Source organism: Argiope bruennichi, chromosome 8 (genome assembly GCF_947563725.1).
Source record: "Argiope bruennichi chromosome 8, qqArgBrue1.1, whole genome shotgun sequence".
NCBI lineage: Eukaryota > Metazoa > Arthropoda > Arachnida > Araneae > Araneidae > Argiope > Argiope bruennichi.
Genome location: NC_079158.1, coordinates 73,679,973 through 73,752,061, shown reverse-complemented (window position 1 = coordinate 73,752,061; position 72,089 = coordinate 73,679,973). Strand labels below are relative to the sequence as shown.

General features: G+C 28.2%; 5 protein-coding genes across 6 annotated transcripts in view; 3 read left to right on the top strand and 2 right to left on the bottom strand.

The window, feature by feature from the left end:
- The window catches only part of LOC129981592 (cytochrome P450 4V2-like), a 34,515-nt gene extending 4,399 nt beyond the window's left edge, over positions 1-30,116 (top strand). The window contains exons 1-11 of one of the 2 annotated variants that reach the window (XM_056092497.1): positions 2,013-2,113; positions 3,255-3,367; positions 5,586-5,668; positions 6,263-6,453; positions 11,677-11,746; positions 15,982-16,108; positions 18,626-18,784; positions 20,143-20,316; positions 20,829-20,895; positions 27,080-27,259; positions 29,884-30,116. In XM_056092497.1, coding sequence (XP_055948472.1) covers positions 3,341-3,367; positions 5,586-5,668; positions 6,263-6,453; positions 11,677-11,746; positions 15,982-16,108; positions 18,626-18,784; positions 20,143-20,316; positions 20,829-20,895; positions 27,080-27,259; positions 29,884-30,059 — 1,254 coding nt within the window. In that variant the 5' untranslated portion in view covers positions 2,013-2,113; positions 3,255-3,340 and the 3' untranslated portion in view covers positions 30,060-30,116. Of the gene's footprint in view, positions 1-2,012; positions 2,114-3,254; positions 3,368-5,585; positions 5,669-6,262; positions 6,454-11,676; positions 11,747-15,981; positions 16,109-18,625; positions 18,785-20,142; positions 20,317-20,828; positions 20,896-27,079; positions 27,260-29,883 lie in introns of those variants that run through there. The other variant, XM_056092496.1, reaches the window with a different exon arrangement.
- Positions 30,117-40,081: 9,965 nt separating this feature from the next.
- On the bottom strand, positions 40,082-43,525 carry LOC129981016 (dolichyl-diphosphooligosaccharide--protein glycosyltransferase subunit STT3A-like). The gene has a single exon (XM_056091613.1). The coding sequence runs from the start codon at positions 43,266-43,268 to the stop codon at positions 41,136-41,138; it is 2,133 nt and encodes a 710-aa protein (XP_055947588.1). The 5' UTR covers positions 43,269-43,525; the 3' UTR covers positions 40,082-41,135.
- A 433-nt stretch (positions 43,526-43,958) lies between these two features.
- On the top strand, positions 43,959-48,525 carry LOC129981018 (RNA-binding region-containing protein 3-like). Its single transcript, XM_056091614.1, has 3 exons — positions 43,959-44,127; positions 46,644-46,711; positions 46,970-48,525. Exon 3 carries the CDS (start codon positions 46,975-46,977, stop codon positions 48,376-48,378), a length of 1,404 nt encoding a protein of 467 aa, XP_055947589.1. The 5' UTR covers positions 43,959-44,127; positions 46,644-46,711; positions 46,970-46,974; the 3' UTR covers positions 48,379-48,525.
- A 1,637-nt stretch (positions 48,526-50,162) lies between these two features.
- On the bottom strand, positions 50,163-61,193 carry LOC129981860 (CCA tRNA nucleotidyltransferase 1, mitochondrial-like). The gene is made up of 8 exons (XM_056092894.1): positions 61,115-61,193; positions 58,816-59,176; positions 58,545-58,739; positions 58,333-58,459; positions 56,553-56,638; positions 54,778-54,885; positions 53,416-53,528; positions 50,163-50,666 (listed from the first exon to the last, which is right to left on the bottom strand). Exons 2-8 carry the CDS (start codon positions 59,141-59,143, stop codon positions 50,268-50,270), a joined length of 1,356 nt encoding a protein of 451 aa, XP_055948869.1. The 5' UTR covers positions 59,144-59,176; positions 61,115-61,193; the 3' UTR covers positions 50,163-50,267.
- A 262-nt stretch (positions 61,194-61,455) lies between these two features.
- On the top strand, positions 61,456-70,653 carry LOC129981316 (decapping and exoribonuclease protein-like). Its single transcript, XM_056092105.1, has 6 exons — positions 61,456-62,046; positions 65,128-65,351; positions 65,646-65,880; positions 67,229-67,364; positions 68,392-68,477; positions 70,335-70,653. Exons 1-6 carry the CDS (start codon positions 61,745-61,747, stop codon positions 70,444-70,446), a joined length of 1,095 nt encoding a protein of 364 aa, XP_055948080.1. The 5' UTR covers positions 61,456-61,744; the 3' UTR covers positions 70,447-70,653.
- Positions 70,654-72,089: the final 1,436 nt, after the last annotated feature.

The following is a 72,089-nucleotide window of genomic DNA, read 5'->3' as shown; positions in this document are numbered from 1 at the left end:
TAAACTTAATTCATATTGGAAATTCGCTTTAAACTGCTTCTATTCTTCTAAAAACTAATAAAGTTACCCGCTATTATTTAATAGACAATATAATGTCTTGATTCTGACCGAATAATAAGAGAGTAGAGTAACAAAACTTTATTTACAGCCTTATATATGCACACAAAAACAACTTGTTCTCATTTAGGTAAATATTATTCACACAACAGTTGAATGTATGAAATAATTCCTCGGTCATTCTAAGAATAAACAACAAAAAGAAGCTAACAGGCGGTTAGATCAAACGACTACGCCAAAGATAACTCTAGAAATCCACCGATCTTTATCGGATGGATCTTAGCACAGAAGCCTGAATCACATGGAGCTTCACACAAGATCAGGAACACCTTCGAACACTCACATCTCTCTAACTTCTCCTTCCACGCCTCTCACTGCTCTTTTTATCCTCTTCAAAAAATGCCGCACTTTATTTCCGTCAAATCTCCGCCTCTCATTTTCTTATTGGTGCACTTGAGGTCCTTATCATCCAAAAGCCATTCAACAATGCTTCCTCAATAGTCTTCAGTCATACGTGGGGATATCTATTAATGATTCATCTCTGTTGCTGAGCCTTCCCGAACACATGTTAATTATCTTCAATTCACCGCTAACACTGCCTAACATTGCTGGTGATTGATGTGAGGAGTCCATTCATAATGGAAAGAAATGTTTAACATCTGGATGTTTTGACGCTCTTCTCCCTTGAATATACGATGGATTTCCCTTAAACGATAAAACAGATACATGTGGTTCTTTATCTGGATACAAGACACAATGACTCTACTTGCGAACAGGATCCCCCATCGGTGGTGTGGCTACAGCGGACGTGGCTATAGCGGACACATAAGATTTCGTGGTCAGAGCGGACACTCCGAAACTCATCGTGGTTAGAGCGGACACATTCCTCCCCCCCCCTCCCATCTTAGAACAGATAAAGGGTGCAGATAAATAAGTAAATAAATACTTTTAAAAATCAAAAATATAATTTAAAACAGTATTTTAAACGGCAAATCTCTTTCACGTGGGATAACGTTTTTTTTTTTAACCGAAGTTTTCTGTTTTTGCACTCGATTATCGAATTACAAGGATAAATACATTTTTGCTAATCAAATTTAATTATTTATATTATATTATAGTGCGAATGCATATTAAACATAGCGAAATGTAATAAAAATAAAAACTTTCAGAGAAATATTTAAAAATTAATAGTAAGTAACAGTACAATGAAGGGTATGAATGAATTTCAGGGATTTTGTGGAGAACTATATTTTAGAGTGAAATAAATATTAGAACAGGTGCAATTGCCATAAAATTAATTACTTTCATTAATGTAAGTAAAAATAAATACTAGATGTAAAATATATAAAACAGATACAAATAAATAAAAGAAAAATAAACACAAGTAAATAAATATTAACTAACCTTTATTATAAAGGCCTAAATATCATTTACCATAGAATTTAGTCCAACCTAGTTACAAAACTTAAAGATTTTAGACATTTTTCTAAATTGTTTGATGTTTCGAATTCTTTAAGGATGTTTTCAATTCTTTCATCCAATTTTACATATGCTTTTTTCCTTTTTATTCCAGGGTCGCCTAACTCCCTGGATATCAAATTAAAAGACACTTCTTGTGTTTCTTCTTTTAGTATTTTAACTAATAAGTGGACATTAGGCTGGTTTCTGCTAGTGATTGCATTTAATTTGGAATTCCACCCTTCAACAGAATTATTTGTCCTTTGACACAGTCCATATACATTCCATACTTTAATGGGCATATTTGGAGAAAGGCCTTCTCTCTCAAAAATATCGGCTTATCTCTACAGCAGGTGCAAAGCTCGAAATAGATAACATATGACTGATTAGGGAAACAACACAATAGGTGCAAAAATGTCCGCTCTGCCCGCCCAGCTTCTCTCATGTGTCCGCTGTAGCCACTGTCCGCTCTGACCATGTCCGCTTTGGCCACGTAACCCCCCCCTCATCTGGCAGTCCGGAAGCACTTAACAATGTGCATGGTAACAGGTGATGTTACATCTGGCCGGAATGCCAATTATCAGGTGAAGGAAACGGGGTACGTTGCAACAATTATTTATACATTGATTTTACATTCCTAAGTTAGCTAAAATTTTATCTCTGGACACATTATATTAAATATTAAATTCAAAGCATGAATTTCAAATTCGCTTTTATTAAAACAATAATTTTTTAAGCTGCCATATTTTCCATAAATTTCTTTGAGTAAAGATCGTTGCACAAAGAATATAATAGGTGATACTATAAAATTTATCGAGGATACTAAAGAAGAATAAAATATTTTAATACTTCATAGTACAGGCTCAAATGTCCTTTATGTTCCATTGTCTTCCAAAAATATCGAAACGATGCACATTGCAGAAAGTAAAAATGTGGGTGCAATTCAGAAAAAAGAGTTAAAATTACGTTAACTGAAATTGAAAAAAAGTTTCAGCAATTTCTATAAGTGAAAGTTGGGACAAATGCTTTCATGTTTAATTTACTCATAATTTTAATGCCATGGATTGAAAGAAAATACATAGAAAACAAATCTGCTTTTGTTTAAACAGAGATGGTTTTCTAAGCATATTTTTCATTTGGGATATATAAAAATATATCATTAAAGTTTTTCTTTAAGTTATGCAAATGCAATGATTGTATTCATTACGAGATTTAACACTAATAAAAAGAAGGAGAAAAGCGTGAATAAATTTCATAATGCTAAAGTACTTAAAATTTTCTTGACAATTTTAAATAAGTTTTTCATTTCATTTTTACATTACTTTTACATTTTTTTTTTTGGAGTAAAGATGAATTAAGGCTCTTTCGTTAAAACAGTGAAAGACATTTTGTGACAGATTAATCAGCACCAATTTCATTTAATTCAAATTTGTACTGAGCAGGCACGTAGCTCATGATTACAGACATTCCAAAACTGCCCCTTCTAAGAAAAAATGTCAAATTTCAAACCATGAATCAAATGTAAAATTTTTTTGGTACATTTTTGCCAAAATTCGGTGAAATAAAAATAAGTAGAATTAGAATTTCGTTTGAATCGGTGTTTATAAGAGGGCTAACCAAAATATGGCGGATATCATAGCTGTCATCAGTATACAAAATGAATATAAAAATCGATATTCGAAAGCAAAGGAAAATTGAAAGTATGTTAAAAATGCAAATATATGTTTCTTTTTTTTTAGAAGGCTATGACGTGTTAAGAAAACGAACAGAAGAGTTTGGGAGAAAGAAATTATTTTGTTTGTGGATAACTTACAGACCTTTGGTGATGATTGTTAAATCCGAGGCAGTAAAAGTTAGTACAATTTATATTTGAATATATTTTTATAGAATTAAAAAATGTCATTGCTAAGAAAAAATGTTGTTGGAAAAAAAATCACATTAAATTTATTTATTTTTTCACATTCATCAATGTCTATCAGAGTCGAACAATAACAAATGTAAATAACTCATAAATTAAATAATAAATCTATTTAACTAAATAAAACATGAATAAAATGTAAATTAAATTACCACCATAAGTTTCTCAAAATGCATGCCTGAGAATTATGACGTATTTTTCAAATGCGTTAATATATTTCACGATCTAAAGAATAAATATTAACTATTTTCATAATTAATCCTTCGTATTTTTCAAATGCGTTAATATATTTCATGATCTAAAGAATAAATATTAACTATTTTGATAATTAATTCTTCAAATCAAAGTATCCAAAATCCCCCCCCCTCCCGGATGGATTTTACTTTTTATTAGAGACCTTTTCTATCATAACTCTCTGCTATCTACATTTTTTTTTTTTTGCGAAATGTTATGTGATATTATATTAGTATGTTAAAATATGAATAAACTATAGAAAATGCTATATGATGTTAAATTTTTAATAAGTCTAAATTAAATTTAAAAGTTAATAATAAGTTAAATTTTTAAAGTCTTGAATCCATGTAATATTTGTGAGGAATTGATTGATCATTTTCTTAAAACTTCATTTCTCTCTATTTTTCTTAATAGCCGTTACAGCTTTAAAAAAAAGGTAAAATAGCATTGAAATAACCTCCAACTTATAAAGAAAACATTTATAATAATAATTAAATATTCAAATTAAATTTATTTCAGTGAGGTTCTGAGATTGGTTTAATGTAAATGATTTTTATGTAAGTAGGCTTAAGTATAAATATATATAACCTCATGTCAGTAACTGTGTCGAGATAGAAATCCAAATTCGTCAGTTTGCTACTAGGTGATGCTCCAAATACTCTCGTCATAACGCATAAAGCATATTATTATATCAAGACGATTCTTTTATGACTCTCTCTCTTTCTCTCTCTCTCTCTCTCTCTCTCTCTCTCTCTCTCTCTCTATATATATATATATATATATATATATATATATATATATATATATATATATATATATATATATATATATACAGGGTGTCTCAAAAACCTTGACCGCAACTTTTATTCCTTAAATATTGATAGTAGACATAAACTGCAAAGTTGCATAAAAAAAGTGCAAAATGTTATGAAATCGATTAAAATTTTCAGGAGATTAAACTTTAAAAAATACAAAATTTAAATTTTTTTATACGGATTCCCAATGAATAAAAAATTCTCAATGAGTAAAATGTGCCTCATCCTCTAATAAGGTCATGTATTAAATTTCAATATTTTATCATGAAAATTCTCAAAGATATGTTAAAACAAAGTTGCTGAAGGATCAATCACAAATTAAAATGCAAATGTTTACAGCTTCAGTGCAGATGACGCGACGCAGGAATACATCATAAGAAAATTAAATATGCTTCATATCTTTTGTTTTAAACACAAATTTTAAAATCTATGCTTTCTGAAAAACACTTTAAATTTTATTTCATGAATTACAGAATATAACTTAAAAATAGCACAGTCAGTGAACTTGTAAAAAATCTTATGTAATCTTTCATTAAAGTAATCTTTCCTTTATTTCCTTTAAGTTATTATTTCTACACATTTTTAATACTTTTGAACCAATAAATAGTAAAATTATTATTTATTTATTCAATCATTACTTTCTTCATAAATTTTTGTACGACCCATAAAACACGAACATCCGACATTAGTTTTTCTCTTTGTGAACTCATATCCAGGCATCGAAAAGTGGTTTAAATCAGCATTTATGTAGTTTCATAGGTTTGAGACTTTTTATGATAAAATGCTGAAATTTTGTACATGACCTAATTAGAGGATGCGGCATATTTTACTTACTGGGAAATTTTTTTAACGAGGTCCGCATAATAATTTAAATTTTGTATTTTTTAAAGTTTAATCTCCTGAAAACTTTTATTGATTTCATAGCAATTTGCACCTTTTTTTACGCAGCATTGTAATTTACAGTATATGTTTACGATCAATATTTCAGGAATAAAAGCCGCGGTCAAGGTTTTTGAGACACCCTGTATATATATAACCTATATTATAAAGCAGTAATATATATATATGACTGAGATTATAAAATTATTTCCTTTATTTTATAGCAGCTCATGGAAAAGAAAATTCACAATAAATATTTTATTTATGAGTGGTTGCAGCCATTACTCGGGACTGGACTCTTGACTAGGTACTAAATGATTTTATCATTATTCTAAAAACTAAGAACATGCATATATTAATAAGATAATAATATATGATATATATTAAAAATTTGATATCTATAATATGCTAAACTTGAGTACCAAGTTTCTTCCATGGAGCTTTTTACGTTTTGTAGTTATTCAGTTCGCATGAACTTAGTCTCTTGTGAACAGCAAAAGAAAAAAAAACAAATATTCTCAACATTTCTTTTTTTTCAAATGTTGATAAAAATGCACAAATTTTGTCATCTGGCCTGTATATCAAATTTCGTTCGTTCTGAGCGGTTCTGAGTAGCGTTCATAGAGGCAAGGAAAGACGAAAAGACATAACGAAAAAAAGCGCTTTCTTTATTTATTTCATGGAGGTCTGAAAGAGTTTTTTAAAAAGTTATTTTTGAATGTTTTGCCGATTATAATTACTCTAGGCTTCTTATACGAAAAAGTAAAAATCAGTTTCATCAGTTTCTTACTCTATTTCTATACATCATATAAAGTGTCTGTATTTTAGAAATCGGAAATTCCGAATATATCTAAACACCAATCAATCCAAATCATAATTTCGTTTTCTTTTCTTACTATAGTGAAGTCTCCAAATGGAAAACGCGAAGGAAATTATTGATGCCTTGCTTCAATTTGACAGTTTTGCGAGGATTTCTCTCTCTTTTTAATGAACACTCTCAGAAACTGGTGGAAATTCTTCAAGAGAGGACAAAGGAAGAATTTACTTATATTGAAACACCTATAACACTTGCCACAATGGATATTATTTGCGGTAAGTCAGAGTTCTTTAAAAGTTGTCCTGGGTCATTTCTTTGTGTTTACAATAAAGGTATGAAAAATCTCTTTATCTGCAAAAAAAAAACAAATTCAAGTTTGATCTATTTATTTATAGGACTTTTTTTGGAAAACTGTTTGTTGATTTGATTCTTAAAACGTTGGAATATAAATACTAAACATTCATTAAGCATCTAGTATTAAAATTCTGTAAACATTTTTAACTAGGAAAATAGATAAGGGTAATGACATTTTCATTTCCCAAAAATAAATTTTTACCTCACCTCTAAGATGAAAAGTAATTCCTGATTTAAGTCGCTGTGCTGCACATAGCATGTATCATGTGAGCATCAGTTCAATTTCATTTTACGAAACTGTTTATCGAAGTTTCCGAAGAGTGTACCGGCAAAAAAGTCAAAAATTTGGAGACATTAAATCAAAGATCTTAATCTAATTATTTTTCTGTTTGTCTTCTTATGTAAAATATGCAACAACTCTATTTTGACATTTTGATAAAAATTAATTTTTTCCCATCCATTAAAATAAAAAAATATAAATCGTTTTTTTTATTTTCTTACATTCGAACTATACAGAAAGTATTTTAACGGTCAAAAATTCGAATTCGTGACTTAAAAATTTTTACGCGTTGTAGACCTCTTTGAGTTCAAAAAACACATTTTTGGAAAATGTCTGCCTATCCGTCTATCTGTAACAAAGATCATTCAAAAACGCTTTGAACTAAACAGATGAAATTTGGTAGACGACATCACATTTGTAATTTCTATCAAAGTTTGTCTGTCCGATTGTCAAAATATGAGTTAACACACTAACTACTAAATCAAGAGAGACAGATAAATAAAATTCGGTGCTCGTATTAAACATCTATAGCGTAGACACTTCAAATCCAATAGCAAGTTGACCATCTGTTGGCCTGTACTTTCTAAACCCGATAATGCGAAAACAAAATGATTTAGATGTATCAAATTTGGTATGTGATTTTACGCCTTCAAGTAAAGTCTCTGTGCCAAATTTTTATTTTAATCGGTTCAGGTAAAAATGCGTCTAAATATGATTTTCGGTTACTATTAACTGCATACCAGGGATAATTAGTGTAAAAACCCGCTAATTATCATTAATTTTCAAGCATTTTCAGAATCATGCGATGGATTCAGAAAAAAATGCTCAATTAATTTCAAAGGTTGATATTTCATAATTATTGTAGGTCAATGCTATGCTCTTTGGGATAACACCTTTATTAGAGGGTACACAAGAAAATTTTGGGGAGTTTATTCACGATGGTTTGAATTAAGACTGGCTCCTTTTTTAATAATAATTGTAGGTCAATGCTATGCTCTTTGGGATAACACCTTTATTAGAGGGTACACAAGAAAATTTTGGGGAGTTTATTCACGATGGTTTGAATTAAGACTGGCTCCTTTTTTAATAATAATTGTAGGTCATAATTATTGTAGGTCAATGCTATGCTCTTTGGGATAACACCTTTATTAGAGGGTACACAAGAAAATTTTGGGAGTTTACTCACGATGGTTTGAATTAAGACAGGCTCCTTTTTTATACTTCTCATTGAGAATATAATAACTGAAAAAGGAGAATGAGGTAGATTTATTTAGTTTTGCATATGTTTTTGTACCAGGAGACTAGATATTTTTCAAGCATGTAATTTTAACACCAGAATCGTAGACCTTATATCAAACATTTAACCAGCTTCATCAGCAATTGATTATCTGTCTACTCTTGCTCGGTTTGGTCAAATCCGGCTCTTGGCGCCATCAAATACCACAATTTGGCGTTTCCATGAAGTAACTCATTTTCAGTTGGCGATAGTAATTTTTGTTTCATTTCTTACTTTAATTAATTAATCTCTCTACAAAGAGTTACGAGAATATCGTTTGGGGTTTTCGAAACTTTTTCTGATTTTTTAATTATCGCACTCTTGTAATATGCAATTTATGTTTATTTTTAAATGATTTTTTATATACTTTATAACCACACTTTTATAACATTAAACGTACTCAACTGTAAGTGCTCCTCAAAGATTCTGTAAATATGTTGTACATATCAGAATATAACTTTAAGATCAAGCTGCATTATATTTATTAGATTTTCCCAAACATACAATAGCTTCCAGAATATTCTAGTACTGGTGAACTTGTGATCGAATTATTTTCTACTAGTTTTTTGTTATTTTCAACAATCGCAACGCAAAATAAACGACAGTCACACTTCATTTATCAGTACCTACATGAAAATAAAACAAATTTCAGAGAAATTCGTCTAGGGAATATCAATCTTTCTGTGTAAGTGTGAAAAGGCATCTCAAAAGAGCAATAAAAGAGATGGAAGAAATTATCACCTAGTTTTACAATCAGAATTGTAGATCTTCGCCACCTTTTGCACGAAATTCACCAGCTGGTTGATTATATCTTACTCTGTCTGTTACTGCAAATATAAACTTGAACAAATTGGAGTGAAATATGACCTAAGCAGTCTATCTGCCCATTCGCGTGCTGTTGATCCAATTAAACAGAGGAAATAAATATAAGTGAGTAATTGATTTTTATCTGTACAATATACCAAAAGAAATGCATCAAATATTTGTAAACTCAACAAAAATACCGAGAGGAGAACAGGGCTATTAGTTATTAGACTTTAACATCACTTGTTTGATAAAAGTATTTTTTTCATGCTCTATTAATAAATTCTCTATCATTCCATTAAAAAGGGGAAGTATTTAGCTAAGAAAATATGACATTTCTATTAATAAGCAACAGAATTGGTCTCTTCAGAATTTCTTTGAGTGCACTCTAATAAAGGTTTTAATTCTGTTTCTGAACAAAAATGTGGATGTTGGGTAAAACCGTGGAAGCAACGAGGACTCATATTTATTTTCAGAGTCTTACATATGACAGTTAAGTGTTTCATGTAATAATAAAGAAAATAGGCAATAACTCGTGACATTGGCGAGCAATAATTACTAAGATCCTATTTGATGATTAATCGCTGGAATCGATACACTGGAATGTATATCGATTTTCTGATACACAAGTATCAGAAAATCGAATTTTTATTTTGAACGCATTTTTTGTCCGCCCCATTGAAATTAAAATTTGACACAAAACTGCAATTTTTGTCATAAAATCATGTTCTAAATTTCATTTAAATCATCATTTACGTCTTTAAATTATCTCATTTGATAAATGCAAACTGACCGTTAGTAAATCCTTTGAGAAATTGGATTCCAATTTCGATAAAGATCTACCTTAGATGTGTTATTGTTTTAATTTATTAATCAAATCATTTTAAGCAAATTTCGTTTGGTAATTATCGTTATTTTTAACTTGTATTCAAAACAATCTGACAGACAAGCTTCCTCGGAATGAATCTTGTTCAAAATTTGATTCAAATCTAAAACTTTGGCGTTAAGACCATATAACAAATTAATTCGTCTGATTCAGAGTTTTTCAGTTATCGTCTTCAGAGACAACAATCATAATTCCCATAACATTTCTAGCAAATTGTCAGACATTAAAGCTATAATATTTTTATTATTTTATATATGCTCTTCCATTGTACACATCAGCTTTTCTGCTGTAGACCATTCCCATGACATTAAGAGTTATTGAAAATGTGTGAATACAGTTACGTAAATGTGTGATTCATATATCTCCTAAATTTTGTGATACCGTAACTTTACTTTTATTTGACTTGTAAACTAACTACACAAATATTAAACAGAATTCTTCGTGAATTGTTCGAAATTAGGGGAAATTTTACAAAACATGTCATTATTCAAAAAATCTTTGCACGACTATTAAATTGGTATCATTATAATGAGAATTTTTTTAATATTAAAGTGGTGCCAAATTCCTTTTTGCGCAAAAATATTTTCAGAATTATCGCAGAATAACGGCGAAATACAATTTTTAGTTAATTAAAATTTTAAGAAATGTCGGTCCAAGGAGCATATTCCCATCCTCAAAGATATGTATATGCTAAATTTGATAGCTGTAAGTCAAACGATCTAGCCTGTAGAGCGCCACTACACATGCACAGGCTTACATACATGCGCTTTCATCTTTATTATTAGTAGAGATGATACTGATGAAATTCAAATTTCCATCACTTCAACAAATAAATGACTTTCTTTCATTGTTAAAATCTAATGAATATTGTTACGAAATTATTTCTGCTACAAATACCGTCAATTAATCGTAATGACGCAGCACATTTAATTGCTATAGTTCAGCAGCTTTGTTGTTGTCTAATTCTCCAGTTTCTCTACGTGTCGGCGACTCCGACTCCTCTCACACACAACTTCTGACCATACGCACCACTTCCCTCCAGCTTCAGAGTGTCTGTCTTTTACAGCTCCGAGAGGAATCTTCAGACCAATCAGGGCGTATCTGAATGTATCTTGGTTCCAACTGGATGGATCGTGAAACTTCTCGAACTTTCCAGGAGGATCTATTTAGTTGCCAAACTCGTCGCCAAGCACGCACAGGACAGATCTTATAACGGTTTCACCGGTTTTTTTTCCACAATGACACTATTTAGATTTGTAACAATATTGTTTTTAATATCTGCTCTGTTTGTATGAGGCAATCTAAAATGAATTTTCAATACAACGAAAATCAATGTGCAAATAAAATACATTATCTGGGTTGTTGAAATTTTAATGGTACTGTGATGCTATGACACATGATTACATTAGAAAAGGAAACATAAATAACCCTACTTTTATATTTATTACAATTCAGTGCTTAAAAATACGGTGTAGTCAACCATGAGCATCAAATTATACATAATTTGAGCTTATAAATGAATCATAATTATAAATTAAATAATCATAAATTGAATTTAAATAAGAGCGACTTTCCTGGAGAGTTCTTCCGTTTCTAAAAGGTGGTTAATAAATAAATAATTATTTATTCTTTGCATCGATTAATAAATAATTACATGGTTAATATATAAATATTTATTTATTAACATATTTTTCTGGTTTTTTTTTTGTTTTGTTTGATATGCGCACATACATATAATAGATATAAAGAAGTGAAAGAAAATCAGGGAAATTCATAAAAGGAAGTAAAGCTTTTAGATAGAGATCTTAGATCCTTTTAAATATTTTTTTTACAAAATCTCATAGCTATTCTTTGAGAAATATTGCACTTATAAGAATTTATTCTTATATATGTTTCAGAAACCATGTTCGGTGTCAAAATAAACGCTCTGAGAAATGACAATCCTCCGTTCGTCAGATCCGTTCAAAGGTATGTTATAAATTTTACGATATAATAATGCTTTTATTTGTGCAAAGACCGATTCATCCAAAGCTGAGTTTAAATAAAACAGGATTTTCTGTATTTTAAATACAAATAATATAAATAAAAAAATTTTAAAAATCTTCTGTATTTTTAATAAAATAAATTTGTATCTATAATATTTTTTTATATGAATTGTCATAAATTTTTTGAAATAATTCGTTTATTTGAGAATTTACTTAAAGGGATTTTGACCATGTAAATGCAATCAAAACAAAGCAACAACATTTATCTGAATCAACTGCAAATTTGAAAGATAACCCGTAGTCAAAATACATATAAAACCCGAAATTTTATGATTATCCTTTTGTAATGCTTTAACTCACGTCCTAGGAAATTCTTATAAGTATGTATAAGTTTATCGGAGTATAAATAAATTTTAAAAGTAATTAATTTCCGAGTGTCGTATGTCATGATTTTACCACCAAATTTACCGACGTAATAATAGTTTTTGAATTTTTTTCTGTTAAGGTGGGTTTACACTTGTCTAGTTATAAGATGGCAGCACATATCGAAGAAATCGGATATCACCTTTTAGATGGAAAATCTGCCAAAATAGCCCTGTCACTTAACCTGTTTACCATAAAACTTGTTTAACATAACGCGTTTAGCATAATGTTAACACAAAAAATAATAAGCTATTGATAAGAAAAAAATTGTATATTAACCTTACACTAAAGCATCAAATGCATCTAACTTTGCATTATTATCCACCTACTGGTAAATTATTCATTAGAATTTTAATGTTTATAGAAAAAAATATGTATCAAAAATGAAATGTATGTATCAATGAAAAAAAGTATAGAAAGAGCAATATTATATACTAGCCGCCTTTGGCGACCAGCCGGCTTACCAGTATTACCGCTCACTACAATTTTCAATTAAATATTTTCAATAACTATCTCTTAATAGCTTCTCTTAATGGCTTTTGTCTCTTAATAGCTTCTCAAACAAAACATTTTTAATCTTCAAATTTTGATAGTTATACCAAACTTTTACTGTTGTTTAGATCGTTTACTATATATATTTTCCTAATTTGTTGTCATTTCTGGTAAAACTTCAACTTTAATTTAAAGTGGAAATGCTGAGATTGCAATTAATATAAAGATATTTTTTAATGAAACCAAGCGTTTTATTTTATTTATCATTTTTATTGTTATTTATTTATTATTATTATCATTGAATATGAGTACTGCAAACAGAATCGCTCGGTATTTAAGTCTTATGTGAATTACAAAATATTTTTCATAATTTATGTAATATCTCAAAGAATAATTCAGCAAAAAATTCTCAGATTCAGCATAAAATTCAGTTTTTAGTTTTGCTTTCAAAAGGATTGAAATGAAATCAATAATAATATTTTGTTCCGGCCTATAAATATATTTCAAAAATTATGAAGTCTAAATTTAATGCAGTAAGGTATCATATTCTGAGAAATATTCTGGACACACCAAATTTTAAATAAATGAATGAATGTTTCAATTTTCAACGATCAACTAAGACTGATTTATGAAGTTTTGAATTTTAAAAATTTAGAAAAACTCAACATTTTCATAATCTTAGGCCAATTAATCTTGAGAAACCTGCGCGCTGATTGGCGTATTTTCTTTGAAACGATCGATGGAAAATCTAAAATTATCCTTTTTTATTGAATAGTGATATTCAAATTTTCATAAATCAGTCAGTTTAAGTGATTGATTTAGTTGATTGGAAATTAACTCTTTTTATTTAAAATATTAGTGTTTCAAGAACATTTTATTAAACTTGATATCCACAGCAGAAGCTTTATGTAAAATCAAAAATTCGCTATTTATTAGAGCATTTATTGGATCAAGTTACATAAAATATAATCTTTTTCCATTTAGACCATTTTAGAAGATCTGTGTCTATTACTAAAGGTTTGCAAATTAGCTGTGTGACCCTGATTTGAATGGATATCCTGTTCATATTAAACAAAACTTGCCTTAAAATAAAACTTATTTATTGGATTAATAATATAGATAGTGTAAAAGATCATAAAATAAATTTTCTTGAATTTATTTTTTAGAAAAAATAATATTTCATATTTGTTTCATTTCCTACAGAGACGTGCTGAAAATTATATTTTTGCAGATCTCATTTCCAAAAAGATTTAATTTATTTTCAATTGGAGCTTTAATCAATGTGATGGCAACACTTTGATAAAAGCTAATTTTTCCCCATGAATGCGAAACGTGCTCGTGTAGCTTAAATTTTATTTTTATTTTATACGAAAAAAATTGTTGAAAAATATAGTTAAAAAAATTAATTAAAAATAGAAATTTAATTTTAAGGTTAAAACATTGGTATCATTTAAAAGAGAAATTTTTGATCTTTCACTTGATGTAAAAATCTTTTTTGTGCGGTAATATTTTCGGAAGTTATAGCTGAAACAAGCCAAACTTTCGCTTATTTTTTAAATAAATAAAATTCTAATTAAAAATTCGAAAAAATAACCCCGAGGTGCACATTCGCGGCCTCCAAGGTATACACGTGCCAAATTTCATAGCTGTTGGTCGAACGGTCTTTCCTGTAGAGCGCCAACACACATACATACATACACACATTGAGCTTTATTATAAGTATAGAAATAAGTTTAAGAGAAGTTGTACATTCATATACACTCTTATAGATTCGATCGCGAGTTCGCAAATTGTACAGACCAACTCTATGGCAAAGGATACTGACGTGCTCTGATAGGTTTAAGCCTTGGCATCTTTTTGGAAATGCTTTGCACTCATAATAGTGTAGTTATCGCTTATTTGGCTCAAACCTTGCAAAACTGTGCCAAACTCTTTCCGATCTTTGCTGATATTCTTGAATCCATTCCTAAAATATATGTTACAGAAATGTAAGAAATAGGTATTCAAAAGAAATGTATAAACTATTTATGTATTTATAAATGTTAATATTAAGTTAATAACAAATATCAAGATTCATAATTAGATTGTTAATAACTATATGAATCAAAATATCTTAACAAATATAGCACATTTGCAGATAGAAATCTTATGGTAATAGTTTGAATACGAAATTAATAAATAAATATCTCCTTGTGATATTTTATTTCGCATGAATATTCAATAAGAATTATAATGATTTCTATTCCATTTAATGGCATCTAAATATCTTAATAAATATAGTATATTTGCATATAAATATTTTATGGTAATGCTTTTAACGTGAAAATTTAATTAAAAAAATTTGCCGATCATTTACCTCAAAATAAATGCTTAATTTTCAAGTCTTATTTTAATAATACTTCACAGAAAAATTGCTACATGTGCTAATTCTTTATTTACAAGATCTGAAATACGAAAAATAGCTCTATTCTCATCAATCTCAATTATTTTATAATTGTATTTATCTGGAAGATTTAATTTCTCCATTTTGAAAAATGGCAGGCAAAAAAGTACGTAGAAAATAAACAATGCAACAGGGTTGCAGCAGCTACAGCATAGAAAGTCTGTGCGAAAGAAATCTACCAATCAGAGCACGTCGGTATCCTTTGCCATAGAGATAGTCTGTACAATTTGCGAACTCGCGATTCGCGATTCGATCCACCCAAATTAGGATTTGAGATCACAGTTAGTTGTTAGAATTATATTCTAAAAACTAAAAGTGACTTAGCCAATTTTCCAACGAAAAAAAAAAAAAAAAAAAAAAAAACATACCTCATAATCTTATTTTTTTTTTTCACGAAGCAGACCAAAAAAATGCGTTATATTATATTTGTATCGAAGAAGACCCTCGTTGACTGCTATCAAAAATAAAGGAAATGTGCTAGAAGCATTTTATTTCAGCCGATTAAAAACAAATGTCAGATTTTTTTTCTATGTGTTATTTGAGGATTAAGCTAAAAGGAAAGGATTAGGTGTTTCATATCTGATGAAAGCAAGGGCTGCCATAAATAATTCAAATTTTTTTTAATGGACTCATAAACCATTATCAGAATTTAAAATTAGAAAATTAATTGTTTCTTCTTTTGAATAGGTAAAAATTAGTAATTTTTTTATTTATCTTCAAGTACTGTAGGACAAATTTTTAAAGAAGAAATTTTCTGTAAAAAGACAAGAAATTTTTAAATTCCTCTAAATATTGCCAAATTTCAAATATTTGATTCTACTTTCATCATGAAAATAATCTTCTCATTTTGATTCTCATAGGCTTTTAGAGATATTATTGGCAAGAATTTACAAAATATGGTATTGGCCAAACTGGACATTTTATCTATCAAAGGATGGAAAAGAAATGAAGCATCACGTGAAAATAGTTCATGATTTCACAAGAAAGGTGAATTTATTGGGTCTTAATTTGCCATCATCTTTTATATCTCAATAATTTTCATGATAAGGTTACAGATTAATGATTTAAAAAAAATAATGGAGCATAGACTCCTCCTTCCATTATTCCCTCACTGTATATGTGAAATAACAGATATTATTCACCTCTATTATGAAAATTACCTCTACTATATTGGAACGCCGTGGCCTTATTTTACCATCATCTTTTTTATCTGAATAATTTTCATGATAAGGTTACAGATTAAGGTTATTGATTAAAAAAAATACTGGAGCATAGACTCCTCCTTCCATTATTCCCTCACTGTATATGTGAAATAACAGATATTATTCACCTCTATTATGAAAATTACCTCTACTATATTGGAACGCCGTGGCCTTATTTTACCATCATCTTTTTTATCTGAATAATTTTCATGATAAGGTTACAGATTAAGGTTATTGATTAAAAAAAATACTGGAGCATAGACTCCTCCTTCCATTATTCCCTCACTGTATATGTGAAATAACAGATATTATTCACCTCTATTATGAAAATTACCTCTACTATATTGGAACGCCGTGGCCTTATTTTACCATCATCTTTTTTATCTGAATAATTTTCATGATAAGGTTACAGATTAAGGTTATTGATTAAAAAAAATACTGGAGCATAGACTCCTCCTTCCATTATTCCCTCACTGTATATGTGAAATAACAGATATTATTCACCTCTATTATGAAAATTACCTCTACTATATTGGAACGCCGTGGCCTTATTTTACCATCATCTTTTTTATCTGAATAATTTTCATGATAAGGTTACAGATTAAGGTTATTGATTAAAAAAAATACTGGAGCATAGACTCCTCCTTCCATTATTCCCTCACTGTATATGTGAAATAACAGATATTATTCACCTCTATTATGAAAATTACCTCTAATATATTGGAACGCCGTGGCCTTATTTTACCATCATCTTTTTTATCTGAATAATTTTCATGATAAGGTTACAGATTAAGGTTATTGATTAAAAAAAATAATGGAGCATAGACTCCTCCTTCCATTATTCCCTCACTGTATATGTGAAATAACAGATATTATTCACCTGTATTCTGTAAGTTACCTCTACTATATTGGAATGCCGTGGCCTTATTTTACCATCATCTTTTATATCTAAATAATTTTCATGATAAGGTTACAGATTATGGTTATTGATTAAAAAAAATACTGGAGCATAGACTCCTCCTTCCATTATTCCCTCACTGTATATGTGAAATAACAGATATTATTCACCTCTATTATGAAAATTACCTCTACTATATTGGAACGCCGTGGCCTTATTTTACCATCATCTTTTATATCTAAATAATTTTCATGATAAGGTTACAGATTAAGGTTATTGATTAAAAAAAATACTGGAGCATAGACTCCTCCTTCCATTATTCCCTCACTGTATATGTGAAATAACAGATATTATTCACCTCTATTATGAAAATTACCTCTACTATATTGGAACGCCGTGGCCTTATTTTACCATCATCTTTTTTATCTGAATAATTTTCATGATAAGGTTACAGATTATCTCGGCTTTGAAGCCAGTGGACTGCAGTGCGAGACTCGATTCCAAGGAGCCGTCGTATAAGTGCTTCTGTAGTCCGTTATATCTATCAGAGCGTATTTCCCTTACCCCTACTTGGCGCGAAGATTTGGAAATGGTGTGATGCCAGCTCAGGTGTCTTCCTCGTTATCTGACCGCTGTTCTAGTTTCCAAAATAGCCCTGTGTTGCTTCTAAACGTAACGTTAATAAAACTGAATCTAATTCATAGGTTTTAAATTCTGTAAGCATTTGGTTTTAGATTTTCAGTATGATAATTTTTACTTAATTTTGCATTTACTCTTTGCTTGAAGCTGTGTATTGTAATATTTTCTTAAAAATAATTATTTTTCAATTTTATAAGCTTAATTTATGCAAATTGTTTTTTTTTTTTTTTTTTTTTTTGCTTTTTTTTTCTCCATCTTGAATTTTACATAATTTTTTCTGACTACTGTATTTGTTAATGGCGATTTAATGTAAGGCTTCTAAATATGAATTATATATCTGCCAAAATGTGAAGCTTAAAAATTCTTTGCTAGGAAGCCATTAAGACAAAATTACCTAAAATATTTAATAATAAAATTTAGTGACCATTAATCCCGGCGAACAGCCGATCGCAAGAGTTGGCTTGTCGTAAATAAAATGCTCTTTTGCATGAAAAGAATTATTATCTACCTGTAAATCATTAGATCACAAGGAATTAATTATATATTTGAAACCTACGAATTAATTATATGTTTGAAACCTTTAAAAAATTAATAAATACCCAAAATTAAATGTTGTAGCATAAGTACTGTGGGTGAAACATAATGCAAGCACAGCGTTTTCATTTATCTAGTTTCATGTTTAGAAAATATATAACATAAAAATAATAAATATAAGAAGTTCCTTTGGAAACGTATCAACAATTTAATTTAATTTGTTCGTCCTAGATAATCCAGGAAAGGAAAGAGCGATATTTGAGCGGTCACACAGAGAAAGATAGAGGAAAACGCAAGGCTCTACTGGACCGTCTGCTGGAAATGCACATGGAAACAGGAGAACTCAGGGAAGAAGGTATCAGGGAAGAAGTGAATACCTTTGCACTAGCGGTAAATTTCTGCATTGTGGCGTTTTTGAAGCAAAAAACTAAACATTGGTCTTTTAATCTACAAATTAATCAGAATTCTATTCGCATATTAGCAAAGTTTATTTTTCTCTGATGAGAAAGAAATTTGAATTGTGATCCAGCAACTCTTAAGTATTTTTATACATTCTCTGTACATTTAATTTGACATAACAGAATAAGAAATACCACGGTAAAAATTAAATATTATACAGTTTCATGTATCTGCAATCCTTCTGAATTACATAAAAAAAATCGTCTTGATCACATGAATGATATTTTTCCTAAACCAATTATTAACAAAAAGTTTTTAAATAACAAACAGTCAATTATGTTATATAAATTATGTCAATAATTATTTGTTTATTGAAACATGGAAGTTATATTATTAAGCATATTATTTAAAACTTTTTGTAAATGAAAAAGTCTAAAAGTAACATCGTACAGCATAAAATTTAACGGAATTTGAGATTAATACTAAATAAGAAAGAAAAAAAATCGCTTTTAGCACGGTTAAGGAAATACACCAGACAATAAACAATAAGAAAGACTGATATTTTTGAGCAATTCCAAATAATAAATTTGTTCTGCACTCTTTCTTTAATCCTGTTTACTGGATTACTTACTTACTGATTGCATATTGTTGTGAATCAGTAATATTGTTTCCCTGCTCAGTAGTCTTATAATATGGAAGATAATTTTACAAATATCCCTAAAAAAACTAATGAATGTTGGTTCAATAACTTCAGGAAATGTGTGATAAATCTGGCGATATTAGCAGCTATTTGACGATTTGGTGGCATAGTCCTCAAAAACACATGCAATTTAATGATATTTCTTCTGGATTGGATTGGATTTTGGCGTTTTATGGCACAAAAGCCGGTGTCGGCTATGCTGCGCCAGATATTTCTTCTGGAAACAAAGATACGGGATTCTTCTAGATCTTTTGATGTTTTGTTATGGGTGTTATGGAAAGAAAGACTCAGCACGAAAGGAAGGCAACTGAATTATCCCCCTCTCGATGTTGAGCGCTGAACGAGCTCTCTGAGTGCAAGTACTATCTGTGTACACTTCGGCTGAGTTCTGCTTATGGAGTAAAGCATCATTATCTGTTATCGAGTTTGTTCAATCTTTCACTACACACTAACGGGCAGGAATTTCTGTACCAATACACACGAAATCCAGCTAATGGCATTTCTGTATTTATGGTCTCATTAAGTTACTTTTCCCAACTACTTATAATAACATCTATTTTATTTGCTCTAAATGTCAACACTTTTTTAGTTGTCAATATTTCGCAAACCCATAAAATTCATTACTTTGTTTTTCACATTTTGTATTCAGGGTCATGAAACAGTAACGGTCACGATTATTTGGGCTCTGTACCTCATAGGACTCCACAAAGACGTTCAAGAAAAAATTCATGAAGAGCTGGACAGAGTATTCGAGGACGATACAAAGAGACCTGTGACGGATAAAGATCTCAACGATCTCCAATACCTCGATTGTGTCCTCAAGGTAAAGCAAAAGAGGAGAGTTAAAATATTCCAAGCACTGTCATCTCTCTAAGCGTTAAGATGGATCAAAATATTAATATTAATAGATGTCAAATCAATTAGTATTAGGTGACAAAAGTTGTTTGAATTCTTTAAGAAATTTTGCTTTTTGTTTCCATTTTCAGCAGCAGATGTTTTGGTTTATAAGACATTATGCATCCTTAAAACGTGACGCAGACTGATATTTTGTATTGAATTTGCCTTTTATTATTACCATTTGCGACATCTATTACCTAACCCTTGATTCCCAACTTCTATTGCACATGTTATAATGAGAAACTGCAAGATAAGTACAGCCAATCGATTCAATCTAATCTGTTTTTATTGACAACTATTTCTATTATCTAAAAATAAAAATAAAATCTGTATAGAATTGAAATCAATCCAAATGCCTTTTATAGTTAATTTCTATCTAATAATAAAATTAAAAAATAGTTACTTTTTTTAATAATCATTATAAATATTCTTCATCAGGAAACACTGAGACTTTATCCTTCAGCGCCCTGGTTTGGAAGGCATATTCCCGAAGATACTAATATTTGTAAGTGATGCTGGTTTTGTTTCCTTTTCTTATAAAAAGTGCATGTTGATTTCATTTTATTTTTATTCAGACATTGATAATTTTAATAATTTTCCGCACTGAGTAAATAGTTTAGTTTAGTTATGTTGAAATCCCGTTTAAAACAACACTATGGCTATTTTGGAACCGACCTCGTAATTTTGAGCCTCGTTCAGATGACGAAGAGGACCCTTTTATCTAGGGTACGACGTTCGGTCATGACGGATTTAACATGCAACAGATCCCCGTACACGACGGTTCTTCGGCGCAATCGGGTCACGAACCTGAAACCCTCCGTTTCCAAAGCGGAGACCTTACCATCAGGCCACCGTGGCTCCACTGAGAAAATAGATTTGCATTGTCAATGCTATGAGCAACAAATTTATAACATTTTTTATTAACAAGGATCAGAAATAAAAATAATTTGTGAGATTTGCGTTATTAATCTCTCAAGAAAGAATATTTTAGTACTAAGAAACTCTCTGTCAAATATTCGATCCTGATACAGAAAAGAATCACAATAATTTAATTAAATTAAATTTATAATCCATTTTTGATTAGCCTATTAATTAATTAAATTTAAAAATTTAATTATTTAATAAGCTAACAAATAGAAAATCACCAAGTTTCTGCTAAAATTTAAAAATGGTCTTTTAAGTCTCTGACAGCTATCAGCTTGGAATTTCAAGAATTTTTTTAAATTTTCTATTGTAAATGATAGAAACACTCATTTGGGTTAAAAATGTAATATACTCCTCTATCTCAAAACAGTTATGCAGAATTTCGAAGGAAAAAAAACAAAAACAATTCGTTATTCATAATTTTTCAGCTAACAAAGATATCTATTGTATCTATTTTTCCTCAACTGTAACCCAGATAAAAAAGATAAGTATAAGGTATTTATGTACACAATATTTCATTATCTGCAAAAACTTCATTCAAATATAAGCAATCCATTGATCGATTCAAGATATTAGATTGAATGAAATGGAAATACTAAAAATGATGCTTAGAGCAGGCTTACAAATGCTAAATTATTTGTTATAATAATATCCCTATCGCATCATAAGTTAAAATTGAATTTTTACTTTCTCATGTACGTAGTATAAAGAAAGTATAGTAATCTCCAGAAATTCGAACTCAAAATTTTGACTAATTTCCACGTTTTAGACCTCCCTGAGCTCTAAAAATACATTAAAAAAAATTCCTGTCTATCTGTGACAAAGATAACTCAAAAACGCTTGTTGAATTTTGGTATATGGTCTTTATTCTAAGTTTGTAGATTGTAAAGTTTGAGTAAAATCTGTTCAGAGGAAATACGTCTGTTCGGCTGTTCGAATATTAGTTAACACGATAACTTCAAAACGAAAAACGTTAAATGCATAGAATTCGATACACAGATTTAACATCTTGAGGTGAATAGCATATAAGCCGATTAACAATTCCGCTGCACGAGCAATTGCTTTTGCATAATGGTTTAGTTACTGGACTGCGAACTTTAAGGTTCCTGGTTCTATCCTCGCGCATCACATACCGCTAAATTGGTGACCTCGGACGATGAACTTTCAACCTTCTTACAGCTGTTGTGGCGCCATCTACCCACAACCAAAGTCGTCAGACTCACTTGACGCAGCAACACAAATCGGCCGCAACAACCCAAAGTAGTCATACTCAGTTCACACAGCAACACAAAACGGCCGCAACAACCCAAAGTAGTCATACTCAGTTGACGCAGCAACTACTCACTCACACACGCTCGCCGTAGCGCTTGGCGCTACTCAACCGACTACAGGCCCATTAGACAACAGCTAAATACATCACCACTCAATAGCCAAATCGTTCGACTCACTGGAGGGAGAGTCTGTGGTGAATAGCATATAAGCCAGTTAACAACTACGCAGCACGAGCAATTGCTTTTGCATAAGGGTTTAGTTACTGGACTGCGAACCATAAGGTCCCAGGTTCTACCCTCACGCATCACATACAGCTAAAATCTACAATATAGAAACTTATCAAATTTTGAACAATATCCAACAGAGAGTTGACTGTCTATCACTCTGTACTTACAGAAACATGTAAATGCAATAACTTAAAAACCTAATGACTTAAATATATTAACTTGGTATTTGATTTTTTGATTACAAAGAATACATTATTGTCAAATTTTTGTTTTAACCGGTTGGAAAAAATGCATCTAAAACAGAAATTGTATTTTCGGATACTAGTAACGGCATGCTAAGGATTAATCGCTAAAATCTCGCCGAGGATCGCACAATAGATTCAATAAAAATATTAAATTCACGCCAGAGGTTAATATTTCTTAACTATTGTACGCCAATGTCAAGCAAGGCATTCTCTGGGATAACACCTTTATTAGAGTTTAGTTTAGTTATATTAACGTCCTGTTTAAAGCAACACTAGGGCTATTTTGGGATGGACCTCATAATTTTGAACCTCGGTCAGATGATGAGGACGACATCTGAGCTGGAACTAGTTTTAAGGTGTACGTACACACTAGAAGATTTTTTTTTAAATTTTAACTTTAAAAATCCAGTTTTTCACAGTAGGTCATTAATACATGTTTAAACTCATTTCAGTGAGAAAAACCATATTACACTAATTATTAATTAATTAAATAATATTTAATGAGCTAATTAGCCTATTTTTTGAAACATGATATCTTAAATTCTAATTTGTACAGATACATAATTCTAGTTGGAAATTAGGCCTAATATTAGTCTTCATGTTGACTGCCTCAATCAAGTTATAAAAATATATAGTTTTTTTTAACAATTTTTTCATCAACAATGAATAGAAAAAGCGAGATTTTTTCTGTCATTTTAACTTTTAAATAGCTATTAAAAATTTATTTCTGTAAATATAACTTTGATTGAGGCACAAAACATCCGCTATTTCACACAGATTATTTTGATATATAAATAATTGTATTTGGTTCATTTCTTGTTGAGTTATGATTATTTGAATGAAGCAACAAAGTGGGGAAATATCATTCTTCATAAAATGAGTTTTAAAAACCGTAACTAGAGTTTTTAATGAAAGCATCTCAAGAAAAATATTTATAACTCGAGAAATACTTTGAATATTGACAACATCTTGGTATCGTTTGAAAGCTAAAGGATCAGAGAACAATATTAAGCAATAAAAAAAAATCGATATTTTGAACGATTTTCGAAGTTTCAAGTGTGTACATACACCTAAAATAAATGAACGATATGTTAGCAGATGAAAAAAGATTAAAACCTACCGAAATGTCAAGAACACTAGAACTAGAAGGTTTATTGTGACATTTACCAGAAATGTATATGTTTGGAAAATTTACGCATATTTGCGCGGACTGTAGCGGTTCAGAATAGTGAATATGAAACGGACTTCTTGTTTTTTATATCTGAATATCAATTGCTTTTATTCACATATTTTTATACAGTTATGTGTAATACATGCAAATATTTCAATTCAAATATTGGAAATTTCATCTATTTAATTTTTAAATATATATATATATTAATTTTATGATTACATCAATTCTATTTACTCTTAAATAAAACCACCAGTGGGAGTCGTCTTAAAAAAATATTTCTCTCGTACTCTCCAATGAATTTGTCATTACAGAGAACGCAATACAGGACACTGGCATACAACGTTTATGAAATATTCACGGTAAAAGTGAACTTTAGTGTGCACCCAACTGCGCCAACAATGCCAAGTCTCCAATAAAGATGGCGGACAAAATAAACAAATACTTCCGTGGAACAGTTACGGTTACCATTTCCCGCCATATAATTAGAACTTTTTACTGATAAGTATTTTTTTTTTTTCCATACTGCCCGGTGCCTTCTACAGATGCCGAAGACATCTGTAGAAGGCACCGGGCAGAATTTTTTAACTTAAAAAAAAAACATCCTACGGCTTCGCTAGCAGCGGGAACGAGAACCTAGTAGCTTCGCTAGCACATTGAACATAAAGACTGTGTGGATAACAAAAACAGTACATAACCAAAAGAAAAGAAAGTACGGAGAAAGAAGCAATCGGAGCATTCTCCATACAAAATTACAAACAAGCAGCATTCTTTCCTAACTTAATCTACTCGTAAAAAAAAAAAAAAAAAAAAAAAAAAAAAAAAAATTACATATATATATATATATATATATATATATATATATATATATATATATATATATATATATATATATTATATATATATATATATATATATATGTAATTCGTTCGAAATACTCCCGACATAACAAATTATGAAGGGAACCAACAGTTAGAACACCAAAAGAAGTACGAGAACTGCGAAGAATTCCATTGCAGCTGTCTTTTAAAGTGAGAATGCAAACGATTTTTTAAAACGCATACTGACAATTAAAAATTGCAAAAGAGTAAATATTTTCTGTTCGTATTCACATTAAAAAAAAAGAAAGAAGAAAATAACTTTTAATTATAAGTTTAACATTCTTTATTTAATAAATTTTAATTATAATAAAGAACAAAATTAAAATTTTTAATAGATATTTTTTTAATTTAACATTTTTCATAATATACAGTTGTAGTTTATGTACAACTCAACCATTTCAAAAAGTAGTAAACAAAACAGCATTAGGGTTGCTAGAAAAGCATTCCGATATTGGCGACAAACTCGGGTGCACACTAATCTTCACTTGATCCATATTCACTTTTGGTATGGATTTAGTTTTTTTACTGAATCTATCGTTTCATGCTTGGCAAATTATTTGGCGATTTATCCTCGGCGTGTTTTAATATTATCCAAAAATCAAATTTGTGTTTCAGACATGTTTTTCTCAACCGATTGAAACAAAAATTTGAACAAAATTGCACTTGTGATCACAAAATTCCATACCGAATTTGATACATTTAAGCTATTGCGTTTTTGAATTATTGCTTTTAAATATTTATGAAAGCACAGATCGACGTTCAGTCGATCCATTATTGTATTTGGCTCAAAATTTGACAGGTATTTACAATATAAATGCTAAATCTACGTACCGAATTTTATCCAACTTGCTCGCTTCGTTTTATGATTATCGTGGTAATATTATACGAAAAGCTGGATAGAATAATATCTGGACATCCTCTGAACAATTTTTTTGACAATTTGATAGAAATCCGCAAATTTCGTGTAAAGATCATACACCAAATTTCATCTGACTAGCTCAAAGCATTATTTCCCTTTTATTTGTCACAGACAGAGAGACAGACGGACATTTTCTAAAAATGTTATTTTCGAACTGAAGGATATATAAAACGTAAAAATTCGTCAAAAGTTTTTGAATTTCGATTTTTTTTACGGTTATTATACTTTCTCTATACTACGTTTACGAGAGAATAACTGTATAAAAATCTTACTTATTAATTTTTAACAAATTAACCTTCAACAATTTAATTTTATAGGTAACATTTTGAAAATTTATATTTCATATAACATATCTAGGGTATATGTTACCTTTCAAATTGGAACAGAGGTCGAATCCACTGGAAAGTTAATCATATTGTTACGAATCTGTGATGCGGCTTCCCAGCATAGTTGGTTCCATAGGAGGTCCCGGAGCTTGGCCACAAATTTGGCTACCATTTGGCAACGAATTTGGTGAATTTGGCGCCAAAATAGATTATACCCGAAACATCGAGAATTTTCCCGATCCGTCCAGTAGGAACCGAGATACGCCTCGAACGTTCCTGATTGGTTGAGAGGCTCCTAGCCCCGCCTCTTGAGACCTATAAAAGGAAGCAGCTGCAGCTGCCAGAGTAGTCGTGAACCACATCGGAGTCGTGGTCGGAATCGACGATAAAGAACTGGCTTTCGAGATAAGCGGAGCAGCGACGGAGTGAAGCTAGTGCTGAACTAAGCTGTGCGCTACTGTCTGCAGTAGAATCTTGTTGTATGCTGCTGTGTATGCTGTTGTATGCCGCACGTCTCGGATGAAGATAATCGTCTTCTGTGCTGTATATAGTTGTCATCTTTGTGCTGTCCTGTGTGTCTTCGTGTAAATAAACGCCGTTGTTTCATTTTCTACTGCCGCCTGCTGATTGAGTGTTCTCCACACCATATAACTCCCACTATCCAAACGAACCCCGGAAATTTCGTAACAATATGTATTAGTTTACAGCAATTTTAATTTTTCAGGTGGACACACTTTACCAGAAGGATCTACCTGTGTTATTCTGCCGTACTTCTTGCATAGAGACGAAGAAGTTTTTCCTGATCCTGAAAGGTTCGATCCAGAGCGATTTTCTTCCACAAACATACACAAAATCCCAGAATATGCTTACATTCCTTTTTCTGCTGGTTCAAGGAATTGTATAGGTAAATATGCAATCACTTTACGTAAGAGCTAAAGATCTTCGAAAAAAATTTATTTCCAGATATATAAAATTTTAATAAAGACTCGGTATGAATGCTTCATTACGTTTCTAATAATTTAATTCGTGCTTAATCCAATTCTTTTAAAATACTATGCATTTTTGAAAAATCTGATTTCAATAACTGTTCAAACTTTTAAAAGTCAGCAATTTGAGCGAACAAACCTGTCGCAAATGCGGCTAGTATATAATAATTCTGATTATATTTTAATGCGTTGTTTGTTACTTTCAAATTGAAAAATTTGTGAGCAGACACAATGAGATCAATCACATGAAGTCACAATCACACGAGAAAGTCAGCTGTGAATATTACCTACAGTGATTTCACTTAACATGTACCATGACATCAGAATGCTTTGTTTTCTTGCGCGTTGTACATATTTCATATTAAATTAGCAATTCAGTTTTATACATTAGCATGATTATTTGGAATAATGGGTTTATTCTGAATTTTGCAAGTTTTAAAATAAAACCAGCCGAAGGGATCTTTCCAAAACTTTCACAAAACTCTGTAAAAAATTTGTCAAACCAGAGAGCACTCTCATGGAGCACTGGCGTATAATAGTTAAGAAATATTAATTTTTAGAATGAATTTAACAGTTTTATTTAATCTATCGTGTGATACTTGGCGAAGTATTTGGCGATTAATTGCTGATATGTATTAATAATACCCAAAATTCGAATCTGAGTTTTACATGCGCTTTTCTGAACCGATTGGAACAAAAATTTAACACGAATCTGCACTTGCAATCACAAAATCAAATTTTATATATTACTAGCCGCCTTTATATATTACTAGCCAGCCGGTTCGCCAATCTTAACGTTCGTTTAAATTTTAATAATTAAATATTTTACGCAATTTCTACTTTAATAGATTCTTCATCAAAATATTTTAAAACTTCAAATTTTGATAGTCACATAATTCACTCATAATATTATAAAGGCCTTCAGTCATAACTTAATATGCATATCTCTAATTTTCTATTAGCTCCCGTAGAATTTATGCTTTCAATTAAAGTGGAAAAGAATTTATCTGCAATTAATATAATAATATTTTTTACTGAAACAAAGCATTTTTTTATAATATGATTACTGAAAACAGAGTCACTCAGCGTTTAAACTTTATGGGCACTAAAGAATACCTTTCTTAATTAACTAAGAATTTGTCAAGAAAATTTTCTCAGATTCATTATGAACAGATCGATTAATTAACAATGTTTAATTTTAAATGCATCAAACACTAAGAAAATAAAATGAATCGTTTAAAATAATCGGTCGAAAACAGATTTAAAAAAACTACTTAAAAAACGATGTACTTAAAACTATAAGCATATACAAAAAATATATAACTAACATAAATACAATTTAATTACAAAAGCATACAACTAACCTAAAAATAATTTAAATCAATATCCTCATCCGTTGATAATATTGTCAACAATCAGAACATAATGTGCATGCGTGAATTTTCAACGCCAGTTACGGTAACGCAAATGCGTGAATTTTTCTACGCCAGTTGGGGTAACGCTATGCAGATTAGACATTTTTAATTTCTTTATTCTGTGTTATTTTAATTCGAAAGTACTTCAGAATGAATCTGAAAGATCGATTAATTAACAATATTTAATTTTAAATGCATCAAACATTAAGAAAATAAACAGAATCGTTTGAAATAATAGGCCGAAAAATGTTAATCCTAGCCTCATTACTGTTGGGGAAAAAAACTGAAGCCTTACTCATTTGGCGGTGGGGAAAATGGAAGATTTTTTGGCGTTAAAGTTAGTTTTTAATTAATAATTAAAATTCTAATTAAAAATTCATAAAAAGGGACCCCAGGTGCCCATTCCCGACCTCTAAGGTATATATGTACCAAATTTGGTAGCTGTAGGTCAAATGGCCTGGCCTGTAGAGCGCCAACACACACATACACACACATTGAGCTTTATATAAGTATAGATATATATTATTTCTGTCAATACATTTTTGAATTATTGCGTTTACATGTTTCTGAAAGTACAGAGTCGACAGATAGTCAGACCGTAGTTGGATTAGGCTTAAAATGTGACAGATGTCTACACTATAGATGTTTAATCTATAGTGTACCGAATTTCATCTATCCAGCTGACATTGATTTATAATGATCGTGTTAACTTATATAAGAACAGCCATACAGATGGACTCACTCTGAACGGATTTTGCTCACAATTTGATAGAAAACTACAAATTTGGCGTAAAGACCGTATACCAATTTTCAACTGTCTAGCTCAAAGGGGTTTTGAATTATCTTTATCACAGACAGACGAACATTTTCCAAAAAATATGGACCAGGGAGGTTCAACACTTTGTTAGAATCTGAAGTCAGAACTTTTCGACGATTATTATATTTTCTCTATACTAAGTATAACAGAAAGTGAAAAAATTATCAAATCTATGGCTTTAAGAAATAAATATTTGTTGAAACTAATAATTTTCCTTTCATTTTTGTCTATAATTTTTTTCTATAGCAAATTTTCAAAAGTCTGCCATCAATGTATTTGCAGAGTTATATTAAATATATTTTTATTTTAGGCAAAACGTTTGCAAATATGGAACTGAAGGTCATCATCTCTTCACTTTTGAGAAACTTCTCCATAGAATCTCTAGATACGAGGGACAAAGTGCAGATGTTAGCATCTATCACTCTGTGTCCATTTCACCCAATTCGCTTTAGGATAAGGCATAGAACGATCCGAAAGCAGCACTGATTGGATTTCGACTTCATAAAGAAAACCAAAGGAAAACTTTATTTTTATGATCTTAAATTGTTTATGTAAAAAATATCTCTAATTTGAACAATGAATTAGATCAGTATTTGTATTTATATTTTATGCAGTACTATTATTATTTTTCTCATTTGAAATAATTTTTGGGGGCTTTTTTTTTAAATATCAAGGCAATTGTTATCATATATTGAACAATAAACACTATTTTTTATTTATAAAATTAATAGTATATTATACATAATTTAAATTAGTGTCAAAATTCGGGACATGTAGGCTATTTTGATTAATAGTTTTCAGTTATAATTGATACATTTCCACTATCATGTTAGAAGCTGATGTGGAATATTTGAAGCCTGATCTTGCAAATGAAATCTGAAACTACAGAGTTCTGACAAATTGAAATTCCAACAAATCAATATTTGTACCCATGGTTGTGGCACTAATATTCAATTTTATAAAGTTAAATAGATGTTAAGTTCAGTCATATTAACGTCCCATTTTAAATCCTGATTAGGGTTATTTTGGGATGGGCCTCGTAATTTTTAACCCCGTTCAGTTGGCACGCCTTCACCTAACTTCCGCACCTCACCCGTTTGTGGGAGGACGTTTGATCTCGATGGAGTTAACGTGCACCAGACTTGCTTACACGACGGTTCTTCTATGCAATTTGGTCTCGAATGTGAAACCCTCCAGTCCCATATCACTAGGCAACCGCAGCCCTGAAATTAAATAGCATTCTCAACTAAATATAACATTGTTTTTAATAGTTTTAGTTATTAAATTATAAAAATGTTGACACTTTTCAAATATATGTTCACAATTTAACGTTTTTAAAAAGACTGAAATGAATTTTAGGAGGAATTGGCTTTATTAAAAAAAGGTTTTCTGTAAGCATACATTTAAATGTCATATTTAAAGTAACATATTCTGAGAAATACAAATATGATAATATTTTTACAATTTACAACTATTAGCAATGAAACACTTTAATTTACTTTTGCATGTTTCATGCTTATAAGGATGGAATTAAGTAATAGATTTTTCACTTAGTTCGTCATATTCTAAAATTCTGCAATTTTCTACAGTTATTAGTTCTTTATGACATTAAAATATTTCATCCATTTTTCAGCATTTAGTTACAAATTTATATTAATTTATATAAAAATTGAATTCATAAAGGAAATGTCATTTAGATTATAATTCAAGGAAATATTTTTATTCTATATATTTGCAATGATTTATTAAATATACTAGCCGCCTTTGGCGACCAGCCGGTTCGCCAATCTTAATGTTCGTTAAAATTTTAATAATTAAATATTTTATGCAATTTCTACTTTAATAGCTTCTTCATCAAAATATTTTAAAACTTCAAATTTTGATTATCATATAATTCATTCATAATATTATAAAGGCCTTCAGTCATAACGCAATATGTATCTCTCTCATTCTCTGTTAGCACCCGTAGAATTTATGCTTTAAATTAAAGTGGAAAGAATTTATCTTCAATTAATATAATAATATTTTTTACTGAAACAAAATATTTTTTTATAATCTGATTACTGAAAATAGAGTCACTCAGAGTTTAAACTTTATGGGCACTAAAGAATATCTTTTTAAATTTATGTAATATCTCAAGAGTTGGTCAACAAAATTTTCTTAGATTCATTATGAGCAGATCGATTCATTAACAATGTTTAATTTTAAATGCATCAAACATTAAGAAAATAAACAGAACCGATTGAAATAATCCGCCGAAAAATTTTAACCCTAGCCTCATTACTGTTGGGAGAAAAAAAACTGAAGCCTTTCTCGTTTGGCGCTGGGGATAATGGAAGATTTTTTTGGCGGAAAAGTTGGCGGTGGGGAAAATGAAAGATTTTTTTGGCGGGAAAGTTAGTTTTTAATTAATAATTAAAATTCTAATTAAAAATCCGAAAAAAGAAACCCCAGGTGCACATTCCCAACCTCCAAGGTATACATGTACCAAATTTGGTAGCTGTATGTCAAACGGTCTGGCCTGTAGAGCGCCAACACACACACACACACACACACACACACACACACACACACACACACACACACACACACACACACACACACATTGAGCTTTATTATAAGTATAGATTAAAAGGTATAGTAAGATTATCATGAAAAAGCATAGAAAATTGATTCTTTGGATCAATGAGTAAAATATTTACTAATCAAGAAGAATATAAAATGCAAAGATTATGTACAAACTGTAATATTTAATTTTATAACTCGAGAAAATAAATTTTTAGCGGTCCAATTTTATACTGTTGCGGAAAATTTCTTAAAATCTGCAAAATCAATGGGCCTTGTGTATAGTGAAATACTCTAACAGGGTCAGAAATAACAATGTTTGCTCAACACGAAGATACGAACACATCGGCAACAAATCATAGCAAAAGCGTTCATTAGAGCAGCACTGTAATAAATGGTATAAGTAGATAAATTTGTTTTTTAATATCTGAGCATGTTTTACAGATAGAAGCATGGAATTTTGTGTATGTATATATAGATATAACAAAAATATTTTATTCACTGGCATTTTTTTCTCTGTGAGGGGCGTATGCAAATTTATTTTTTTAAAATTTTTTTACTATCCTTACATAAGCCGAGGTATTTTTATATATTTGCATTGATAAAATATTTTATACACCCTCATACTTTTAAACCAATCTGATTGTTTGAATTCTCTATGTACTTTTGTTATTTTTAGTCCCATTTCAAAGTACTGTTTAAAAGTTTTATATTATGCGACTTAATTGAGTTTTTCATATAAATTTGTCTGAGGGGCATTTCAGAGGGGGATTAGAAGCTTCTGGTGTGGAAGTTGGTTCTCGCCACCCTGATGGGTATAATAATTTGGATGGCCTACCTCCTATCAAGAACGAGAGGTACTTCCTACGAGAGTTGAAAATGTATACGCAAGTTATACCTAACTAGGTACTTAGGTAATAAGAAAAATAAGCTTCTGAAGTGTTCAGGAAGACTTGTAGGATCTATAAGCTAATATGTACTAAAAAAAAAAAAAAAAAAAAAAATACAGACAAACAGGAAGAATTGGTCACAAATTTGTAATTTAATTTATGCCTGTATATGATCATAATATATTTAATATTATAATAGTGTGGATATTGTGTTAATTTACATCGGTTTCAAATACATTTAAATAATGTAAATAATCTATACTTATATAAAGCTCAATGTGTGTATGTATGTGTGTGTTGGCGCTCTACAGGCGAGACCGTTTGACCTACAGCTACTAAATTTGGTACATGTATACATTGGAGGTCGGGAATGTGCACCTGGGGTCCCTTTTTTGAATTATTAATTAGAATTTTAATTATCAATTAAAAACTGACTTTCCCGCCAAAAAAATCTTTTCATTTTCCCCATCGCCAAATGAGTAAGGCTTCAGTTTTTTTCCCTCGCTAATAAGGCTAGGCTTAAAATTTTTCGGTCGATTATTTCAAACGATTCTGTTTATTTTCTTAATGTTTGATGCATTTAAAATTAAACATTGTTAATTAATCGATCTTTCAGATTCATTCTGAAGTACTTTTGAATTAAAATAAAACAGAATAAAGGAAATTAAAAATTTCTAATCCGCATAGCGTTACCCCAACTGACGTAGAAAAATTCACACATTTGCGTTACCGTAACTGGCGTTGAAAATTCCCGCATGCACATTGTGTTCTGATTGTTGACAACTATTATCAACGGATGCGGACTTGATTTAAATTATTTTTAGGTTAGTTGTATGCTTTTGTAATTAAATTGTATTTATGTTAGTTATATATTTTTTGTATATGCTTATAGTTTTAAATACATTGTTTTTTAAGTAGTTTTTTTAACCGGTTTTCAACCGATTATTTTAAATGATTCGTTTTATTTTCTTAGTGTTTGATGCATTTAAATTTAAACATTGTTAATTAATCGATCTGCTCATGATGAATATGAGAAAATTTTGTTGACAAATTCTTGAGATATTACATAAATTAAGAAAGATATTCTTTAGTGTCCATAAAGTTTAAACGCTCAGTGACTCTGTTTTCAGTAATCATATTATAAAAAAATGCTTTGTTTTAGTAAAAAAATTATTATATTAATTGCAGATTTATCCTTTCCACTTTAATTTAAAGCATAAATTCTACGGGAGCTAACAGAAAATTAGAGAGATACATATTACGTTATGTCTGAAGGCCTTTATAATATTATGAGTGGATTATATGACTATCAAAATTTGAAGTTTAAAAATATTTTCATGAAGAAGCTATTAAAGTTGGAATTGCATAAAATATTTAATTATTAAAATTTTAACGAACATTAAGAATGGCGAACCGGCTGGTCGCCAAAGGCGGCTAGTATATAATAAATATGCAATACCAATCTATAATCTCTATAATCGCTGCACGCTGAAATGCATCCATTTTTAGGAAAATGGATCCGTTTCATTAATGTTATTTGTCTTGCTATCGCAATGGATACATTATTTAAAGTAAAAGCTTCGTAAAGTGATTCAAAACACTCAATGAATTATGCACTCTGTATAGCAATTCTAAAAACTGGTTTTGTATATTCCTCTAAACTTGATGTTCGCTGAAAATTTCTAATTAGGTACGTGTATGTGGACTAGAATATATTCTGTAGTATTTATCGCTAAAAAATTTTGCAAAAGAGAAAAAAAGAAGGTTTTTTTAAAAAATCTTTTTTGCTGAATTACGTGTCGCTATTTGGTAGAATTCTTTACCATGGCATTACAAACGCTTTTTACTTTCTTGCATACTTAGAAAAAGTATCGTATTCGTCAAAAAAATTCAAAACTGAAATTTTGACGAATCTCCTCGTTTCAGATTGTTGAGTTTAAAAAACACATTTAATAAATTCCATCGGTCTGTGAACAAAGATAACTCAAAAACGTTTTGAGATATGAAGGAACTATGAGAAAGAAATATGGTTTAAAGAAATTACGCCAAATTTGTAGATTTCTATCGAATTTTGAATGAAATCCATTGAGAGAAAATCTGTCTGCTCTTTTGCCCGAATATAAATAAACACGATTACAGCAAATTGAAAAGAGGTAGATAAATAAAACTCGACACACAGAACAACATCTAAAGTATACATCCGTATCAAACTTTGAACTAAATCTATCAAGAGAATTATCATCTATCCATCAGTGTTTTCATAAGCTTGTAAACGCGAAAACTCAAAAACGAAATAAATATATCTTAATCGCCATCTTAAAAGTGCTCTTAAAACAAATAATTAATTGAAATGTACAGAAATTCTTCCAATGGTACTATTCGATTCTCGCTCAGTGCGTAAGGAGTATGTGGTGAATAGTATATAAGCCAGTTAACAACTCTTCTACCCCAACGATCGTTTTGGTATAATTGATAAGTTACTGGACTACTAACCACAAGGTCCCGGGTTCTATCCTCGAGCATCACCTACCGCTTCATTGGTGACCCGGACGTGAATTGTTAACTGGCTTATATGCTATTCACCACAAATATTAAAGCAGCGTGTACACAACTAATTTACGGCACTGAATTAAGACTACTTCCAGATCTTGTGACAAGTGATTCTATCAATTAAACCATTAATCATACTTATGTAACCAATTTAATTTTATCATGAGACCATTAAATCCTGTTTCCATGCCTTACATGACACTCATAAAAATTTAAATCAATCCTTCATTGAAAACTTGTTATGAGATATTTCTAATATTTGACAAAGTTAATCCTCTAGTAATATCACCTCAGGATCCCCATGTGGTTATTAGCAGAAACAAGACTTCATTGATTTAAATGGGGTGTTAAGTAAATTTACTTATGTACTTGCAGATGATACTCATCCTTCTCATCATAATCAATCTCAAAAAATTAATAAAGATCCTATAACTGCCCCTCCAAACCTTGCTAAACCAATCACCATTAGATGCGGTCGTAAGGTCAGATTCTCGTAATATCTAGTTACCGAATGTATCGTATAAATGGAGGCTGTAGTCTTGCATAATTTTACAAAAAAAAAAAAAAAAAAAAAAAAGTACCTTTTTTTTGTAACTATGCACATCTTACATTATCCCTAAGATGCATACACATCAATTATGCTTAAACCTTTAAAGGGCCATTTTTTTCTAGTCATATTATGTTAAAATATTTTTAGGCGTGAAATTAGAATAAGAAAAGGGATTCATTTAGCTTATTAGATAAATTTAATTTGATTAATTAATTAATTTGGTTAATTAATAATTAAGTAACAAATCAAGACGCATCATTTTGTCTGAGATAAAGAACTGAAACATCTAAGTTTTTGATTTACTAAAAAAATGTGTCAGAACTTATGCCAACCCACATAATTTCATACAAAGATTGTTAAATTTGGTGGGAAGCATACCTCCCACGGCCCTAGAAAGGGTTAGTTAAGTACAAAATTAGTTTTTTCAGGTATCATTTATGCATCATATTATATTTGTATATATTATTTTCTTTTGTAATCTTGACTATGTCACAGGGGGCATACTCTGTAATGTCTCGCAATTGCTCGAAAGATGAGTCGCGTTAGTTTTGAAAGCGCAATAAATAAATAGGTTTTGCATAACCCTGTTGATATTACTACAAAGCTTACAAAATAGAGTCAGATCGAGTACACCTTCTTATTTTATAGTTAGTTTGGTGATTCCATCATCAACAACTGCATGAAAGTTGCTGGATAGGTTTCAAATTATATGGGCTAAGTAATGAGGCAGAAGTTTTGCAATTGGTGAAATAAATTTTCATTTATAGGCTTATGTATCAAAATTCAGTAGTAAATTAATGAGTGCATATTTATACACATTTAACCTTCCCCTAACTTACTTGCATTTCAAAAATTTTCTTAGCTTTTGGGTCATTTCATTGATCATTATCGCCTATAGCTTATGTGCAACGAAAATTATGATTGGAGTGTTTTATAATTTAACTTAGTGTTAGGCTTTTGGCCAAATTTCACTTAAAATTAACAACAAACCCCTTTGCTTCTAAAAAAAAAATATTTACAAAAAAAAAAAAAACTTTTTCATTGTTTTTTTTTTATATTTGGCAATACATCTAAAAATAATAAAAAGTTATAAAATCTAATTTAAAAAAATTTTACTTAACGTAATCGACTACCTTACACAGAAATCTACTTAATATGGGAAATTAAGGGGAAAAAACAGGATGAAATATTGCTATAAAAATACAGTTAAAAATTTTTTTAAATAGACAAAAAAAAAAAAAAAAATCCTGTGTGACAACAGAATTGGTATTGTTGAAAAAATACTTTTTTTAAATTTAAATGAAATCTAAAAATTGCTTTTGTGTCGAAGAATTTTCGGAAATTACGATGAAAAAAAACCTCATCAAAATTTGTCTCATTTTTAATTAATAAAAAATGAATGCATTTTTTAAAAAATTACGTTTTTAAAAAGTTGCAATTGTTTTTTCGCCTCGGATTGTAAACATATTTTTTAACCTATGTAAACGTCTACAAGCCTTTAACAAATCAATTACAAGAATATTCAAGATAGATTTTGTGGAACAACAAATTTTATATCATGCTAATGGAAGTTGTTTCTTAAACTGAAAAGTGCTAGCAGAATTCTACAAAACATCAGTAATCAACAGTCTAGAAGGATACCATATCACATACATGAAATTTTATTGCGAACACTATATTACATTAAACTGATATTAAATAAAAATCCAAACTTAGTTTTATGATAGCTTTCAGAGAAATGTATACTATTGTATAAGGTAAAGTCTTATAAGTCTTTAAACAGAACACTTTGCTGAATTGGAACCAAAATCGTCATTTTTCTTGAAAGTTTAATTTATGTTTCTACAAAGATTTTTTTTTTTTCGCAGTTTAAATGCGAATATGTATAAGAAAACAAAAAGAAATCTTCATTTGTTACTTCAGTGTGATGTGTTTCTTAATTAATTTTAGTTACAAATGTTGAAAAATGAGATAAAATCATGTGTTATATGAACTAATGTAAAATTTTTTTTGAACTTTCCATTCTTGCCAGCTCAATTTCTATTCACGCATTTTGGATTTGAAAGGTATGCATAAATGGCTTTCACAATAAATACCAAAATGACTAATAGATTAATAAGTAATTTGTTTCTGAATATTTTAGCTACTGAATCCAAACTTCATTATTTTATCTACATAGCAAATAATTGTCATGCTCTGAGCAACATATTATATTTTAATTGCCTCCAAAAAATTGCAATAAATTAAAAACAACAGATTTTCAGCAAAATATAAATCCAGAGCTGCAATTAAACTGAAGTATATTTAACCTTATTTAACAGTAGTTGTTACTGTATAGATACTGTTTCAGTAAACCCATTACTGTCTACTCTAATCATTTGTTTCACTAATTGTCCTAATCAGTCATCCTGTTGTTGATCATACCCTGGCTCTGATGAGATAGTAAATGCGATGTAAAAATTGCACATCAGATGAATCTCTTTCAGGGCTTTGATGAGATAGTTTAGTTATATTAACGCCCTGTTTTAAAGCAATGCTGGGGCTATTTTGGGACGGACCTCGTAACTTTGAACCGCCGTCAGATGAAGAGGCCTGAGCTGGCACCCCACTTTTCAAACTTCCACACCACACGAGCGGGAGGTCATTTGGCCCTGATGGATTTAATGTGCACCAAACTCACTTACAAGACGGTTCTTCGGTGGAATCAGGTTTCGAAGCAAAAATCTAACCACTAGGCCATCGTGGTCCTTTGATGAGATAGTAAGCAAGATATAAGATTTCATATGAGATGAATATGTTTTAAGAAATTTGGAGATGGTTGTTAATCAAAGTTTGCTATATATGGCTTTGTTTATTATCTTCTCATCACATAATTAAGTTACATGAATAATTATAAGATAGCGAGGGCAATGCACTGAGAATTTAACACAATCCTGTTATTTCCTGCCATTCCATACTTTTTTTTTTTTCAGCAAATGGATTTGTTTGTTTGAGGTCAGCTGCTGTCACCCAATTGTAGCCATGTTTAGGTTTTATGGCTAAAGAAGGAAAAACAAGAATTATAACTCCATGGTTGGTCAGATAAAATATCAGGCCGAAGTTTCAAATCAACACTTGGAGACAGGAAAACTTTCTTATTTTTGGCCTAAATCTCCATAATAAGATTAATTTCTTTCTCAACTTATTATTGTGTTGAAATAAATTCTAACTCAATTTTACATTATATATTTGCAAAACAAACAATATCTCTATTATGAAGTCTGTAACAAATGTATCTTCACAACTTAAGAATTCAAAGATTTTGTATTTTAAATAATGTGTATAGTTACCCAAAATACTGTTTATGATAAATTTATTTAACAATGTGGCAAAAATTAAGGAATAAGGTAAATAATTTTTATAAATTATTAAATAAGCATTTAAAAATTGTCAAATATCAACTAAAGATTATAGTTAGGTTAGAAAATTTGATGAATTATTGTTATTAAGAAATTATATTTTGACATACATATTATATTCTTTAGGCAGGCGAAACGATTAAATTTTACCTCAAACAAGTTCACAACAATTACTCTTTTGTTACTTTTAATACATTTTAAAACATACATATATTTCTCTTTTAGCAAAGTCAACAATTTTATTGCAATGAACAGTTTAATTTTTTTCTCAAGTACAGAAAAATATATTAGCTCAATTTTTAAAAGAATCAATTCAAATAATTTTATTTTTCAACATCTTTAATAAAACTGAAGTCCTCAACAGACTTACAAATAAAACTTATTCCTCATGTAAATGAAAATTTGATATATATAAGTCAAATTATTTATTTCAATATCCAAAATGAAAAGGGAATTGACAGTGATAAAAAAAAAAAAAAAAAAAAAAAAAGATATCCGAGACCAATATAGGAAAAATCCATTTCAATGTTGATGAAAAAGAAAGAAACACAGAAATATAACAAAATGTCCTCTTTAATGAAGTAGAATCCAAATAACATGCAAAATCAAATGCAGATAACAAGTTTCTTTTAAAGAACCTTTGCATTAAAAAACATAAACCAATTATAATAAATATCTGCATAAGCTAACTCACTGGTTAGTACAAAACTCCAATTTTGATTTGATAAACTATCCTGAACAACATTTGTCTTTGTAACAAACAATATATATATGTGTGTGTTTCAAAATTTTTCGTACATAAATTATAACATTACATATTATTTTAGCGTTTTTCTATTACACATGCATAGTATCATTTTTACAGATGCACATTTCAAAAATATACATTTACTAAATCATTCTATTAAAAAGTACATTAGTAAATATAAGAAAGTTAGCCAGAACAATGTTACAGGTTTCTTTGAAAAGAAATCTACATATCAACAATTCTTAAGAATTTAAAATGATGTTCAAGTTTCTACTCATAAAGATGTTTGATCATATCCACTCTTAAGTAGAAGAATTTCAAAATTCTCATTAAGTATTAATAAACTTTCAACTTGTTCTATTCTAGCTCATGTTTTTTTTTGTTTAACCAATACATGAAACCAATTAGATAAGACTTTTTTTTTTTCCTGCTCTGGGCTAACTTTTATAAATATTTAACAAATTTATTTTTAATGAAACATATGAAGTAAATATTAGTTTCAGAATTAGTAAAAAAAAAAGTACACTAAGATGATCATTACCCAAAACGAATTGAACTCTAAACAATGGTAAATAAACGAGCAAGAAAATTTGCTCATCTTAGCTCATATACATGTGATAACAAAAAATATTCACATAGGTTCTTTTTAAGTTTATAAAATCACTTAAATCTAAAATGTTTAACAATAAACAGTTTGTTATCTTTTAAGAGGTAACAGTAACTGAAAAGAATGAGCAAAAAATATTGATCCTTACACCATAAAAAAAAGAAGAAAAGTTAATGTTAAAAAATGCATATATTTGTAAACATTTCACTTAAATATAAAAAAATATTAAGTATCGAAGACATAATGATAAACTGTTACCATTGAACCCCTCTGTTTGGCAAGTCCTTTACTTTATAAATTCGAACAAGCCAATGCTCTGTTGTGTATGCTTCTTCTAAAACATCCAATTCAAAATTCTTATTTCCTATTTCTGCGTTTCTCACACGATCATAGCCAGGAGGTTTGCCAGCTTCAGTATAAACTTGACCAAATCTATAGTAGCACATCTTATACATCAATGATTTCAAGAGGGTTTCAGAGCCATCTTTGTCAATACGGAATTCACCAGATGATGTGTAATAATCATTTTCTTTTATGTGCTTACCACGATCAGTGCTTCCACCAATTCTTACCATCCATAAGAATTTATTTATATCATCAGATGAGTATCCAGTAAGACCGCCAAAAATTACTAGCACATAATTCACATCCAACTCCCTCATTATTTCATATGCTTTATCCTCCGTAGAAGCCATTGCCTGTCCAACTCGAGATATATGAGTGTTGTTCCATGTATTGTTATCTACCAGGATTGTTCTATTAGCCATAGCTGTAATTTGATAGCCATAATCCCACCAGGACATTACTTTGGCATCCTCAGGAGTATTATGACGTAACCAATAATAAGCTTCTCGGAAGTCATCAAAAATAATTCGAGAACCATCATGGCTACGGGCTGAGAGTACAATAGATGGTGATGAGTATGCTTCTGATGTAACCCATGTGCAATGAAGCATATATGCAGTCAAAAAGAAAGACATACAGAAAATAAATGACCATGCAATTTCATTCTTCTTAAAGTAGTTACTGCCATATCGCTTAGCCTTCTTCTCTTGCGGAATAGTCTCCAATTGCTTACAATATGTTGTAAGAATTGATGAAACTCCAATTCCAGATAAAATACACATAACAGGAGCAAGCACCAGCATCAAACGGACCATCACTCCAGCAAAATAAATGCTAGTTACACCATACAATATTATGAATATATTGGCATCTGTCAATTTTGAAAAGCAGTAGTAAAGTCCAACAGGGAACATAAAAACCAAAAATTGTAAATCAAAGTAGAAACTTGACCAAGATGTAGGTTGATGTTCAGATACAGATGCAATGATGGGAATATTGTTTTTAGCGTAAGAAGGATCCAATAGAGAATAAAATCTTCCAGTCCAAGGAGATATTTTTCCAGTAATGGTTAAAACAGCCCCAGCAGAAATAGTGATTACAGCACAGATCGTATATATAGTTTGGATTAAAACTTCGTAATCTTCTTTACTTAAACGAGAACTAACATAATCAGCAAATGCATGGAGTTGACAAAGACCAAATACACCCAATGCAGCCATATGTTCACTGGATTGTACAGGCTGGAATCCAACAAATGATATCTGCATTGATAACAAAGTGCCCAAGCAATACAAAGTACTGTAAGCCACATATACACGGTGAGAAAATCTGCCAGTAATCATCAATGCCAACACATGAAGAGGTATTAAATTGATGAGGAACACATAACCACCCCATGATGAGACCATGTAAAAATAAGCAATACCACACATTCCAGCCCAGTAAATTGAACCAGTTTTTACAGCTTTGATCCACATATAATATGTAAGCAACATGCAGAAAATAGCAATTCCTTCATTATCATAAGAGCCTGCAACAGATCGTGATATATAGCCCGGAACAACAGATATCATAGCGGCTGCAACAAGTCCTGAAGAGGCATCCTTAAGTTCTTTTGTCAACAGATACGTGATGATGGTTGTAAGACTTGAGAATAAAGGAGCCAAGAAGACGCATACATTACGAATATCGATGGTTATGTGCAAAAACTGTAGGATACGATAAATCGTAGCAGAGGTTATCATGAGACCAGGATAAATGGTGCCACCAATAATTCTGCCAAGTGGATACCATGCTCGATCATCAAACCAATTATGAAAACTGTAAAATCCATTTTCTGCTAAGTATTTTGTTGTTCGATAGTTGAAGTAGGGATCAAATTCGTGAATGACACTTTCAAATCGTAAAACCGAAAACAGACGCGTAGAAAATGATAAGATAGCGGCCATAGACAGGATCAACATTTTCAATAAAGTATCCTGCTTCTCCGGTGACATGCGGCCAAACCACCCAGGTGGTTTAATTATTGGTGCTGTAAACATTTTGAAAATCAAATGTTCAACAAGAAAAGGTTAATTCAGTTTACCAAAACGACCATTAGAGAATCAGTCAGCAAACAAGAAATTCGGCTAAATTTTACACAGAAAGATGTGTTCTAAAATAGCACACTCAGAATTTTATCATATAAAAATAATTAGCCACGCACACTTAAAACTTAATCAACTTTGTCGTAATTAGAATATTATTTATCTGATGAACTCTTGTCACTATCTCCACATAAACGCCACGAATTTCATATCAAAAGCCGAAAGCGAAAGTTACAGTTTGTACAAATATTTCGAAGTTCTTATTTCTAGATGTAAAATTTATAAATATAATTGAAAAGAAACAAAGAAAAGTTTATTAAAATTATATTCTAGATAGGAATAAATTTAATTACCTGAGAGAGGTTTTTTTTTTCCTCTTTTAGCTTGTAAATGCCACTCAAATAGCGTGGAGGTGAAATCCACAAGTCGCAGCTTTTCATCTGAAACTATTGCGAATGCTGTTTAGGACTTTTTTCTATATATATTAAGTTTAAAAGCTGATAGAAGACTATTTTCTGAGCTTTTTTTAATTAATATTTTAAAATAAATTATAAAAAATAGAAAATCAGAGGTGACAAAAATATCTTATTACACGTAATTATTGCGATTATGTTACTATAACTGCAACTATAACAGCATGCGTGATTTGAAATGTTTATCGAATCTGAAATGAAAACAGAATAAAAGTTTGGATCATACGTTCAGGAGCATACGCCGGAAAACTAACTTTCATTCCTTCCTTCCTTTAGATCATGTTATAAAAGTGCATTTTCCCAACGATTCAATACTTGTTATTTTATTTTTTAATTAAAAGGTAAAGAACTTGAGCTTATAAATTATAATCACATTCAAAAGATTGCAAAAATCATATTTTGAAGCATAAATATTCAACTCTTAATTTTTTAAACTGATATGATAAAATATTTTTTGATATTGACCAAGAAATGTCTTGGGAATACTTAAAAAGAGAAATATGACTTAAAAATTGTATCAATTAATTTATATTTGGATTTCTACTAATATTTACTGGATTAATTAAAATATAAGAAAAAAGTGAAGGCTTTTAAAATGTCTGCTGTTTTTGTATGTTTCATATAGTAGTAAATTATCTATTATAAATTTTAACTAGGTTAACTCAATATTCCGTGATGGGAAAAAAAAAAAAAAAAGATATTTTTATGCGTTATACCATATAAACAATATATAAAAATATATTATTTTGATAAAATTATTCTGCTGTGTCTTTTGTTATCTACTGTTCGTTATATTAGAATGTGGAAAAAATTGCATGTTCTTTTAAAAATTTCTGGGTTTAAATCTTAAAATTTTAGAAATCAGGATTCTCAAAATACATATTCTGAATCCTAATTTGCTGATGATTGATCTGGGGAAATTTAGAATGTCATTCCTCTCGCCTAACCACATTTCAGAATTACTTCAGCTGTCTACGTAATCATCGTGTTGTTTTGAAGCAGGTTGTTAGTATAGCTAAACTAAATACAATTCTGCTGAAGAGTAATTTTTGCAGAATATATATTCATGAACTGATGTTTAATAGTATACCAATTATTAATGACTAAAATTATTTACCTAAGATGTCATGTTTATTACTATCAGCAATTAATTGTTAATAAAAACATGTCATTTTAATCTGTTTACCAATGGCATGCAGTTTAATCAAAAGTTCTCTAATGTCATTCGATCAATTCACAAGTTTCATATTTATTATTAGCCAGTCTTGATAATCAGTTGATTTTGTGGGTATATTAGTCATGTTTCAGTTAAATCTCTTATGTAAATCTTGATATTCATTATTCCTCTACAAAATATTTTTGTGACGGGCATTAAAGCTGTATTCTTTTAATTGACTTAACCTGTTCTGACTTTTGCATAAATGAACCTTTCTGATGGAGTTGAGTATTATGATATTATAGTATCATTAAAAAAATGTTTTTCTTTAGCTTTCAACAATAAGAGAAAATCTTATGATTAAATATTTACTGAAATAAAAAAATTTTGAATTTCATTATAGCAACGAAATCTATGGTTTTAAATTATTAAAAATATTTTTAAAATTGCCAACATATAAGAAAATTTGTTATAACTAAATTATTATAATTAAAAATCAATTTTGTTGATATTTCCAGGAATTATTACAGAAAAATGCCAAAATACAGCTTTATTTTTTAGTTAATTAAAATTAAAAAAAAAACACATTCTAAGATACATGTTTTTACTTCTCATAGTGTATAAAATTTGGTATCTCTACATCAAACAGTAGAATGTTAACACACATATTTTCTTTTATTATTAGTCGAGGTTGTACAGATTCATAATTATATAAGAGTTATACCTAAATAAGGTACTATTTAATTTTAAGATATATTTTTAAAATTAACAAATATTTCAAATATATTTTAATAGTTATTAACCATTATTTTTTTTATGCAATGGCATATTTTTTTCCAGAATTTTGAACCTTTTTTTTATTTGTCATTTATATTGTAGTTAATTGCTTTTTAATGAACGCATGTAAATTTAGTCAGAACAGCAACAGATATGTTCTAAACAAGTTCAAGATTCTTCTGAGTTATAAAATTTCATTAGACAGATATTATTTTAGTTAAATATTTCTTTCTTAAAACTTTTTTTTCAATTATTCTTTAATTACAATGGTTATACAGATAGAAAAAGTGATGAAATATTTTGAACAATCTCTAATCATTGTTCTTACACTCTTCAATTGCAATTTAATTATAGAAATTGTAGTAGAAATTGAATATTAAGTTTTCAAATGTTATATTGCAGTATGAAATAATTCATGTTTTCATTTCGATAGGAAAAATAATAAGATTTGTTTGTCAACATGCAGAAATTTTGAAACAAATCTTTATTTCTATTCACTAAATGATAGCGGAATAATTTTTAGCATTTTATTTAGTCATAAAATAGTGCCATCTTTAACTAATGAAATATCAAATGGATAATTTAAATCTTATTTATATTTTGAGTGCCTGTAATCAAAAGAATCATTAAATATATAATTTTGAACTAATTGTTTGTTTTCCCCAATAATTTTGTAATAATAATTTCAATCTAATTTCTAAAAAAAAAAAAAAAAAAAACACATTGATATATTAATTTATTAATTTTTCTTACATTAATATAAGAATTAATATTATTAATATAATTTCTTATATTAATTAATATATTAATTTTTCTTCTTGAATAAGATGCAGATCTATATACTATTTAGATCCATATACTATTTTAAAATAATACTTTGTGGATGAATATATTTTGTTTTAAAAGGTTATTATTTTTTTTTAGGCCTAGAAGTCATTGAAGAGTTAATCCTTACATTCCCTCTTTTAAAATATTAAGGAATAATATTAAAGGTAAAGTACCTTTTACTTTTATTTTCCTTCAAATTATCTCAATTAAGTGGCAAATTTAGGCAAATATTTTTCTTGCCATAAGATGCTTTTCTTTTTTAGATATTAGAGTACTCCTTAAAACATTTTACTTTTATAGTGTTATTATTTGAAAATTTTAATGAAAGTATAATTTAGTACTATATATGCTTTTGATAATTTTTATTATATAATCTAATAATACTTATAGAATTATCTTTTTGTGTAAAACAATTTTTTCAGGAAAAATGTTAGGACCCACTACATTATTTATTAAGCATTTGCCTTCGGAACTTAATGCAGCAGATCGAGAAGAACTATTAAAACTTGTAGGTGCTGTCAAGGTTCGAGTCATGCCAGATGAAGGAAAAATGAAATATAGTGCATTTGCAACATTTGCAAATCAGGAAGATGCAAAGTATGCATTGTCCCTTTTACATCAAAGAGAAATCTTAAACAGACGTTTAGTGGTTGAATTTTCAAGGGAACAACATGAACATTTTATTCCACATCTTAGTGATTATTCTAAATTTCAGATTGAGACCCCAAAGGATAATGCAATGAAATTAACAGAAAAAGAAGTTCTTAGAGCAGATATGGAAGAGTTTTCTAGAAAATTGCATGGTGTTGCACCATCTCTTGGATTAGACTATTTGCCTTCATCTTTATTGAAATACAAATATCCCCCGGCTACTCCAACAATCATACAAAACATAAGTCATGCTTTAGCATCTGTACCTAAGTTTTATACGCAAGTCTTACATCTGATGAATAAGATGAATTTACCTGCTCCCTTTGGACCATTGACCCCTGCACCACCTTTAACTCCAGATATTCCTGTACAGGAAAGTGAAGATGTTGTCGAAGGAGATTCACATTACATGGAAAACACTAATGCTTCTTCAGAAGAATCTGAATATGAAAGTGAGCCAGATGCTGAAAAGCCAAAAGTTGTTGAAAAAATTTTACCTCAGAAGAGAGCAGTCCAAAAAACTAAATTTAAAAAGAAACCCAAATTTTCTGATTTTATACCAGTATCAAGCAGTAGTAGTACAAAGCAACAAACAGAACCTTCAGAAGTGTTTGAATCTCAGCCTTTAAACCAGAAAAAAATTAGCATGAAGAATATAGAAAAAATAAATCCTATTGCAGTCACAACAAGCTATGAAACAGCTGGTGGGTTTGGAGCAATTGAACCTCCTAAAGTATCAGATGATAATTCAGATAATAAACTAGATACTTCTGAGGAAAATTGGAGCACTTCTCAATTTATAACTTTGGATGAACTGAGGAAGAAAAAAATATCTTCCAGAGAAATGAAAACAATGTCTATTTTTCGGAATTTCTCACCTGGAGAACCTACTTTTCGGTTATATATTAAAAATTTAGCTAAGCAAGTAGAAGAAAAGGACTTGCGTTATATATTTGGAAGATTTATTGATCCAAATTCTGAAAATGATAAAAATATGTTTGATATTCGACTTATGAAAGAAGGTAGAATGAAAGGCCAAGCTTTTGTGACTTTAGCCAATGAAAAACAAGCCATGGAGGCAATTAAAGAAACTAATGGCTTTATATTGCATACAAAACCTTTAGTAGTTCAGTTTGCTAGATCAGCTAAACCTAAGGAAGCAGAGAAGAAAGAAAAATAAACTTCTTTAACAAATTTATTTTATTTTTATTAACAGCATTTATATTGATTTTATTTCTATTTCAGTACATACTGATGGAAGATGACAGGATATGTGTTAAACTTCTGTTTTTTGCCAAAGCTAGAGAATTAATGGAAAAACATGAAATGGAAGCCCTATTTCCTTCAGGTTCATATGATTTCCAAAAATTGTTACAACAGATTTTGAATGTGTGTGAAAATTTACAACCTATTGCTGAGAATGTAATTCTTGCTCTTAATGAAGAATATGTTGAAACATCAGAAAATATTTCATTGAAAGATGGTGATGAAATAGCAGTTATTCCACCATTAAGTGGAGGCTAATTACAATTATTTATGCATTAAAAAAATGTAAATATTGTATTTTCTTGTTGATTGTATCTGTATATACTTGATTTAAGAGCTCTTTTTAATATTTGTTTGATTATAAAAAATGTTTTTGATAAATGTACTACAATAAAAAAGTCTGATAAAATGTATATACCAGTGCTTTAAAATAAAAATATTGGAAAATGAGATTTTTTTAAAAACTTTATTAGATTCTCTTTAATACAATTTATTTTGTGTATATCTATTATAGTTACTGCAGATATATATGTAAAATGGGAAAAATAACATATTTTTTTATTGAAATTACATTTCAGGATACATCTTTTTTTATTCTTATGCTATGTCAGAATAATCAATTTCCCTCATATCTCCTGTCTTTAATATATATATATTTAATACGAGTTCCACTTTTAACATTAGTTGATAAATAGGATTGTATGTTTTGCACAGAATTTAAAAATAGATGCATAATTTTAATTTAATATAAATTTGAAATTTATCACTTTTATCCATTTAAATGATTGGTATATTAGATTTTAATAAATTTATTCAAAAATTTTATAAGACAAATAAAATTTGATGTATATATATATTTAAAATTACAAGTTATAGGAGCTGCTTTACAGATTCACTGTTTTCATTACATAGACATGTAGAGAATCTATAAATTCTAGCAAAAAAAAAAAAAGAAGCAAGCTGCAAAATCATTATTTGTTACAGAAAGTTACACTGCTATTCTTTAATAGTGCTAAAAATACAACATGAAAATCATTTTGGCAGCACAAAGATTGACAGTTATTGTTCAGAAGTGAAAGTAAAAGCTTCTGTGTACATGTATCCATCCTATTGAACAAATAGAATAGGTAGATATGATGAATCGACAGATTAATTTGAATCTTTGTCTTGTTTTCCTACCTTCTAGAAATGAATTAATTAAGGATCATCGTTAAGTTATAAATCACACCCTTTTCTTGCCAGTATAAATAAATTAACTATTTTATATTAAATTTTACATTGGGCTTTGTGAATAGTTTGTAAATGAATATTGCTCAATAAGTCTTATGAAAGATCTTGGTTAGATATTTTGTCTGTGTCTGTTTGAATATAAAACAATTATTTAAATTTACTCATTCTCACTAATGCAAAGATGATCCAAATATAAGTTCATATATAATTTTTTATTTAATAACATAAGTAATGTTTACTATTATTTTTTTTCCCTAAAGTAATGTGTGTTTAGTCTAGATTTTTAAGAAAACTTCATATTCAAATGAAATGTGATGTATTATTTTGGTGTTTTTTAGAAAAATTATGCATTATAATTTGTTGAAGAATGCTCATAATTTTAGTTTAGTGGAATTATTTTGGGGTTAAATGGCATTTTTCTTGATCAATTAATATTTTATAAACTGTTTCATGAATAAAATGCTCCAATCAAAATATCAGTAAATAAAATTTATTGGCATTATGTACATTTCAACTAATGCTGCATAAATTATTTTGCATTTTGTACATTTACATTAATTTTGAATCCTAGTACTACAATCCATCTCCATATATATTCTTGTCCAAGGATTCAAGAAGCTCTGTTTTAGTTAGTTTGAAGTTACTTTCAATCCACTGCGTTTTCAGATTTGTCATAATCTCAGTCATTTTTGGTCCAGGTTTGTATCCTTTTTCCATCAAAACATGTCCACTGATTGGAAATTTTGGAATTTTCCACTCACTCAGTTCTTTATATAAACATACATCTCCTCTGTACTTCAAAATCTCACAGCACCATTCATGGGTATCACTCACTTTATTTTTTGAGTTCATTATAAGATGTATAAAGGGCCGTAATGGTGGATGGCCTGTGACATTTTTGTTATTAATTAAAAATAGTGCTAAATCCCTGTCATACTTAGAAAACTTCAACCGTGAATGTACAGCCAAAACCTAAAAGAACAAATATTTTTTGAAATATCAAATTTTCATTCAATAAAATTTTTATAAAACTGACATTTCACATTTCATTTATTTACTTTATAAATCATGGCATCCAAAGATATATTATTAAATACAAATCTAAATATTAAATGTTTTTGTACTTTTTCTGAATTGCTGCTGACATTTTTTTAAAATCTCTACCAATGATAAGGAAAGTGATTTCAGTGTTTTCTTCACTATAACTTCTGAAAATATTATTATACAAATATGAATTTTAAACCATTCTAAAATTTAAAATATTGTCTTTGTAATTATACCAAATTAATAATCATTCAATTTTTTTATCAAAATATTAGCAATATTAAATTTCTTTTCCTAATTTCTAACAATATATTACATTCTTGCTCCAAAATTCAAACAGTTTTCATTGTTTCATCAAAAAGTGAAATTACAATATCATGAAATTTATATTGTAGTTGAATCAAATATTTATGTTTTTAATAGTGTTATGATGTTATGGTATAGTCCCCATTATAAGAGTTCATGTACACAATAAAGAATAAGTAAAAGAAATAAAATAACATAGTTTTAATGTTAGGCAATTTCGCACAATCTTAAACATATCTATAAGTTATATCTAAAAAATTTATTTGAAATAAAATAATTATTCCTAGTGAATCAGCTGGCCACCTGGGGCGACTAGTAATTCAATAAAGTATATATTTCAATAACTTCGCCAATTTGAATATTTGACATAAAATTTAAAAACTGAATAAACAAATTTTATTCAGTTTATAATTTGTCAAATTTTTGTCAGTGCTCTATAAAAGTGTACTTTACACTACTAATTAATAAAAAATATTCCTGAATTACAATAAATATAAATTTGTCATGGTCGGTATAATTTCATAGCATGCTATTATATCAACATCCATCAATAAGTCTTAAGACAACTGAGTTAATATAGTAACAACATGATTTTAATAATAATGACAAAAATTCGCATTTGAATATATTTTATTAATGAGAAACCAGATGTTAATACTTTATATTTTTAATTAAAATATAGCAGTTAAGATAATGAAGAGACTTATATTCAAAGATTTCTTAACAATCTTAAAATTATCACCTTTATTAATTTTGAAATCATTTTAACCAATGATTAATGTGGTGACTGATAAAATATAAAATTGGCATGCTTTACATATGTAAAATCATTAATATGTAAAGGGCGATATTTTTTATATTTTTCATTTTAGTTTAAAAGCAGAATTTTCTTATTTATTAATACATTTAAAAAAAAATTATGATTAAAATACTTTTGAGAGGTATGGAAGCATGATTTAACTGTTTCTGTACAGTAAAATCTCAGAATTAATGGAAAAAAAAAAAAACAATGATTGGCCACTAGGAGGATTACAAAATTAATATAATTATAAATATATTATACGTTTTCTTATAAATTTAAGACAAATTATTTCATGCATAAATTCAACAATATATATTTATATTTTACTGAAGCCACCAGTTAAAATATTCCTGTGTGCTATTGAATTATAAGGAGCTAAATAAAAACAACAATATAAACACAGCTAGATTGAATTTTTTATAAAACCCTCAAAAGTTTACCACATGATTGAATTTAATCCTTTAATTATTCTTAAAACCGGCATCCAATATATATAATTCTGATCAGATGTCATAGACTGTAATTGCTTCTGAATTTGCTTTTCAAATTAAGGAATTAACATATGACTAAAAGCTGACATAATATATTTTATGCAGAATTAATTTTCATACATCTTTTAATCAAGTGGATATATTAAACGAATAACAATGAGTCAATCGGCAGGAACCAAATAGGTCAAATGTGAAATTCAATATTAAACTTTGGAGTATAAGATTATTTTTAAAGTGTTGTACATTTTATGCTTACCACTTTTATTTACTTCTATTAAAACTAGAAAATGAATTATTTAAAATAATGCTCTTAAATATAATTATATATACTATTATATAATATATATGTAAATAATTAATATATAATAAAATAGATTAACTTACATTGAATATATGCATTTATACACATGAAAAAATTTTACATGAAAGCAAGAATTTTTTGCCAGATAGCAGCACTTCTGACAGATTTTAACAAGTAAATGGGAACCAATAACTAATATGGCATTGTTAATTTGTATAACATTTACATTATAGATTAAGCCACCATTAAAAACAGTAATTATATACAGGAGTGGAATAAACTTGCTAGATGTCTGATGCTCAAATCTTGAGTAATTGTTGAAAATAGCACAAATATTTACTTACACATTTCAAAATGGCAAGCCTTATAATCACATTTTTTATTAATAATAACTTATTTAACTATCATAATTTATTGTTCTTTATTGATAAATAGTGTATTTTTTTTTTTTATCTTAAATGAACATGCTATATTAAAAGTTTCGAGAAATGTTGCATGGAAACAGGCTCTTTTTTTAGGAAAATAATTTAGTATGTTAATGAACAAATAACCATTCATCCTCAAATAAATATTAAGGAGTCATGAGTTAATTAAATACAAATGTTAAAATATAATAAAATCCAAGCAATAAAAAATGATAAATATTTAATATATATATATATATTTTGGGCTTCCCTATCAGTCTAGTGTTTCTGTGCTTGACACTTGAGCAGTATACTTTGCCTATATAATCCATCCTTGATTACGTATAAGTCAAATCTACATACACATACTTACTTCTTCTTCTATTCTAAGTAAGGCTGCTAATCTTGTGACAGGATGAGGCTTCATAGGTAGTGCCCTGTCACAGACATCAGCATATTCTGCTACATTTGGATTTTCTGGTAATCCTAAAATTAAAAGTTCTTGAAATATAATTTACATATATTACTAATAGACATTTAGATGTCATAATATTTTACTTGTAGTAAATAAAAATTGGGTTCACTTGGGTAAATGTAAAGATATTGGTGACAACTTATAATCTAATATCCTTAAATCAACTATCTTATAAAAGAGAGACTGTGAGAAGCTACTAATTAATCTGTATTTTTAGACTAAATTTTCTAAAGAATAAACATATTTATATAAAGCGAAGATTCACCAATGTATTTTTAAATTATATTGCATTTTTTTGTCAAGTTGAGAGAAATATGGAAAAAAAATCATTCCAAACAATTTAGATACACACATCATTAATTAAATTTTCTCCAGTCATAATAATTTAAATATTTCACTGCAAAAAAGAGCCGAGATAATACCTACAGTACATTTGGCTAACTTTACACCATCAATTTCATTTTTTAATTCACAATGTATAAATGCAGAAAACCTGGTTGAAAACTATAATAATAATAATAATATATATATATGAAGCACAAATGAAATTATTTCTTAAGCTTTCATGATGGAAGATAATAACTATAGTAAAAGTTGGATAACATCAATATCATCTTTAGAACATCAATATCATTTTTTAATTCACAATATGCAAACTCAGAAAATAAAATTAATTTTTAATCACAAAACCTGGTTGAAAACTATAATTATTATTTAAATATATATATCAAGCAATAACAAAGGGGCATATGAGTTTCCACATTATACTTTGGATAGAAGTTTTTTTGTTGATAAATTCTATTCAAATCTCGATTATCATTCAGCCTATTTGATATCTGAAAAATTTATTTTTAACTGAATCCTTAAGCTTTAAAATAATTAATTTCAAGTCCCATTAAAAAGAACATCATTCAAGGGTTTTTCCAGTCAACTGAATTTTATTCTACAAAAACAATTTATTTACAAAGCTGTTACCACATAAATGAAAGTAGATAAATGAAAATTTTTTTTAAAGTTCTAGTGCATCTACTTGCTAACATGATTTATCATACATAAGGATTGCAACAGCAAAATATTACAACCATCATAAGATACTGCACAAATTTCAAAGCGAATTGATAATAATATTCAACATACAGAGCAAACATTATAAATAAATAAATAAGGACCATAATATATTTATTAAAATAAAAAAATGTAATATTTCATGAAATATTTTAAAAAGTAATGTATTAAAAACAAATGATTGCAGCATATTACCAATAAAGGGAGCAATTCCTAAATCAATCATTCTTAACATAATTTCTTTAGCAAAGTTACCGCTAAGAATCTTTTTCAATTCCATCCACAATCTTTCACCAGATATTTCTAAAAAATAAATAAATAAATAAATAAAGTTGTGAAAATTATAAGAAGCATAAAACACATTAGAGCAATTATTTTTCTTTTTTTTACAGTTTTTGAACTTCATTTTTAGGTAATAATATATACAGTTTATTATGTGGAACAACTGATGACATCTGTAATTGAAAAATTTTATATTTTGATTATAATTATTTTAATAACAGAATAATTTGAGAACAATAAGCATCTAAAGACAAATTGCATTTTGTAATTAAAAATAATTTCATTGCTTGAAAGCATAAGATGGTATTTAAAAGTACAAGAGAAAAAAAAGAATACTTTTTACTTATTTGTCTGTATGTAGAAAAAATTCAACTTTACAAATTTCATCAATTTTTCAAAAAATGAATTTTTTTTTATCAATGTAAATAAAAAACAAAAAGCACGAAAAATAATGCATTTAATGTAAGCAATACATATGCATCTGCTATACTAAAATAAAAATGACAATATTAAGTTTTATGTTTAAATTAATTTCAATAAATTAAGCTAATGCAGAATCCAATACCAAACATATGCATATACTGGCAAATTAATGATAAAAAACAATTGTTTTCATTCTGAAATAGTTTGTTTGTTAAAATATTTAGTATTATTTATAACTCATATATTTGTAATTGTTATGCAATAATATGAAATATATATGTAATTGTTATGCATAATATGTTTTTGAAAATAAGCAAGAATATTTTTCAAAATAACAGTTATTCAGGGTGCTTGTTTACTTCTACAACCACTGCAATAATGTGCCGAAACATGCAAAATATTGCCAACTATCTTGGCATCTTATGAATGATGGAGCTTGGCAATCTCAAAGTAATCCAAAAATCGCAAAATGAATTCAGGAATGCAAGCATTTTGATATTTTATGTAAAACGATGTGTGATAGTTTTGACAATTTGAAAATTATCAAGTAAACCCATGAGACATAAAAATAAACATTGTATTTATAACGTGTATATCGGAAACTGAAATGTATGATATAACAGTCGAGTATTAAATGAAAGAAATGAACAAACTTGATATTTTGATTTCAAACAATTCTTTTGAAATTCTTTATAATGATTACAATATGAGGAATTTTAGGATGGATGGGATGGTGATGAGATTCTACAGAAGATGATCCAATTTAAAGCTTCTAAAACTTTTTGACTTATGGTTTATATTATTATTTTCAAGCAAAGTCCCCCCCCCCAAAGAATTGGTTGTAAAATCAAATACGAGGGAAAACATATCAGAGAGTATTGAGGGGGTGGGAAAGAAATTCAATTTAAATTAACTAATCAATCAGTTTTTTCAAAAATATTTCAAATGAGTCCCCCCCCCTTGTTATTTTTGTGTTAAAAAAAAAAAAAACGTAAATTTTTTCCATTATTATCAATAATATTCTAGATTTCTGCACTTAAGTTGAAATTATGGTTCAGGAAGCACTGATTTACTTGGTCAAAAACTTAAAATGTAAAAGGGACAAGAATGTTTTATAAGTTAATTTTGTAATATTGAAATTATTTTAATAAAGCTCACTATTTTACCTATGAATAATAATTTCAAGAAATTCCTCACTAGAAATACAAAAAAAAAAATCTCAAAATATAGTCTATCCAACTTTTAAAAATACAAAACAAACCCACTGCCTAATCCTTCAGCATTTTTCCTGATCGCTTCTAATGTCTGACTATCATGATTATCTGGATGAACTGCAATTCTTCCATAAAATCTAAAAAAAAAAAAAAAAAAAAAAAAAAAAAGTAAATATTTTATTTAAAAAAGTTATGTTAATTTCACTTAGATCAAATCATAATCACCATAAGCTTTAATATAAGAAAAACAAAAATATTTAAAAAGACAAAGGAATTATGAATTCCTTTTGCAGTGATCATTTTAGAATATTTTTGATGCAAAAACATTCCATTAAATTTATAAGTTGTATGCTGAAAAATGTAAAAATAATCTCACAGAAAAGAGTTAATATATTACACTGACTTATAACTCAAATTTTACAACTACTCACAATTTTATTTTATTTATATTTCTCTAGTATTGTTATATTTACTTCATTATTATATTTTATGGTTATTTTTATTATAATTGTTTTTTTAATTTTCCTTCATTACATTAATCTCATGCTTTCATTTTATGTTCCATATCCGCATGATGTGCATTTACCATGAATGAATATTCTAAGAATTTACAAAAGTCCCTTTTAACTACAGCTTATTTTTTATAAAAGTAAAAATCTATAGATTCAATATATATATATATATATATATATATATATATATATATATATATATAACAGATAAAGAAATCTGGCATCCAATGCAGACATGAATACACAAAAATATTAAGTGCTCATATAAGTTTTGAAAAAATTGGAATTTTATTTTTAATCTGAAAGTTATTTTAAGCCTCTGGAACATTTTTTATCTTAACAGACAGGCAAAAACTTTTCAGTATTCTCTTAAATTAAAAGCAAGTGGAAATAAAAAGGATACATTATATTTATTTGTTAATGAGGTGCATACAGTCTCCTCCTCACCTAAATTACGTTACCACAAAAAGTAGTTGAGTAAATAATTTATATGAACTATCCCTATGATTATTAAACTAAAATGCAGCTTGAAGACACATAAAATTTTTACAATGTTTGAGAAAATATCAAACAGACTAATTTTGAGAATCAAAGAAAATGAATTTTTAAAACATATAAATAACAAAATATTTAATGTTATATAAAACAATTAGTTCATGATTATTAATAAATGAACTATATAATTATCCCCACGCATCCACAAAAAACTATATAAATAGAGAAATTACAGGTTTATATTAAAAAATGAAAAGTAAAATATCAAAATATGCTCTGATATCCAAAGCCAAATATATAAAAACAGAAAAGAATTTTCCAGTTCCAGTTTCCAAAAAATATGTTAAAAATGTTTATTTTAATAAATTTTTAAAAATTCTTTTTATTATTAAAAAAAATCACATTACATAAAATAGAACGAATTAATTAAGCTAGAAAATATTTAGAAACTTGTTCTTAAATTGTCTGATGTTGTGCATTTCTCCACCTCTACCCCCTGAACCATTTGCCACCAGCGACCTATCACTTTATTAATTTGAAATATCAATGATATTTCCTAGGATAAGAATAAGACAAATATAGCATGGTTTTAAATATTCCTTATGTCTAGTTACAAAATAAATAACATGTTCTGGTTCTATTACACTCCTGGTTTTAAAAAATATTTCATGATGGAAGTGTCAATGCATCAATGCCAATTTGAACTTATTTATTTTAATATAAAGATGTAAAACTTGACATGATAATGTGTTTATATTTATTTCATATGAAACAAAGAATTAATTCTTGTTGATTTTGGAAAGGTTATAAAAAAAATCAAACACCTGAAGTATCGAAGAATCCTTAAATAATCTTCTTGAATACGATAATCTGGATCACCAACAAAGCGGACCTGTTTTTTTTCTAAATCTTCTTTGCCATTAAAATAATCATACAAGTTTCCCTCCAAATCTTAAAAGAAAACAACAACAACATAAGATCATAAATACAAGAAATTTGCTTTCAATAATGAATTAATTTATGACCTAGATCTTACCTAAAAACATTGCATTTATGGTAAGGTCTCTTCTGCCAGCATCTAATTCCCAATCAGTAGTAAATTTGACTTCAGCATGTCTACCATCTGTGGTCATATCCACTCTCAGAGTAGTAATTTCAAAGTTTTGTTTATCATTTAATCTAATAGTTACAGTTCCATGTGCTTCTCCTTTACGATGCAACATGCGTATACCTGGGGAAATAATAAAAATTCTTGTATTTTTATAGCCCACTAAACAATTGTTAGTACTGATTGAAAATCTTATTACCTTCAGCTTGAAAGATCTTTTTCATTTCATCTGGAGTTGCAGTGGTTGCAAAGTCAATATCTTCAGGCTGTTTATCCATTAAGAGATCACGAACTGCACCACCAGCCATTCTTAATCCATATCCATATTTTTTAAACAAGTCTGATAATGCATTGACTTCTGGTGTAAATATGCTTCGAAACTGGGGAGTGTCAAGTTTCATTGTAAATAACTTCGGTTCTGGTCTTGAATGTAGGAAGAATAACTGTAGTAAGCTACTAGGTTGCTTGAAATTTGTAAGAAATAATTTTCTTACATGAAAAATTTTTGCGAAGTAGTTAAACTTCATTCAGGCACAAGTCGCAGTATGTTGAATGAGTTCCTGTGAAAATAAACAGTACTAAAAAGTAAATATATATTTAAAAGTTAGAGGATTTAAAATTACTTATGATGAACTATGATTTAATAAAAAGAAAAGAAAACTTTATTCAATTCATAGATACTATTTACACATGGATAAATAAGCAAATTAATTAAAAAAATATAAGCGTTAGAAAGATTATTTTGACAGAAAAATGTAGTTTTAAAAGGTTAAAATATGTTGCAGGGTATAAAATACTGATATTAATTGAAGTTTATGATAATGAGTGGAAAATAAATGCTCCACTGAGTTAAAGAAAACTGTACAAATATTCAAATGCCATTGCAGCAACAATATAATTATATTAATGATTTCTTTTATTACACTGTTTTAAGGAACTATAAATACAATATCATTTTAATGTATTGGAGTGATGCATCAAACTACAAAGCAACATTAATAGATATTTATTGAAAATCATCACTATAAAAGTTTTTTTGCCAAAAGGGTTATTTTTGAATAAATAAATTACATATACACATATTAAGAAAAATATATAATTTTTAACTTCAAAAGAAAAAGATTCAGTAATCAGATATTAATATTTAATTAGAGTTACTGTTATTCATCATACAGTCTTCATATAGTAGTAAGGTGATTGCTTCAAATTGTATTAAACACTTTGCACAGTATTACTGGTTTGAAATAGCCATTTGTATTTCCTTACTGATTAAGAATATAAAATAACTGGCATTTAATGTTCTTTTAATTACCTCAGAATAAAAACAGGTGTTATTAGGAATGCAAAATAAATGTGATATATGTTTTATAGATCTGTTATAAGTCTTCAATCTGAATTCCAATCAAATTTTATTCATCAGTAAACAGTAATTTTTTCAAATTATCTATAACTACACTATAGTTAAATTTAATAAATAACAGATAAAAATTTTGAAGAAATTTATAAGTACTGCAGAACATATTTAATCCTTTCCCTATAATTGGTATAGATGCAATAACAATTTTTTTTTCTTTGATGTAAAAGTTTATACAACCATTATGACAATTTATTCAGATACTCTGCTCCCTCTTGCAAACCAACAAGCATCATGTTTAATTTATCCATCCTATTGTATTTATTACTATATATGGACTGGCTGTTAATTTTTACTGAAGAAAAATAAGAATAAGTAACTTCATGGACATCAATAGAAATTACAATTGCTTATTTTCTAAGGTTATGAAAGCCTTTTCCAGTTGCACTAAATCAAATTTTGAAATAATTCTGAAGCCAGAACCATTTCAACATTCTCAGCTAAAGATGCATCATGGAAACTATTTTACCTGCAATTTAAAGATTAATTAATTATTCTGACTTCCTTGGTTAAATAAGATCTATTGATTAGTTTGAAACTCTTAAGAGCAAAACATAATGTTCATCAAAATATTTCACTAATCAAAATTATTTTATCTATATAACATATGAAACAAGTTGTAGTTCTTCATATTCTCTATCCACCCAAAATAAAATATGAGCATTCAAAGCTTTTATTTTATGCTTTATATCGCTTTAGAATTACATCAAAACTATGAGATGCCAAAATGAACAGCATCGTATTATTATGTTTACTGTTTTATGTTGGAAGCAGTTTTCAGTCAAGATAGAACCCAAGATGATGCAAGACGTGCAATAAATTACCATTAGAAAATAAAAGTAACGATCAGTTTTATGTTTCATTTTAAAGGGACAGATAAGTTTTATATATAAGTAGACTCTTTCTTTTTTTTAATTCTGAAAGCAAATTATTTATAAAATGTTTTCCCTTTGTAAGCCACAGAATAAAAAAATAATGTTTAAGCTCATTATTATTTCCATCATTCGTAAAAAGCATAAGATTCGTCTTCCTTGTATGAGATCAAATAAATTATGTTTACAAAGGCTAAAATGGATTTACATACATTCAAACAGATGTTACCAATGTAATTAATGAAAACGATATACAACGTTAGCGGTGCTCGTGCTCCAATCAAAACAAATATTTTATCTTGAAGTTATAGTGTTTACAGCTCGATTTTCAAAAATTAAACTTTAGCTAGTTGAATTTTTTTTCTTTTGATAGAGATCGAATAAAATTAATCTAATGAATATATTTTAAATTTCTCTTGTATTAATAAATTTAATTGCCCATCATGCATATATAAACAACAAGTTAATGATAATTATGCCACATTTCTAAATACCGAAGAGAACTGAAATATATTTTGTTTACATTTTAATATATTTTGCCTTGCCATGTGAGTTCCGTCAGTCGAATATCAAAAATGTTGAGATAAATTATGAAGAACATTATAAAATCCATTGAAAATTTTTAAGATACTGACTTTTTTTAAATTATGAAAATTTTTTTTTGGGGGGGGATTTTATGCTTGAGCATTATTTATTATATTAATTGATATTTTCATATTAATTTTATTTTAATGGGAAAGATGGAGTTATTTATTTATTGTTTTAAAAAGATATAGAATGGAATTTAATTGCGAAATTTCAATGTGTGTAATTTTTCAATAGTATAGAATTTATTATTCAACATGAATTTTCACGTTAAAAGATCACAGTATTATGATGGGAGATTTCCACCTTTTCGTAAGCCATCAGAAATAGGTTACTTTTCTTTAGATGGGGAAAGAGAATATCACGATGATAACCGCCAATTGAAATATATAATTCTTCCACGTAATTTGAAAAATGTGCATATGGACTTGAATGTTGGATATGAAGATGCCGTCAGGAAAGATTTTGGTAAAAAGGAAAAAATTGATACTATTTTAACTTGGATATTATACCACCAAGAAGAAGTGAAAAAATACTTTTATGTACCAAATTCGAACAAGTTAGTATTTGAAATTACTGAAACTTCTGTTTTAAAGTTTTTCTACAAAGGCAAAAAATGATTTAACTATCAAAAAACAATAATATATAAGCTTGGCAAAATCTATTGATTTATACTGGAATTGGAAATATAAAAAGGGCTTTTAAATAAACTATAAAGTTTTTGGTTTAATAAAGTGAATTTTGTAATTAAAACATTCGGATCTGGAATAATGGTTTGATGAGCTCTATCTATGAATTCACCACATATAAATTGATTGGAGAGCTTAGATACTGATAAACAATATCGTATGATATCATATTTCCTTAAATATCATATAAAATTGCTTTCCCTGGATTTGTATGATTGATACAACATCAAATCGTAAATATACATATTAAATTATTAATTAATTAAAATTATAGGATAATTTAATACCAGTATTAAATTCTCCACAATTGTATTCCACAAATAATACGATGTTAATAATAGCACATTTTCCCTGATTTTTAATTTTCCTGAATTTAATTTATATATATATATATATATATATATATATATATATATATATATATATATAACCAATCTAAAGTAAGAAAAAGTTTGAAAACGAAACTAAAATGAAAACGAAACAAAACAGTTTCGAAATCGCAACTAAAATTTATTACCTATTTAAACTAAAACCAAAAAGGAACTTCATAGTATTTAGAGAGTGCAATTGCAGCTACTTCTAAAACACAGATGAATTGTTACTAAAGTATTAGAATCAAGTTAATAGGAAAAACAAAAATCAAATAAAAATTAAACCAAAAAAATTATTAAAAAAATATTAAAAAGAATCTGGCCTGAAGACTTTTTCAAGGGTCACCCTCAGGCAGGGATTCAAATAAAGGGATTTTTTCTGTGAGGACATACAGACATAAGTCTAATAATGATTCCTCGTGACCCGAAAATCCCCTGAAATTATGCTCAAGAGATATACCATTTTAACAGAAAGGAAATACAAAATAACAAATTAGAAAAAAATAACCACAAAGTAAAAATACAATAAAAACAATAACAATAAAAACAAAAACAGCATTAAAATTAAAATTAAAAACGAAAAGGCCAGAACATACCGGATTCTTTTTTAATATTTTTTTAATAATTTTTTTGGTTTAATTTTTATTTGATTTTTGTTTTTCCTATTAACTTGATTCTAATACTTTAGTATATATATATATATATATATATAATCTATTGTTGGATTTAGAAATGATCATTTACAATATTAATTTGTCATTTTAATTCTTGTTTCAAAGATTTTTCTGAAAAACTAAACTGAAATATTAACAATTTCAAATTTGTTTGCCCAGTTTGGTAATTTAAAAAATAGTGTACTTTTGTGTATTTTGATATATTATTAATTTTATTAATTTATCAAATTACACAGTATTATTTTAACAAGTGAATTGATCTTAGATGAATAAAGCACATGAGATAAAATTAATCTTTTTTATATTTTTGCTTATTCTTTTTATTTAATATATGAGCCATTTATTTTGAAAGTGGGGCAAGTCCATTTTTGAAAAAAAATGGAGATAATGGCAGCTATAGATAAATCTTGTTATGATCTTTTTATGAGTAAAAAATTTATAGTAAAAAAATATTTAGATTCTAGTATATTGGAGATGGACGTTTTAGCTCTTAACAGTTTTGAAAATCTGTTTATTTTGAAAGTGGTGCAAGTCCATCTTAGATTGAAATTATATTTGACCAAATATATTACGGCAAAATTTAGCTCCGGTTGATCTATGGTAAAGCAAATGTGGCCGTTTGACATCATGTCTGAAATCCATTGTGTTTCTATTTATCTATTTTTGATATTGAAAATCGGTGGTTGTATAGTATTTTATAAATAATAAAAATCTTATCTTAATTTTGTGTGTCGATAATAATGTTTACTTCCATCACTGATTATTCAGTCCATTGACAACAGAATAAATATCATTGATCAAAAATTTTTATTGTCAGGACATTCATTTTTACCGGATGATCGTGATTTTGGAGTGAAACTATCCAGTAACTATTCAATACAGAAACCAGTTTCTTGCATATTCTCCAGGATTACTTTAAAATAATACAAAATTGTCAAAAAGATTATAAATTTTGAGTACATGAAATTAAACATGGAAATTTATTTTCAACCCAACCTCTGGAAAAAGCGGTTTTTTAAAAAAAAAGAGAAATACCGATGAAGAAACTGTGAATTGATTAACTATATGCTGGATCAGATTTGCAAGGGATGTACCATACAAAATGTTCAACAAAACTTCGATAGAACGAGATGCTAAATTTAAAATTATCGATTTGTCAACACAACGAGGAAGATAAGTAATTCCAAGTAATTTCAGAAATAAAAAAATTATTTTTTATGTAAGAAAATAAAAGGAGATTTATTACATCTGAAAAATACAAGGATATGATGGAATTATTACCATATATACCTCCTGTTCATCATGAATTTTTTAAAATGTTAAATCTTGAATAAAATTCAAATTGATTATACCTATGTATAAACTGAGATATATAATTTCATTAAAATTCTTAATAAAGCTGAAGTGTTTGTTATTATGTTATATTTTCTACTAGAATATTCTTGGTTTTGTTTCCTTTTTTATCAATTGAATAAATAGTTATAAAAAAATGAACAGTATTTTGTTTTTATTCTTAAAAAAAGGCTGATGCGACGGAAATATTATTTCAAAATTAAATGAATGATTGCAGTAATTCTTTAATTTTGAAAGTGAGGCAAGTTCCTTTAGTTATAATGGAACTATTATTTTTTTAGTCAGCACTGGAAACACTATTGGATTATAAACCTACATTATCTGGTACCACAAAATACAAAAAATATATCTATTAATACTTACCAATATTTTTAAATTTATTGAAACGCAAACCTTTAAATATCGCGCAATAACAAAAAAATGGACTTGCTCCATTTTCAAAATAAGCGGCTCATATATATTTATATATATTAAGCTTTTATAAAAAGTATCATATTCCAATTTTTAGTTTTCTTTATAATTAATTTTTTTTGCATTAACATATTTATTTTAGGCCCAAGATAGATTTCGTATGCTTTCGTGGCCTTCTGACTACAATTGGTGCAACAATCTATGAAAATAAAGAAGACTGGTTGATTTGTGCTACTAAATTTAGATCTGTGATATACTTATGTGCATTTGATACTGATCAAAATGTTCTTAGAAGAGAAACTGCAACAGAAAGAGATAAATTAATGTCATCTTGGGGTTATAAATTTGAGCAATATTTGGCTGTTGGTAAGCATTATTAAAATATTTGTTAATTTTCAATAGTTAATACAGATATAGTAAATGTAAATTTTATTGTCAAAGGGTTTTATGAAGAGAATGATTATTGATGTTCTAGTGTTTTTAAAATGAATAGGGTAAAAATATTATCCTGCATCCTTTTAAATTTTTATTTCAAATAAAATAATGTATTTAATTATGATTAAAAAGAAAAAAAATAGAATATCAATGCAATTATTAATGAATTTCTTATAAATTAATGTTTCTGTTTATATAAAAGTATGGTTGAAATTTTATTTACAGATAGTCCAAGTTCTAAGCCAAATCCATCTATTCCTGTGAATGAAAAAGAGGAGTATTGTATTGTTTTAAAAGGACGATTTAACAATCATACTTTGTTGTATAGTGCTGAAGTTGATGGGAAGGATACTTCCAATAACATTCATGCTGATCGAGACCCACAATCTACTCAATGCTATACTGAACTAAAGACTTCAAGAATCATAACTGCTCAAAGGCAGCATATTAATTTTTGCAGGTATATTGTAGGTCAAGAATGAAGCATTCCTTTTGGTTTATTTATTTACTTATAATAAAATTTATCATCAATAACATTTTTAATGTGGATCATTCATTAGAATGTTTGGTTTTGAAAATTGTTATTATTAATTACTCTTATTTTTCATAGTTTTGGGTTGCTTTGAAAGATTCTTTTTTAATGTATTTTTTTTTCTTATGTAATTACAAAAACAATTACAATTTAGAATTTTTGTATTTGTTTTGAAGCTATATTTTACATGCTATATTATAACACAGTGTATTACACAGTTAGTTATTTAAGTCAAGAATTTTGTTGCTGGTATTTTTTTCTTATAATTGTGTGCATTGTAAGATAAGACATTTTAAAGGAATGGAATATATTATATTCCAAAGAGTTTTTGTTTTGAGGCTAATTTAAAAATGTTTTATTTCCTAAAAATTCATGATATTTATATATATAATTTTATAGTAAAAAATGCATATTAAGGAATAGATGTAATAATTATTTAACAAGTTAATAAACTTAAACCAATTTATTATTCAGTTTTTTGTTAAAAAAATATGGGAAGTGTAATCAGAAGTCATAATTCTTAAATTGCAGGAAACAAGTCTTAACTTATTATATTTACTATTTAATTTAGAGTTAATTATAACTTGAAAAGTAAGCTACTTGAATCGTCAAAGTCTTTTATCTGTATACTAATTGTATTTTACATACATTCTGTTTATCTGTGGGTACCAGTTAAATGTTTAAATTTGTTTCAATAGTTTCATGCTGAAACTAATAACTGTTTAAAAACATGTGGCAATTATTTATAAATTATTATTATTCAATATTGTTATTCATGTAGTTACTTATTTCAAACATTTACATTTTTTTTTATATATACACATATAATGTGAGATATATTGCTGTGTTGAGTAGACATTTTAAATGAGTTAGTTAGTATTTTAATGATGTTCAAATCCAAAAATCCATTTATTGCTTTTTTGGAATATTAGTAGAGACAGATGAAATATGAAACTAAAATTGGGCTTATTATACTAATGGGTTAGGTAGTTTTATATCTAGAGAGTAAAAGTAACAATCATTAGATTTTGTGTGGCATGAGAAAAATTAAAGGCATGTAAAGAAAAAATTAAAATTTAAGTGGTACTTAATTGAAAGTACTTAGTACTTAGTTGAAAAGAAGTATTTTTTAAAACATGAATTAATTGTCGTTAAAACTTATTTTAAAAGCATGGATAAAAAGAATATCTCATATGTTTCCAGTGGTTTAATATATTAGTTTTTATAAGTACATTTCTGAATGCAAATTCCATGATAATTATTCTTGCATTTTAAGGTATAAACTTTTGAAGTGGTGGTTACAATCTTTCCTTGTTGGAATTCCTAAAATTATTTGTGGTTTCCGTGATGACCAGGGCATTGTTCGCAACTTAGAAGTTTTTCCTGTTGCTGAAATACCTAGAATAGCTCAGGTAAGAAGTTTACTTTTTGCAGTGGATTTGTACTTGACATGAAGTCAGTTATTAAAGGAAACTGTTAAAAATGAGTTTTTATCACTTTAGATCTAAGCATAAATCAAGGTATTTCCTTTGAGTATGCTTTATATGTTTGCAAACTTACCTCCAAATAACCTTTTTTTTTTGTTTGTTTCAAATAATTATATGTTATACTGTCAGTTACAATTCACAATAAATTTACTTTAAAATATTCATGGCAGCTATATGAATAATTTAACAAAATCTTGAAATTACTAGTTTTATTGATCCAACTTTTATTTTTAGCACTTTACCACTCTGTTTAAATCTATTCATATTCAAAGCCACTCATCACAATAGCGCATTTATGTAATTTAAGAAAATTGTACATCCTTTTGTGATTATTCTTTTATACACTTTTATGTTATTTAACTTGCTTCATATTTATAAAGGTAGAATTTTCTATCAATTTTATAATTGCTATTGAGTTAAAGATTTTGTACATTTATGTATTTATGAAAATTCAATATTGTCAGGAGTTATCATTTAATCAATTGATTTAAACAAATTTTGATTCTGTAGGAATTGAATTATCTGTTTGTAAATGGGAACAAGAATATATTTCAGGATTTCATAATGTTTATTATAATGAATTATAAATAATCAAATTTATGTTAAAAAAAAAAAAACTTTTTGGCACACGAATAAAAAAAATAAAATTTAATAAATAAAAATACACGAATAAAATTTAAAAAGTGCATGCATTATTATAGTATATATATATATATATATATATAACTTAGACTAACAAAGGAAAAAATGTTGTTTAAAAAAAATATCAGCAAGTAATTGAAATAATTACTTCAGTGGAATTCTTATCGTATCATAATTTATTTATTGAAATGAGTTTTGATACTTTTATTTATACCTTTATATCTTTGAGCACATATGAATATATATAGTTAAATGAAATATATGATATTTGTTCATATAAATTACTGATTTCTTTCTTTCTTCTTCTTAGAATCATTGGACCCCAGCATCTACATTAAATTTTTGCTCTGAATTTATGGACTATGTTAAAAAGTGTGTTAAAAAGGATGATCCATCGTAAGTAAATTTTAACATAATTCCTATTTATACTTTATTATCTTATGATATTTTATATGCATTTAAAATTTGTATATCTTTAAAAATTTGTTTATCTTTTTTTGAATATTAATAATTTAAATACAAAATAGTTTTTTTAAATATTTTTTTAATATTAATATGCATTCTTAATTTTATTTTATTTTATTCATGGAATAAACTGAGTTAATTAAACTAAGTTTTGTTAATAAGACATTTCAATTTAAAATTTTTCAACCATCTAATATATTTTTATAATGAAAATTGAATGTTATTTTTGAACAGATTGGTTTGATTTTTTTATTAAATCAATTAGTGAAATCTACACCTGTTTGCTTTTATATAGTTGATATTAAAGCTATTTTGATGTTTGTTATGCAATGCCTTTTCACTTGAACCATATAAAGCATTGTTTCCAATTTTTTTGTTTGCCATTAAAACATGTTTGAATCCCATTGTAAGTTTTGGCTATCAACTATCAAATATTTTTATATGATTTTGACATTTTAAGGCAATGTTTTTCTAGCATTATAGATTAAAAAGTTGTGAAATTTCCCATGCTCTGGATTTAAAAATATGAAATTTATATAATCAATTGACAGAAATAAAGACAATTATGCTTCTATCTGCATCTGACCTATAAATGTCATAATTATTTTTTCTTTGTGAAAAGAGTTAATTTCCCAAAGAAATTAGGAGAATTTTCAATTAATTAGGAGAATAATTGAAAAGAAAAGTAATTAGAATAAAATGATTGATTTCTTTTCTTTTCCTATGATTAGAGACAGAATGTGAACTATGGAGCTTCCATAGAGATATAGAAATAAAGTTTTGCCACATTTATGTGTCATTTTATCATGCATACTAAACGGTTTTGAGTTCATACTCAAAATATTCTGAGCTGTTTCAAAGAACATATTATTATATTAAATTACTGTATTTTGTCAAACTTTAGTTTTTATCTTTGTCTTTGTGTTGGAAGAATGTTTGTTTCTTGACAGTAACAAGGGCACAGTGTTCCTGAACTGAAATTTTAGCTTCTTTTTCTCAATTTCTCTTTTTTTTTCATTGATTTACTAGTAATTTTACTCTCAATATCCTTTAGTTAATTTCTTATATAATTGCATTATTATTTCTTGTGCTATTATATTTTATATTGTCAGGTTTTTATGGAGTTAATTCATGCTTCTATGATGAGCATTAAACTATTTTAGCAATTTAATTTGTAAAATAAAGTATTTTAGTAAATTAATTAAAGTAATTAGTAGAGTTAATTCATGCTTCCCTGATGAGCATTAAACTATTTTAGTAATTTAATCCATTTTGCTTAGTTTATTGGGTGCTTGTTATATTGATGTTGCACATTACATAAAAGAAAATAGTAGATTATAATACATTTATTTTTGCCAAGTGACTGTGATAGGAAATAAATTTATTCCATGCTAAATTACCATCTTAGAGAATACCATATTAAAAAATGCTCACCAGAGTATGTAATCTACCATACACTTCACAGTTTAGCCAATACATAGTGGGTTATTAATGCTGTGTTTAAAAGCAATAATCTTTCCAGTATTCTTTTAATTTCATTCCAAATACTGTTTTTATGATTATTCACTATTTTGACTTCTTTTTTCACCCTATTTTTTATCTCTGAAATCCATATATAATTGATAGTGATCAATTTTTTCTAAAATTCAAAAATATATATTACTTGTTCATCTTTTGGAAAGCTTATAATTATACTTTAAAAATAATATTGTAATGTATTTTATGTTTCTTAAACAGTGGAATAGCAGTAAACATTATTATTACTAAAAATTCATTATTAAATTTCAGTGTTGTGTATAAATTTTACTGGAAACCTGGTTCTCCTGTTACTTGTGAAGAGTTAACTTCTGCTGATTATCAAGTTTTACCTGAATGGTATACAAATAATTTAACAATTTAATGTTGTTAAATTTACTTACTGTTAGATTAATCATTAATTTATATATTTGTAAATATCTCTTTGAAAAATGCAGAATATTTAAATTTTTTGTAAGATTGTGAATTATTTTGTTTCTTTATTGTTATAAATGAATGAATTAGTTGTAATAAACTTCAGTTTGGATAATTACAAAAGCAAATGTTTATCAGATCCAGATAATTTTTATATATTTGTATGAACTATGCACTTTCATGCATTTTTATAAGAATATGAATAAATTATTTAAAAACATTTATTATTTTTATTAATTTTTTTAATAAAAGGATTTTTTATTCCACTTTTTATGTAATTCTTTAACACTGCTTCCTAACTATCTGCAAAATTGATGATTATAGAAATAGAATGATATAAATCAGTATTTTAAAAGATTAGTTTTATAAATAGTATAATTTTTCTTCTGCTGCATGATTCCTTTGACTTTGAACCCTTTGGGTTCTGTATTACTTAACCAGCATTTTTAAAAATTTTATATTTGTTTTCTTTTATAAGTTTTTATGTTGAATACCCTTAGAAAGAAGAAAGCATTTTTTAATTAATTAAATTAACTTAATAAATTTTACATTTTTGTCATCAGTTACTATCCATGAATTTCTTGTAAAATTACATTTTTTTGAGCCCTGAGTACTTGTAGAAAAAATACTCTATCAATGTTTTTAGATTCCTTGTCAGCACTTTTAGAAAGCATCACCATTTTAAAGTTTCTTTAAGAATATGAGAATTTAAATTTAGTGGTGTTTAATGGAGTTTTGTGGTGCAAAAACCATTCTTGATTATGCTGCGCCAAACATATGGTATTAATTAAAACCTTGTTTATAAACTCTTATATAATCATAAACTAATCATAATAATAATATATAGTCATAAACTTTCTATCATTTGTCAATGTTTATGTAAACGGTAAAAAAAGCAGCATGAAAACCTTAAAATTGAACCCTTTTTAATTAGATTAAATGGTAAAAACCGAACATTTTTAAGAAAGTAAAAAGACTTGGATGATTGATTTTGTGAAGAATGTCTTTCAAAATGATAGTGGATGACTGAAAGCAATGGGTGCATTGTGAAATGAATTGTGGGCAATCAATTAGAATATGATGAACTGACAAGTGGCATTGGCATTCTGTACGCTGAGGGGCGGGTTCTCCCAGCAACAAATGCCTGTGCGTGAGTTGAGTGTGACTTATTCTTAATCGAGTAAGAGTTGTACCATTCTTTCTATTAGATAAGCTGGGCCAGTGATCAATAATGTGTTTAATTGAATGGAGATTATTTGTATTTTTGAGATCCCATTCACTTTGCCATTTTGAGTTGAGGTTGATTTTAACATATTTTTTTATATCTTTGAAAGGGATGGGACAGTTTAAAACAGTAGTGGCATATTTTGCCAAATTGTCAGCTAGTTCATTGTCAGCTATCCCGACATGAGAGGGAACCCAGCAAAGGAGAATAGAGAATCCTTGACATGTAAGATGTTCGTGCAGTTCAAGAATATTAAAGGCCAAAGGGTGACTTAAATGATGTAGCAATGTCAGTGACTCAAGGACACTTAATGAATCTGAATATATGATATAATTATCAGGAGGACTATTAGAAAGTAGAGATAAAGC

Bases quoted from the DNA above. Each gene is read 5' to 3' on its own strand.
- LOC129981316 (XM_056092105.1), top strand. From the start codon at position 61,745: ATGAATTTTCACGTTAAAAGATCACAGTATTATGATGGGAGATTTCCA. The intron at 65,881-67,228 runs GTATATTGTAGG...TTGCATTTTAAG, and splicing joins CAGCATATTAATTTTTGCAG to GTATAAACTTTTGAAGTGGT. The intron at 67,365-68,391 runs GTAAGAAGTTTA...TCTTCTTCTTAG, and splicing joins AAATACCTAGAATAGCTCAG to AATCATTGGACCCCAGCATC.
- LOC129981018 (XM_056091614.1), top strand. From the start codon at position 46,975: ATGTTAGGACCCACTACATTATTTATTAAGCATTTGCCTTCGGAACTT.
- LOC129981016 (XM_056091613.1), bottom strand. From the start codon at position 43,268: ATGTTTACAGCACCAATAATTAAACCACCTGGGTGGTTTGGCCGCATG.
- LOC129981860 (XM_056092894.1), bottom strand. From the start codon at position 59,143: ATGAAGTTTAACTACTTCGCAAAAATTTTTCATGTAAGAAAATTATTT. The intron at 56,639-58,332 runs GTGTTTGATTTT...TTTTTTTTTTAG, and splicing joins AGGATTCTTCGATACTTCAG to ATTTTATGGAAGAATTGCAG. The intron at 50,667-53,415 runs GTAAGTATGTGT...TTGTTCTTTTAG, and splicing joins TACTTAGAATAGAAGAAGAA to GTTTTGGCTGTACATTCACG.